Source organism: Lotus japonicus, chromosome 5, assembly GCF_012489685.1.
Source record: "Lotus japonicus ecotype B-129 chromosome 5, LjGifu_v1.2".
NCBI classification, from domain to species: domain Eukaryota; kingdom Viridiplantae; phylum Streptophyta; class Magnoliopsida; order Fabales; family Fabaceae; genus Lotus; species Lotus japonicus.
The window spans coordinates 50,458,540-50,530,628 of NC_080045.1; the positions used below are offsets into that span (position 1 = coordinate 50,458,540).

General features: G+C 34.8%; 4 protein-coding genes, 1 long non-coding RNA gene and 1 pseudogene across 11 annotated transcripts; 4 read left to right on the forward strand and 2 right to left on the reverse strand.

The window, feature by feature from the left end:
* Window positions 1-10,265: 10,265 nt before the first annotated feature.
* On the forward strand, window positions 10,266-13,977 carry LOC130719678 (uncharacterized). 2 transcript variants are annotated; one of them, XM_057570289.1, is made up of 6 exons: window positions 10,266-10,422; window positions 11,058-11,161; window positions 11,914-11,991; window positions 12,106-12,177; window positions 12,318-12,424; window positions 12,836-13,977. In XM_057570289.1, exons 1-6 carry the CDS (start codon window positions 10,399-10,401, stop codon window positions 13,414-13,416), a joined length of 966 nt encoding a protein of 321 aa, XP_057426272.1. In that variant the 5' UTR covers window positions 10,266-10,398; the 3' UTR covers window positions 13,417-13,977. The 2 variants fall into 2 exon arrangements, with proteins under 2 accessions (XP_057426272.1, XP_057426273.1); XM_057570290.1 differs by having other exon boundaries at window positions 11,919-11,991.
* A 1,882-nt stretch (window positions 13,978-15,859) lies between these two features.
* On the forward strand, window positions 15,860-18,679 carry LOC130719680 (F-box protein PP2-B11-like). Its single transcript, XM_057570291.1, has 5 exons — window positions 15,860-16,405; window positions 16,873-17,024; window positions 17,116-17,404; window positions 17,498-17,619; window positions 18,083-18,679. The coding sequence occupies exons 3-5, from the start codon at window positions 17,153-17,155 to the stop codon at window positions 18,507-18,509; spliced, it is 801 nt and encodes a 266-aa protein (XP_057426274.1). The 5' UTR covers window positions 15,860-16,405; window positions 16,873-17,024; window positions 17,116-17,152; the 3' UTR covers window positions 18,510-18,679.
* Window positions 18,680-19,435: 756 nt separating this feature from the next.
* Window positions 19,436-23,657, reverse strand: LOC130716768 (uncharacterized). 5 transcript variants are annotated; one of them, XR_009012149.1, is made up of 7 exons: window positions 23,158-23,657; window positions 22,843-22,952; window positions 22,531-22,752; window positions 22,255-22,454; window positions 21,596-21,794; window positions 20,198-20,343; window positions 19,436-19,938 (listed from the first exon to the last, which is right to left on the reverse strand). It is a non-coding gene; the product is annotated as an uncharacterized LOC130716768 (long non-coding RNA). The 5 variants fall into 5 exon arrangements; XR_009012152.1 differs by having other exon boundaries at window positions 19,436-20,343; window positions 23,158-23,211; window positions 23,353-23,655; XR_009012148.1 differs by having other exon boundaries at window positions 19,436-20,343; window positions 23,158-23,653.
* A 339-nt stretch (window positions 23,658-23,996) lies between these two features.
* On the reverse strand, window positions 23,997-29,766 carry LOC130720282 (protein PELOTA 1). Of its 2 annotated transcripts, XM_057570911.1 has the most exons (17): window positions 29,711-29,729; window positions 29,619-29,680; window positions 29,434-29,516; window positions 29,280-29,358; window positions 29,136-29,210; window positions 28,955-29,011; window positions 28,696-28,741; window positions 28,287-28,362; window positions 27,964-28,039; window positions 27,838-27,870; window positions 27,086-27,154; window positions 26,797-26,903; window positions 26,223-26,295; window positions 26,054-26,092; window positions 25,264-25,358; window positions 24,444-24,550; window positions 23,997-24,296 (listed from the first exon to the last, which is right to left on the reverse strand). In XM_057570911.1, the coding sequence occupies exons 2-17, from the start codon at window positions 29,667-29,669 to the stop codon at window positions 24,223-24,225; spliced, it is 1,140 nt and encodes a 379-aa protein (XP_057426894.1). In that variant the 5' UTR covers window positions 29,670-29,680; window positions 29,711-29,729; the 3' UTR covers window positions 23,997-24,222. The 2 variants fall into 2 exon arrangements, with proteins under 2 accessions (XP_057426894.1, XP_057426893.1); XM_057570910.1 differs by having other exon boundaries at window positions 29,619-29,766.
* A 1,429-nt stretch (window positions 29,767-31,195) lies between these two features.
* On the forward strand, window positions 31,196-34,404 carry LOC130718695 (uncharacterized). The gene is made up of 4 exons (XM_057569322.1): window positions 31,196-31,312; window positions 31,523-32,988; window positions 33,080-33,204; window positions 33,900-34,404. Exons 2-4 carry the CDS (start codon window positions 31,524-31,526, stop codon window positions 34,128-34,130), a joined length of 1,821 nt encoding a protein of 606 aa, XP_057425305.1. The 5' UTR covers window positions 31,196-31,312; window position 31,523; the 3' UTR covers window positions 34,131-34,404.
* A 14,417-nt stretch (window positions 34,405-48,821) lies between these two features.
* Window positions 48,822-48,977, forward strand: LOC130721438 (60S ribosomal protein L39-like; annotated as a pseudogene).
* The last annotated feature ends 23,112 nt before the right edge of the window (window positions 48,978-72,089 follow it).

A 72,089-nucleotide genomic window follows, 5' to 3' on the forward strand; every position in this document is an offset into this window, starting at 1 on the left:
CGGCCACCAAGTTGGCAAATGCACCGGGAGTTTGATGCTTGGGCGGGGGAAGGTTGCTGTGGGACTTCTTCTCTTTGTGAACCTTAGTCAAAGATTCATTCAAAGTCGTTTGCTTAGGGTCACTTTTAGAGGAACCAGATTTTTGGCGTTTGGGGTCTCGGTCATCAACCAACAGCGATTTCTTTCTATCGCCCTTGGTTTCCTTCTTCTAATTTTTCCTCTGTCCCTTAGCAGTCTCGACCTGGCTGGAGATGAAGGCTGACATGCTATCAGGATTGACGCCGCCCTTGTTTTTGCCCATCTCAGCTGCACAGGATGTAAAACAAATGCAAGTTAACAATGGGCAATGTGAAAGAAGAATTTTTCCTCAAGATGTTACTTGATAAATCCAAACTTACTAAAAAATTCATGAAGTTTTCCATCTTTGGCGGCCTGAAGTAGGTCACAACAGGAAATTTGAGGAAGAGTGAGGATGTATAAGGCGACCTGTTGCTCATCTTCGGTCAATGCCTCGAGTACAACAATAATGTCACGGTGAGGATTGACAGTCCAATGTAAAGGGAACAGGGGGCGATCTTTAGAGTCAAGGATAAGGTTGGGAATGTTAGGAGAATGAACGATCTTAAAAAACTTCTTTTGCCAATGTTTGAAATTGCTCTTCAAAGGCTTAAAAATGGCCATGTTGGGGCGGGCCGACAAGGGGACAAAGGATACACGGAGGGTTTGGCGATGCAAGTTTTGTAGAAAAAGAAAAATAAAGGATAAGTGGGGGTGACATTTAGTTGATCGCTCAACAACTCAAAGCATCGAATGAAGCCCCAGGTGTTTGGTAAGAGTTGGCAAGGGGCGACGTTCAAAAAAGTGAGGACGTCACAAATAAAGGGGGAAAAAGGAAGTTTCATGAAAAGCTCGGTAAAGATAAAGCTATGAAGGTAAAACCAAGCGGGCGCCCCATCGGCCCCCTGAAGGTTTCAATGTGACAACCTCGTTATCATCACATGGGGCGACATTCAAGGACAAATCCTTGTTATGGCCGGTTTCAGGGTTCACTTTGGTAAAGCCTTGGGCGGTGAGACGATTATTGTTCAATGATTGGATGCTATTCCAAATAGAGCGGAAAAGACATTTATCGTCCACACACTTTTCACTGGTACGCCAATTGGGCGAGGTAGATGGATTGTCGGACGAAAGATGGGAGGTTATAGAGCGAGTTCTTTTGTTGGCAAGGTCAGAATTGGAGGGCGAGCTAGTAGACTCGGAATCAGAATCAACCTCGATAACAACTTCTTGGCTGACGGAAGTTTTGTCATCGTCGAAAACAGTATCAAGTGAGAGGGAGGACACATATTGGCTTTGTGAAGACATTCTAGGAAGTCTCATAGGAGGAAGATGAACAGATAAAAATGAAAAACAAAAGAAGAAAATGAGACCAGGAAACTGACCGAAAGCAAGAGAGGTAACGGGAAGGCAACGAGCTATGGTGGTCGGAGCAACGAAAGATCACCGGAGCAGCAAGGGTTGCCGGGAACGGAAAGCTTCAGATATTCAGAGAAGAGTAAGAGTTTGAAGTACGTTGAAGTAAAAGGAAATAGAGTATGTGGCTTTGGGTTTTTATTGGAAAAGTAAATGAAGAAAGAGAAAGAAAGGGGAAGCGTCACGATCGATTTCGAACGTTTTCACGAAACGAGGCAATCCCTCGAATCCCACGTGAAAAGACAGTGGCAGTTGAATGCTAATGATGACAATTTCTTGGTAACAGTGCAACGTGCGTTGAGTGAAACGATGCGTAGGTTTTACAAGAAGGGCGGCCAAAGATGAAGGGCGGTGGCGTGTTGCAATTTTGAAAGACATTTCAGCTCCTAAGGAAATGAAGCTTCATGTCTTGTGGGCTAGGTTAGCCAAGGCGAGTGATTCGTATGAAGGCAGTGTAGATTCTATGTTAAAACAGAAGACATTTCAGCTCCCAAGGAAATGAAGCTTCATGTCTTGTGGGCTTGTGGACAGGGCGGGCTAGAACAAGCCCGTAGACCCGCCCAGTGAGATTGTTCTCCTCTGGATAAAGGGCTGGGCCCCAGTATGAAGACGTGGGCCTAGTTACTTTGTCTTGTTTATAATGATGATATATGTATTTGTCTTATTCTACATTGGGATTTGGGCCTTGCATGTAAGACCCAAATCCATGAATATTCTAGATAAGGACCATTCCCACTATAAAATGGGGTGTCCTCACCTTGTACTAGGTACCTTTTAATCATTAATGAGATAATTTCCTTATTCATACATCACATATATTTTTTTTAGCTCTGTAAGGGTTTATCAAGGGTACTCTATATCCATTGTTAGACATTAGACCAGAACAAGAACAAGAAGCATAATCAAACTTAAGAGCTACCTTAGAAACCTGAAACTTCTAAGTGAGAAGAGATGAGAAATGAAAAGATTATCTGAGTCTTTTCTTTGGGCATTCTTCCTATGAGTAAGGCATGAAAAGCATCTTTGGTCTTCTTTGCAGAATGGACTTGGAACGAGACATCCTTGTGCATTCTTCCTATGAGTACTCTTGAGTAAAATCATAAAGCTTTGAAAAATATAAAGTTTTCAACCTTTGAACTCTTACCATTTCCACTTCAATCCTGTCAACAAGAAAAACAAAACATCACGTGTTACAAGAATTAAATTATTGAAGCCCCAGTACCGCTATACTCCAACTATGGTTTTAAATTGTAGTCCACAATCGCAATTGCAGGTGATAACGAGTTTTGGAGTCATTGTATTTGTATGGTATCGCGATCACTCGCATCACCTTGTATTTGTCCACAATATTATGCAACACAGCAGCAATCGCAACCGCAACCACAATTTAGCTCCAACCTCCATAAACCAACTATTTTATTTGTATGAGATATAGTTCAATTCAGGAATGGAAGCCGGTTGATTGCAAAAGAATATTGTCGACCAAAAACACAAGACAGACAAAAGCTATCAAGTGATGATTGAAACATAGCAAAATTCCACTATGCAAGATTGACAAATCATTGATTTGGGAAGCATGATAATCTCATTGTTGATGCCATACACAAGCGGTATCCACAGTTCCTTGTACAGTACTAATATCGCTTTCCAACGCGGTTGGTGGAACAATAATGCAAACAATAGAACAACTTGTTTAATCTGCAGATGACATTATCAACTCCTACAGCTAAACTATTACTTGGATGAAGTTAATCTCTCCCTTGTAATTTTTTTTACTCATTTTATTTCCTTTTCTTCTTCTTGCTTATAGTAGTGAGTCTTTGAGGAACCAAAGTATCACCAAACTTGAGACAGCAACATTTCTGATTATGATACAGAATGGGGCATATTGTGTCATGTGTGGCTACCAGGGTGTGTACATGGAAAGTTATTTGCTAAAATCCTTGTGCAAAAGAAAGGCACAGGGGCTCATCATAGTGTTTATTTCTTCAATGTGGACAGGGATATGTTCACAAAGATTGGTCTATTCAAAATCTTCTTCTCCCAACATTTACTATCTTTCTCCCTCCAAGTTCTAACTCATATATTCAGCATAGAACAGGACATAGTGTAAAATAAAATTGCTAAAGTGGGAGTCAGATAGATACTTGATATTTTCAAATGCATCTTGCCACTTCATAATCTCATCAGGCCAATAAATTTGGCAGTTATGGTGGTTGAAGAAGCTTTAGCTTGAGACTCCAAGAGTAATTCCTACTCACTATTCCTAGTCATGAAATACCAGTAAGGCTGTACTTTCTACTTTCCTATTTAATAAATTTACAATATTAGAAAATTTCCAAATTTGTTGCACAAGTAATTCCTACTCACATGTTTGATTCCCCTCAAGCAATGTCTTGTGTTCGAATTTTGCTAATGAAAAAACCTCGCTGGGAAAGCTAGCCCCATCAAGATATGGATGTTCCTAACTCAAATGGGATTAGCTCAAATGAAGGATATGAGTGATGAGAAAAAAAAAACATATACCCTTAACACACGGTTGGATCCTTCAACTCAAGGCATCTTTGACCGTTAACAATTAATAAAATACAAGTCTGCTAAGAGAATTCCATATTGAATCTAATTAATTTAAGGATCAAATGTGATGAAATGATGAATCCCTTGAAAACTGGCTAATTTATTTTTTTCCTTGTCCAAATAATACATGCTGAGTATAATATAATGATAATGTTATATGTCAAGTTGTGATTCAGGTGGAATCAGGCAGCATATTTAAAGTAGATTGCCTATGCTTCCCCAGTTTTGGAGTACCTGTCAGGGTAGGGTATATCTGTAATTCATTCAATTTCTATGCTTGTGTGATATTAAGTGGTGTGGTCCTTCCTGTTAGCTGTAAGTTGTGACAAGCTGGTTGGGTTTAAAAACTCAAAGGCCCCCCACCCAACTAAGCCTTTCATTTCTTGCTCCCAAACCATGCCCACCTTTAAAAGCACACTCAATTGCTTGTTTTGTTATATATAAGTAAGCTTGCTTGAAGCACCAAAGTAGCAGATACCTGAACCTTCTTTTTCTTTTTCTTTTTTCTCTTCACTCTCTAGCTAGCTAGCTTCTTTTCTTGTAGTGAGATTCTCAAAAGAGACACTAGCTAGTGGCTTGGCTTGAGAAAGGTGCATGCTAAGCATGATGGAGAAGCAGGGCACGTGCAATGCTAACTCATCAACACACCAGAAGTGAGTTAACCTTTCATGTGCCCCTCTTCCCCATCATGACAACAACACCTTATATTTGCATTTAGAAATGTTGAAGGGTATGTGATTTTCCACATATCAGGTGAGTATATATATCATTGTCATTTTCACCCTGTTAACATTGACTAGCTATTTGATTGTGTCGTAATCAGAGATCATGGTTATGGATTACATATGCTGATCAAATTTGAGAGTGAGTCACATTCTAACTCGTAGGTTTCTTTCCCTTTTCTCTTCTTCAGTTCTTCCCAATCACTCAATCAAAGTTTGCTTTAATTAGTTGTGAAATATGTCATTCTCAAAATGAAGTACTAATTTCATATGATTTTATTATTGAAAATGACCAAAGTGATATTTGACACAGTGGCTGCTTGGTTATCCTCCTCACAAGAAATATCTCATTTGTTGGGCGCACTTGGAAGAAGTCCTGACATAGTCACATGTTGTCATATAATGGAAGTTTTTCATCAATTGAGCATTATGGAAGTTTAGATGACCCAGATCTTTATTAAGTTCAAATTTGTTGTGTTCCGGCCGGCCCAAAATGCGAATAGGCATAATAGCATCTTAGCCAGTCCAAAAGTTTCGCAATTAAATGAAAATTATAGAGGCAGACAAGATCACTTAGTTAAGAAACATCTCGTCCCAGTTAAGACCGACCTAACGCAGACTCACTTACTAATAATCACTCAAGGCTGCCTAAGGGCAACACGATCTCAGGAGACCTTCTCCAAGGTGTCCTAAAGACATGCTGAAACAAATATGATGAACCCGGAACCTATATATATATATAAAAGTGTAATCATTTACTTACGTAGACACTATATATTCATTAGGTTAAACTTAGAGTTCTTCTTAGACTCTAAGATACGTTCTTGGTCTCTCACTAACTTCAGCGTCAGAGCATCTTCTACGCGTACACCCTCCACACCTAGTCAATGTACGTAGCTTCACCGTGCAAACAAGCCAATCAAGACCGTGTAGAATCACTAGAAGCAGGGAGATTGCTACAATATAATTTCGGAAGAACACGTGTTGTTTTATGATATTTGCTTAGCATCCTATGTATTATGAATAAACTGCAGGTACAATCATGATAATCTTAATTCTTATTCACAGGAAATAAAAAACTTAACTTGAGATTGCACTCATTGTTTTGTCACTAAGAGTTGATGTTGATGTTCATAAAACAGGAAAATGATGCCAAAACAGCAGCGCTTTCAAGAGACAGCACATGAGAAGTCATACTTTGGCACTACCCTTTCCGTACACGTGCTTAAAGGATCGACCTCTCTTTAATTAACCACTCAAGAAAACTTTTGAACTAGGCTTTGGAAATATTGTATGCTGTGGTACCCTATTGTTTCAATAAGACTAGTCCATTTTGTTTGCATTTATAGCATCTGAAGAAAATGGGGTTGTGTAGACACAGCTTATTTGATAAGACTTTAATTTGAATTCACCATCTTTATTTGCTCCTCTTGATCAAGATTATACCACTCTATTATAAAGTTTAATCAACTCACTCACATTTTTGGAGCACAAATCATGACCATGTCATTTCCATTAAAACCCAGAACTTCTTTTATGAGCCTTCACTGCCATATTGATGCTTTGCTCAATTTGAGTGACTCACATGCTTATGTTTTGTGGGAAACTTTCCAATCAAAATTCTCTTTTTGGATTGTCACGTTGCAGAAGAAAATTGGATTCTTTCTACCCTTGCCTTGCCCGAAAGAGTGCTTGTTAAACTATGTAGGTCCCATAATAAAGTAGTTTATTTTAGTTTCTTTGCACCTACAAACTCTACCTTAGACATGAGATATCCAAATCGTTATTAGATTTTGTTGACATATTGGACAGTATAAAGTCTTATAGTATAAGATATTATAAAAATATTATATTATATATCCAACGTTTGTTTATAGACTGTAATACTTATCATATTATTCTACAATCAAATAATTAACTTTTATACACACTTGATAATATTATCATATAGTTAACTTTATCAAGGCAATCCCCTCAAAGTGGTTATGACTATGGAAAGCAGGGAGCCTCAAAAAGCGGATTAGAGGACGAGGTTAGGGTATCATTCATTGAACAAGTATGACGAGTTGGCGAACCGCATGGAGACCAGCAGGCACCCTTCAGTTCTAACAACGAGGATACTTGAGCGATATGCTTAGTAGGGAAGAATCAAACCTTAGGAGCGTTGTAAAAGATTTTTTGTCGAGCATTATGAGGCCCAAAAGTCCATTAGATGTTTAGATTTTGGTTTGTACCAATTCGCTATAAAAGGGGAAAAATTATTTTGTAAAAAGAGATGAATTCTCATTTAAAATTAAAAGCGGCTAAGTTATTTCGAAACTCTACCTCCAAGGGCTTTGAACCTAGATCATTCTTCTTGCTCACTAGGCGCAAACAATCTCTAAAGAAAGAAGTCACTTTCGTTAAACCAAAATTTTAATATCATGCACTAAGATTTGTATAATTCAAAATTATATTCATAGAAACATATTAAAAAACACTTATGATAACTTCTTATGGAACAAAAGTGATATATTTTTTCCATGGATGACATGCTCTTTTCATTTTTTTTTGAAATTAATGATATGCTCATTCAGTGGAAAGAATTTCAAATATTTTAGTTTATTATGCTCTTTATACTAATGTTACGATCCTTATTTATCCAAGTTCCATATTACGATGTATTCCCATGTGATACAATAACTACATTAATAAAAGTAGGAGACAAAAGTAAATACCAATTGCAACATTGTGATGGAGGGCATAAAAGATTAAAGTTGAAGTTCTTCCCATATTTCAATTAAATTATATTTTTACATCATTAACAAAAGGTATTTTTCATATAATTAATTAAATTATTTTTACAAATTTAAATAATAATTAATATTGATCCCGCGCTATGCACGAATGAAACAAGAGTATTTTATTGGCATACATCAGACCTTTTCATATTTCCTCTCTCCTTTTTCTTTTTTAAATACGCAAATCACCTATTTAAGGTTTTTTTTCCTAATCCGAGCTACATTCTAATTTTTTTTATCTATAATTTGTTATGTTTTTAATCAATATACCAAAATCATTTTAATCTTCCAGATGTATATACGAAAACATAAAATACAAATTTTTTAAGTTAATTTTCAAATCGATCATTTAAAACTATTTGATATCAATTTTTTATAGCATATTTGATATTATTTTGGACGTAAGATATTACATTCAATTTTTATTTTATTTTGTAATATAAAAAATAAACATATTCATTAAAAAAGACTTTATCAGCATATATCTTAATGGTAGAAAAGTCACAATTGACTTTTATTAATAATTCTAATATCATTTAAAACCATTAAATGTCAAATTAATACAATAATTATTTTCAAATTTTAATTAATTATTATAATTCCATTCATAATTATTAAATGAAATATTAATTAATAAATTATTTTTGAAAGTATGGAATTATTTAATATTTAAATTACTAAAAATCAGAAAATATAAATATACATGAAAAAATTATTTTGTAGTGTAAAATATCATAATCATTAAAACAAAATTAATTATTCTAATGTCATTAAATGTCAAATTAAGACAATAGTTATTTTCGTAAAAAGTCACAGTTGACTTTTGTTAACAATTCTAATGTCATCAATAACTATTAAATACAATATATTAACATTAATTATTTTCAAAAATATAGAATTATTTAATACTTCATCTGTTCCTATTTATCTGTCTAGGAAGAGAATGTTCATACAAATTAAGGAAAACAATTAATTGTGTTGATTTTCATAAAAGTATTATTTGTTTTTCTATATCACCCTTTAAAATGTATTTTATCTTTCTTCATTTATTGTTTCTGTAAGGGTATTTCTTGGAAAAACACCAATTAATACTCTTTTGAAACTCTAAGGGCTCGTTTGGTGGCCAGGATAGGATAGGATAGGACAGGATAATAATCATATCATGTTGTTATCTACTGTTTGTTGCGTCAGCAGGATAGGATAACACTATCATGTCTCCTATCCTATCCTGTCAATCATGTGTAAAAGTTATCCTGAGGGGGGAGTTAGGATATAACAGGATATGATACCAGTTATATATTTTATTTCAGTATTCTAACTCCAAATTAATTTATTTTAATATTATATAATTTATAATAATATTAATTAATAAATATAAAAATATTAATTTAACTAAATATTGATTTATTAATAATAATAGACTAATTTAATATTTTCATCTCCTATTATTTAAAAATTATTTATCTACTTATATAATAATTTAAATATAAATTATTTTTGAAATAATAATATTTTTTATTTAGTTATTTTTTATTGTTTATCATGTGTCACAACTAAGTGAAAACTATTGATTACAAATATTGATTTTTTAATAGTAATAGATTAATTTTTTATTTTCATCTCTTATTATTTAAAACTATTTATCTACTTATATAATAATTTATAATTTAAATATAAAGTACTTTTGAAATAATAATATTCTTAATTTAATTTAGTTAACTTTTATTGTTAATTATCATGTGTCACAACTAAGTGAAAACCAATTGGTTAACCGCATAATTTTATTTAAAACATAGACTATCTTCAAAACAATAAAATAAGCTAATTAATAAAATTTAAATTAATTTTATTTATTTTAAAATATAGACGCATTCATGAAAGACGCATTCATGAAAATGTAAAGAAATTAAATTTAAAAGAATGATCAATTTTAAATGTATTTTTTATTCAAATATAAATCTGATACATTTTTCCTTATCATATCTTTTCCTTATCATGTGCACCTCAAATATAGGATATGATAAGAGTCTATCCTGCTCTTATCCTATCCTGTTGTTATCCTGTTCACATATTATATCTTATCATATCTTATCCTCACCACCAATCGAAGCCTAAATGTGTGTTTGGATTTCAGTTACTTTCAACATAAAAGTGTTTTCAACTCAATGAAGGAAATTGTTACTTTTACTTTTGGTGTCTTGGAATGTGCGTAAAGTTGGTTTGATGCACTTGAAGTGAAATCTAAACATAGCCTAAATGGATAGATATATATGAACATATTTTTTTCTTTAAAGTGGACAGTTAATAAGGAACGGAAGGAGTATTTAAATTACTAAAAAATAATAAAATATAAATATGACAAAAAACTTATGAAGAAATGCATAGAATGAGAGAGTGACACTTGTCGAAGTTGTCACTTTTTAATTTCAAAAATAATATGTAGTATAAAATAAGATAAGATATGATATGATGTGAATTTTTATTAAATATGATTAGTTAATCATGTAAAAAACCATGTATATCTCTACAAACAATTATAAAAAAGAAAAAAATAATAATTATCACATTGCATAGACTTAAAATCCTTTTTTGCTACATCCGAAAATAATAGACTTAAAATCCTAAATTGAATCTTCATACAAAAAAATAAATTGTAACAAAAAAAGTGCATATTCATTAAATTCAAAAAGAATACAAAAAGATAAATTTTGTAAAAAATTACATATGAAGGAAAAAAGGGTGGGCAACACAAAGACGCAGCCATTGATTGAGAGCATCTGAAGCATTCGAATTGAGAACTTGAATTGGGAACCTGAACCCTAATTTTGCCATTGACTTTGTTCAATATGAGTATGACCCAATTCGCCATGGTACGCTTTTTCGATTCTCTTTCTTCCTCTCAATTTACATGGATTATGCTCTGCTGAATTTTAATTTTTGTGATCCTATGCCCTATTTTTTCTGGGTTTATTTTTTCCTTTTTTATTGTTCTTTTAGTGGTAGTTAAATGCTCTGTTTGATGTAAAGTTTCAATTTTTAGAACCCTAAGCTGAGTTTTAGTCCCAAGCTTGTTCCTTTTTTCATGTTAATTGAAGGATTTTTTAGAGGGTAAATGCTTGAGTGATGAAATTCAATGTTGTGTAAACTTGATATCATGTCTGATGATGATTTTGCTTTGCCTTAGGCCCCGTTTGGAAGAGCTTATCTGATAGCATAAGCGCTTATGCCCGTGTTTTGAGCTTATTTTCCTAAGCTACTCAGGATAGCTTATGAAAAAGAGCTTATGCTTATATATAGCTTATTTTCAATTTATTCCAATAGTTTTTTTAAAATAGCTTATGAATAAGCGCTTATGACCATAACCGCTTAATTAAGTTGTTTTCCCAAACGGGACCTTAGTTTATTTGAACTGGCATGACCCTAAGGAGCATATCTTTTGCCATACTATGTTTTTGTTTTTGAAGTTTCAATTGGTTTTGATACTAATAATGTTTATATATCTTAGGTTGAGGAGTTGGCTTTTCTTGTGAAGGACAATCTTCCTTGCAAGCATCTAGTTCTCACAATGGAGGAAGTCTTAGTTAACTTTCTCGAGGCTGATGACACAAGGTAACATTTATGATGGGGTTTGAATAGTGTTTAGTCCAAAAAATTGCTCTAGACCGTGGAAGTTAGTTAAGGAAACTATTAATGTTGGACTTGTCTCTACTAACATTGGCGTAGATGAAGTTGAACACTCTGTTTCTTGCTCTTTTTCCTTTCTTTCTATTTTTGTATCTTGATTACAAAGGACAATGAGGAGGGATAATTTTAAACAACGGGGTGATGTTTTTCTCCGAGTATCTCTCTTTAATAAACTGAACTTATAAATTTGTGTGTGTACTATGTGTTTACCACCCATGGCCCCTAAAAGAAACGAAAGTAGTTTAATACATTAGAAATTATAAAAATACATTGCAATGTAATATGGTTTCAAAATGAATGTAATGATTTTTTTAATTTAGTTGTGTAAGTTCTTATAAGAAAACAAAAGGGTTCATTTATTATGTGCATAAAAAATCAGCATTTTTAGCATGGCTGTTTGCTTGTTGATTTCAAAACCATATAGTACATCTCTTACCCAGTTTCTCTTGGATTGGAATAGAAATTATCTTTAGTGTAAAAGAATGGGCTTTTGGAAAGCAGCTTTACGTTTGATTGGTCATTTGTAGAATATGATTCTAGCTCGTTTTTGTGGCTGTTTAGCTTATGTATGCTGTGGCAAATAGTTGTTTCCCCCCTCTTAAGTAGAGGTTAAAAGCTTCCTTAGTAGTTGGTACCATATAATATATTTCTTAATACCTATTTCTATTGAACTATAGTTCAGATGGGATCTTGGAATTGGAGCCAATGAACTCTTACAACCGTCTTCTCTTACATCGCCTTGCTGAGATATTTGGGTATTTTTCTTATGAAGTTAATTTTTTCTAGTCAATTTCAAAGGTTCTTTCTGGTTTTCATTTTAAATCTGCATCTAGTTTTCTTTTATTTGATGATTGCATAACTGATGCCAGGTTTGCGCATGAATCTGTTGGTGAAGGAGATGATCGGCATTTGATTCTTGAGAGATGTCCAGATACATCTATGTAAATTAACTTCCCTCTATTATCCCTCCTGGTCCCTTTTATATGAATCATAATTTGGATTACTTTATTTTTTTATTATTTCAGCTATTATTTTAAATGTTTTTTTAATGAAATATCCTTTATATATGGATGGATTGCAGGCCTTCTATCCTTGTCAGTGATATTCTATGGAAATATGATGAACCTCAATCTTTGATGGAGTCACACGACTCGCATCAAATATTAAGGAGAAAAGAAGCCTCTCCAGGTAATACATGCTACTGATTCTTTTATGTCCGTTACCGCGGTACATCATTACAATATTGGGCATACAAGTATAATCCAACATTACAAGAATACATGACACATAACTCATGTGGTAAAGCTTGAATAGAAATAGAATACTGATGTAGAAGTAAATGGAAACTGATTGTTGAGAGGCATATGAGCATCCAGCAAACATAAACATATGAGAGCACTGTATTGGTGAACATTTTGAAGCTACAGCTACACAATTGGATGCCAGAAGTATCCGTTTGAGTGTTGTGTTCCTTTGAATGAGTGTTTTGTTTGCAGATCTGTTCATGGAAAGCAGTACCATTGCATAGACCTTTAGTTTTTTTAACAATGTAGATATTTGCACTGTTTTCTGTGCCTTAACTTGTGTTATATTTTTTAGTTTCACAGACAAACGCAGCATCCATTCAACAGTCGCTGGAGGAAAGAAAAGCAGCTTATTTTGCTGCTCGTGAGCGGATTTTTTCTCTGAGTTTGGAAGAGGGGAAAGAGCCTGGTGAGCAAAAGCCACGAACTGTGCCTGTGGTTGCCCGCCGTATGATTGCGCATGCATTAGGTCAAAGGATCCATACGAGGAATCAGAATGACTTGGTTAGTGATAGTATGAAGGATAAAGTGCTCACAGATGAATTAAATGGTCAAGATAAGACTAGTGAGAAGTCTAATCTCATGAAGGATTCTGAAGAGTCCTTACACCTGAGAAGAAACTCAAATAGCAAAATAAGAAACACAGGCAGTTCTAATGCTGGCTCGCACCATAAAAGGAATGATCAAACACCTGTTGAGAAACATTTGCCACAATTCTCTCCAAATAGAAAACAAGGGCAAAGTGTGAGTAAAGAGGACATGAAAAAGGAGAACTTAGGAGCTGCGAAGAGAATGTTTGCTCATGCTTTGGGAGTACACTCTGGAAAGGATGGTTCTGTTGCTAGAAATAGAAATGGAGAAATTAATAAGAATTAGAACAGAAGGTTCTTAAATCTTGAAACAAGAATCGTATTCTGTTGTTCCAAAGGGACCTTGGCAGGTGCTCCCCAGATTCCAATCACAGTATGGAGATGAGTAAGAAGCGTGTTGTACTCAAATTCTGAACAATAATCTCAGGAGGTTCATGCAAATCGCTTAGTTCTTCCTTGATTGTGCTGGAGTAACTTGAAGCAGTCTAGTGTCGAAACGCGAAAGACATCCTGAAAGAACTATCTAGGATCTTGTTTGACCTCTTTCGGCATATGGAGGAAGCTGAGTGAATAGGTAATGGTGTTATGGCCCGTTATCCATGTAAGATATGCAGTTCCAATTACTTTCTTGTCTGTTTATTTTGTTCAGTGAAAGTATACATTATGGTTGTTCCCAGGACCAGGGATACATGATTTCACTATCCTGGAAAGTGTTATGTATAATAGGGCGAGTTTGTTTGAAGTTATAGGATCATATTCCCAGGAACGATATTTATTCCAAGTAATCTCATTGCCAAGAATGTCATTCCGGGGTAAAATGAAAAATCTGTTTGGCTTTTGTTTATTATTCCTGGGAAGAGTTTATCGTGTTTTGAAATTTCCAGGTTTCTCCTTGTTTCTCTTCTGCTTCTAAGTTGGCATTTACGTTATTTGTTACAGAATTTTAGAGGTAATGAAATTATGTATTTTTGCTGTATGTAACTCGAGATGTTCATGGAACATACAATCAAATCAGCATTGACAAAAGATGTAACAAGGAATAACACGAGTATAAAAACATAAGGAAGGATATACAAGCGTGATTTTCTATTACATGAGCTGCTTATGGATTATTCTATGTTGCATTTTGAGCACATAAAAATAGTGTTTAACAACTACCATTATGGATACCATGAGATACTGTGGAAGCAAGAGTGTGCACTGTGCAGTGACAACATTGGTGATGGCAGCGGTTCTGCTACATCATTATTTAAATTTATATAAAGTCTAACATCTAAGTAAAAAACTGCTTTCCTCATGAAAAAGTCATTTACAATGTGTTAGCTCGAGTTTTCACCAAGGGCGAAAAGCCAAATGGGAGGCCAACGTCGAGAAAATGGTGACATTTATGGCCAATACCAGCTTCAGAAATAGCCAAGTGTGAAATAGTGACATTCTCGACAAGCGCATATCGATTGAAGCTAAGATTCGCCACCAACTGAGCAAACCGGATTTCAAGACAAAGCCACTTAGAAGAAGCAATTCGACTAGCGGTTACCACCACCAACCGGCTTCAGAACGTGGGCTTATCATCAGAACGTGGGTTTGTGGTGAACGTGGGAAACAACAGCGTGAGCGGGAAGCTTGGGCAGATCGTGGGTAGCTTCGACAACACCAGCAGTTGAATCAAGAAAGCCTATAAATAGGAGAATCAGACAAAGAGAAAGGCTTCGCAATTTTCACAACTCACAAACACTCAAAAAGCTCCAATGTCCGAATCAATGAGACTCCATGGGCCACAAGAGTTTGCCACTGAGTATGTAGTTGTTTGAACCAGCCTTTAAATTTCGACGCAATGTTTCATCTTGTAATCAAAGCTTTGTACCTTTTGTCTGAATCAATGAAGTTTATTTCTCAATTAATTACTTTCGTTTTCCTGCACTTTTGCTTGCAACGTTTCCTTTAAGCAATTCTGCCCCTAAATCTTGTTTTTCGTTTGTAATTTCAACTTCTTATAGCGTTTTCACTAAAAGAACTTCACAATCGCTCTTTTATTTGTTTACCAAATTCACCCGTAAACACAATGTTATTTATATAAAAACCATATTATCTTAAAGAATTTGGTTATTTAGTGTTTGATTTAGTTCTCTAGTTTTTCGCACACCCATACAAAGGAGGACAATTATTATATAATTTAGTCCTCCATCTATTTCTTTTGAATTATTAATTTTAAAAATATTCTTATTTATTTTCCATTTTAGAATAACATTACAATTACGGCAATTAGGAAGTACAAATTTCAAATCCAAATACCGTACAATAATTATGATAAGCCTGATGTTAATGTAGATGTTCAAATAAAGAGGTCAACCGTATTAAAGAGAATTAGGATTATTAAATATGATACAATGTTTAAATTAGGCTTAAATGCATTTGTTGCCCCTGATGTATCGCCAATGTGCAAAAGACAACCCGACTCTTTTTTTGTCGACGTTTGTACCCTCAATGTTTTGAGAAAGTATAGCGAATGCCCCTCCGTCAGATTGACGTTAAAAAACTAACGGAGGGGCTGACGTGAATTTTCTTTTTTTATTTTTCTTTTATTTCCTCAGATGCCACGTCATTAAATGAAAATAAAAACCTTGAAAATGTGTAGGAGAGGTTCGAACCCAGGACCTCATAGTGGCAAAACACACACATTACCAATTGAGCTACATGGACAACTAATATATTTGACAAGAGAATTTTATTTATTTCATATATCTTCTTCATCTTCTTCCTCATCATTCATCTTCTTCCCTTACCAATCCCTAACCCCAACGGCCCAACCCAGATTGAACCTCCTTCCTCCGCAGCCCCACCAGCCACCGTCGTCGCCACTATCCCGGCACGACGACACCATGGTGGCGAACACCCTTCACGCCCCAACGATTTCCCTAACACTGTTTAGTGGTGCTACAATCCATCCCGATTGGGGACTCCCTAATGGAAAAGGCACTTTCAAGCTGACCTAACAATGGCTTCTTAGCATCCAATGATGACAAAATCTGAGAACTACCCTTCTTCCAATAAACACTACCATGCTGTTGTCCACTCCCAAAAACACCTGCAACCTTGGAAAAATCGAAATTTGATTTTGAAAGCTTCTGAAAGATGAGGTCAAGAGCTTCTACCCACATCAATATGGGTGAAACGATTCTGCCATTTCCAGAAGGATCTCTGCACACCCTATCTTTGGTTTTGTAATGGGGCAAGTCAGAATCGAAGTGCACAAGCTCAGATGCAACAATGGTGAGGTTAGAGTTTGATTGGTAAGGGAAGAAGAAAGAAGATGAAGAAGATATATGAAATAAATAAAATCCGGTTGTTAAATTAAACAATTCTCCATGTAGCTCAACTGGTAATGTGTGTGTTTTGCCACTACGAGGTCCTGGGTTTGAACCTCTCCTACAAATTTTCAAGGTTTTTATTTTCATTTAATGACGTGGCATCTGAGGAAATAAAAGAAAAATAAAAAAAGAAAATCCACGTCAGCCCCTCCGTTAGTTTTTTAACATCAATCTGACGGAGGGGCATTCGCTATACTTTCTCAAAACATTGAGGGTACAAACGTCGACAAAAAAAGAGTCGGGTTGTCTTTTGCACATTAGCGATACATCAGGGGCAACAAATGCATTTAAGCCTTTAAATTATGTGATAAATCTGTTATAATTGATTATATCTCGATCACTTTAGTTTAAAGAGAATGGAATATATATTGCAGGGAGTGTCAAGACTTGATTGATTAATTAATTAATTTCAAGGAAGTGTGAACTTGAAATATATTCATACAGGCTCTACTTGTGCGTGATAATAGCATAACAAAGGTGGGAGGATCAAGTGCTGGGTTATAACGGAAGGTTTCCTTGTTACAGGGTATTAGATCAAGTTTATTTTTTTTCATTTTGTTGTGATTACGTCCTATATATTCATAATTGCGTATTTAGTTCTAGTTTTGATTGCATAGGAATAAATCCATCACTTGGGAGTGGAGAAGAAAAAGAATGGAGTTTTTGCCAGAAGAATGCATTGCTGCCATACTGTCTCGCACCACTCCGGTGGATGTCGCCAGACTCTCCGTCGTTTCAAAGACCTTCTGTTCTGCTGCTAATTCTGATGTTGTCTGGAAACATTTTCTCCCTTCCGAATTCAAATCCATCGTTTCCCAGTCTCCTTCTCTTGCCAATGCTCCTTCAAAGAAAGCTCTCTATCTAGCTCTCTCTGATCATCCTATCATTATTTACGAGGGTAAAAAGGTACATACACTCATCAGATCTTTATTTCGCATATCTTAATCTTAACATTATAGTCTTAATTCGAGCGTTTTCTGATTAAAGTATGAAGTGCAGAGCTTACAGTTGGACAAAAAGAGTGGGAAGAAGTGTTACATGCTTGGTGTCAGAGATCTTTTTATTGCTTCGGGTGACGATGAGCGTTACTGGTGCTACTGGAAAAACTTTAAAGGGTCCAGGTTAGTTAACTCTTAAGTTTTGTATATTTTTTTCTTTACTTCAGTTTGGCTTGCCATCTTTACATCTCACCTTATCCAAACCCAACCTCCTCCACCATTTCTTCTTATGCTTCCCCAACCTTAAACCCTAACACTAACTCAATCCTTAAGTTGTCACACCATCTTCTCCTTAAACCCTAACACTAACTCAATACTTAAGTTGTCACACCATCTTCTCCCCTCACATTCTCAATCGCTTTCTTCTTTCTCCTTCCCTCTGTGTAGACAAACTCTTGAACTTAGCTTTGGTTACGAAATATCTATAATCGTTTTTGAAAAATAATACTGGTGGCCACTTTAGGTACGGTCATCACAATACACTTGTACGAGTAGTCATTATAGGAAGCAATGAATCACTTCGAACATTTTGTTTTCCATGTATATATCTTATCTTTGCAACTTTTGCAAAACTTTTGATGAGCAGGTTTCCAGAAGTTGCTAAGCTTCGGTATGTGTGGTGGCTTGGAATTCGTGGGATGATAAACACCCATTTCTTGTCCCCAAATACTCAGTATGGAGCTTTTCTTGTGTTCAAGATTAAACATTATTCCTATGAATTTCGTGATTATCCGGTGGAATTATCATTAAAGAATGTATGTAGTGGCCAAAGCATGACAAAAAATGTTTGTTTATGGGATCCGTACTTGGACGGCAGGCGGCCGCACTACAGAGTAGAGGGATTGCAATGTCCGAGTGTGAGAAGCGATGGTTGGTTGGAGATTGAGATGGGGGAGTTCTTCAATTCAGGCCTAGAAGATGAAGATTTGCAGATGAGTGTTACAGAGATGCAAGATTATAAGAGCGGTCTCATTCTTGAAGGAATAGAAGTTAGACCTAAGAAACACAATTAAGCAATCAAATTTATTTATTTAATTTAATCACCCAACAAGGCTTGGATCAGATTTGATGCTAGCTTCCATGTGATGTGTTCTTATTCTTGTCCCAAACGGTAGCTCTCTTTGTAAAAGTATATGCATTCTTTTTTATAAGCAAATAGAGGAATCGAACCTAGGCACTTCAGGTAATAGAGCTATACAGAAACCACTATGCCAAGCAGCTGATTTGTAAAAGTATATGCATAAGCTATATTGCTAATCATAATGTTTACTAGGATAGTATCCCGTTTCCGTGCGATGCACGGACGAGCGATTATTAACTTTGTCAATACATAGGTGACAATACACTGATTATTAACTCACATGTCAATAATTTGTAATCTTTTCACATATATAAAATCAACAAAATTATTATTAACTTTGTCAATACATAGGTGACAATACACTGATTATTAACTTTAATATGTATAACAAAGTTGTATTTTGCTTTTTTCCAAATTTTCAATATAATAATAATACAATAATAATGTTACAGTATTTATTGGAAATGCACAAATGCTAAAATTATAAAGTCAAGACATATTTTAATGAAACACAAACATAATTAAACTATTTATAATAGTAAGATAATTAATTACCTTGATAAAAACTTTATCAATCAACTTACATATTGGCATTATGCTCCACCATATCATACTTCAATAATAACTAAGTATATAATAGAAATATCACATCCATTTATCAACGGATTACAACAATTATAGAAAAAAGTAGTCACCAAAATAACTCATTCTTCAATCCGTATCTAAAAAGAACAAATATGGAGCAATCATATAATTGCTCTCAACATTAAACAACATGCAAAGTCACAACAAATTCAAGTACCACATGCATGCATAGCAAACCTTGGATAGTATTAACAATAAATACATTCAAGCAAACATGTAAACACACAAGTGCCACAATTCAAGGAAAGGTCTAAGTGATAGACAAATATTCATCTAACATACATGCCACTAAAATTTCAGGTTGATTGATCTCTAAAACTTAGAGCACTGCAAGACTTTCCCCACAAGAGAAAAGCACAATCTTAAAGTTTAAGCTTTTAAGGATGACTAATATCTAAAACTTACAAGTTAGCAAGACAATGGGGAAAAATAAACTCTTCTATTTTCCATCAGACGAAATTGAAATTCTCCTTAAGCTATGTTTGAGACAAATTTGGCATCAATGTTGGGATGTATTTGAATTATACAAATACATTTTACAACTGTATTTTCCAGAAGCGAGTTCTCTTCCTTGGTTCTCATGTTTCTTCTTTTCACCACTTTTATTGAATCTTCGGGGCATCTCTAAAATATGTCACCTCACATCATATATAGGACAACCATATTTGAATTAAAAAATCTCAGTAAACATAACTTAAGTCTAGACCATAGCTTCTCTGCAGTCAACGACAAAGGAGAGTTAGGAAATAAATGCATATTACGTGTTAAATAAAATAAAAGCAATAATCTAGTAAGTTACGAATTACAAAACCAGTATGCCTAAGGTGTAGACAACACTCAAATAGATGCATTATGAGCCAAAAATGTACTCCATTGAAAGCTGAAATTCCAAGGGGGAAAAAAAACTATTCTTGTACTTAAATAGCCTCAATTTTTTTTTATCAAAATCAAAACATGTATGCAAAAAATTTGAACCTTTTTCGTCAACTAATGGTTTCGCTTCAAGTTGATACATTCAGGGCTACTTAAGGTTTCACTTCAAGTTGATGCTAAATGTCTTGACTCTTGACCTTGTAACATTCAGGACTACTTAATTTCTCATTGATTTTCCCTCTTCTAACCTGAATAACAATAATCAAGGATGTTAGTTACTCCACATTAATTTATCTGATCAAAGAAGCAAGAAAATTAGCTAAAGTCATTGAGTTTATTCATATTTGATGAATTTTTTTTTTTTTAAATGTTGGATATGAAAATTTTCTGTCTTGGCTTTAAGGGGATTTATGAAAGATATTATTTCTGCTAAACTGTGATTATTAGATTGACTACTTCTGGCTCTGACATGAACCACTTCCTTTACTTTCTCCACTTGCTTTAAGTTCTGAATTAAGTATATCACATTGGAAGTCAAAGGCTTATCATAGGGATTGTGTAATCAAGCATTCTTACTTTACGATACCCTTGACTTAATTCCCAGTAAAGTTTTGTCCATTCTAACAACTCAAGCCTCCTGATACATAGGATTGTAAGAATAAACTGAAAGTGAAAAAAATGGACATGGAGGGATTGAGAATTTGAGTAACTATGGTTTGACACCAAGAAGTAAACATATCAACATTAGCAATCACTGTCTTTTGTCTAGAGATTACGGATATGCTTCTTTCAATGCATGACCAGCCAAGAAGAGTGTATCAAAAGAGACCCTGTCGAGGTCTAGAGGCAACATAACGAAGTTCCAACTACTTCATAAATAGCAACCTGAGTAAATTTAAATAACACATCATCTAGCAACTAAAGAAAGAGAGGAGCATTACAGAGAGAAAAGCAAGAAAAATGGGAGAAAAAACTCAAGAACCCAATGCACACGCCCAAGTTATTAAATCTTGACAAACAAAACCAATTAAGGTTCTCCCTTACATAAAATTTTAACTCAAGTGAAAGAGGATTGCAATAATTATGTCAAAGAAAAATGAATTCTGATAACACGTAAGATATTTATAACTTTTTTTTGGAAAGCCAAGCATACTAATGGGGGACAGGGGTACCCAACCCCATCAGCCTTGAGGCACAAAAAATAGTCCCTGACAAGAAGCAAGTAGCTAGATTCCAAAATAACAAAGAGAATTATTATCTTAAATGATGTTATGAAAATCATCCAAGGAAATTAGTATTTAAAGTTAAAAAAATACACACAGAGACACAACCAACTTACATTTAACTTCTCCCCTTCAGCAATCAACTGCTGCTGCAGCATATTTATTTGCTCCATTTGAGAAGTACATGTCTCCTGTAAATAAAGGAATAAAGACACTGTCATATAAATTTAATGAACAGAGAGTGCAAATTTAATCACTAAAAGGATGCACAACATACCTCAAGAGCATTAGTTTTAGTTGTCAAGGTATCCAAGATTTCTTTGTATATTCTTTTTATTTTGCTACTTCTCCAGTTATAGAATGTACTTGGCCTGTTGATGATCACGATCATCTCTAATTTGCTTTAATTCTTCTCTGAGGCATTTGAGATCATTTGCTAAAATTTCATTTTGCTTAGTAGCCTCATCTTGTGAAGCCTGTGAAGAAAAATAGGGAGATGGAACCAAACAACACAAAAAGAAAACTGTTAAGATTCTAGAAATGATAAAATGGAAGTCACTATTAAAAATAAGCACAATGAACAAAGCTCCAAGTCCAAATTATTTGGTTTCTCTGCTCTTCACACGAAGGTTATATATGACATGTTAAAAATTGCATAAGTTAAAATTCAGGTGCTTGCATGAAGAAGGACGTTAGTGCAATCAAAAGAACTTTAAGGCAAGTACGTAATACCAAGCTCAACTAATCTATTATCACTCCATGACAAAGCCAAAACTTTCCAACTTGTTCACCGGCATTTCACTTAATTGAAATATTTCAAAATCATCAATGGGAAAAATTAAGAATTAAGAATTAAATCTCTTATGTGACATTAACAATATATCGTGAAAGAGAAAACTCAACAACATTAATCAAATATTACACTAATCAACTTACCTTAAGAGATGACAACTGCTCCTGCAATGCCTTATTGTGCCCTCTTACATTGCTAAGGTTCTCAACAATAGTTGATTTCTCTGTTTCTAGTCGTTTATGTGCCTCATTAGTTGTTTCAAGATCTGACTGAAGGCGACTATTGTACTGTTGTAGACTCATATTCTCTTGTGATCGCTTGTACAGGTCTCATTTGAAATAGCCTGCAAAAATCAACAATTTCAATAGGACAAGAGTAATTAAGTGAGGCAATAAGCAGAAATAAAACAACTGAAATACCTGAATAATAATCAGAGGGCAATAACTCTTGTCGGAATTGGGGGCTTCCATATTTTTAACTGGTAACTATAAATTTTCCTAATTAGAACATAGCGTTACCTTCTTCTCAACAGCTTATTTCTCATACCGAACTTTGTCAAGCTCAGTTGAAAGTGAAGCTTGCATCTTCTTAGCTTCACTTTGGCATCCTTTTCTTTTCTATAACAATCAATAGCTTCCTGGCTGCCAAACCACAACAAATGGATCATCAAGCAAAAGAAATGGATATCACTCAGTATGTCCAATCACAATGCTGCAACAAAAAAACCTTACCAATTTATCTCGTTCTTCCTTTGTAATTCTCTCTTCTAAAGAGGAAATCATCATCCTCAAATTTGATATAACCTCATTCAACTCTCCCATCTTCATTTTCATCTCATTTTCTGAGAAAACACAAAGGAGTGAACATTGAATAAATGTTATCATCACATGGATTTTTAAAATCACAACCAGGGACTTGACAATTAAAGCCTAAAATCAGAAGTTTAAAAACATCATAAAAAACAAACAACAAACGGACTTCATAAAACAAAAAAGCCAACGGATTTAAATAAAACAATGAAATTAGGTTGAGTGCTTGAACACTACCTCCATAGAAGAACCATCGCGTGCAGTAAGTGTAACAATGTGATACATCAGTTGCTGCATTCACGTTTCACAGCCAAGATCAATGAAGCAACCAAGAGAAGAATGAAGAGATAAACCATGAGAACACTGCATGAACACACACTCTAGAAAAGCAAAGGAGTATTTATAGGAGTAGGAATGAAAGAAAGCCATTACTCTATAACCTGTAGGACATCAATTGAATATTAGTAGGTAAACTATTTGTAGGATCAATTGAGTAGTGGGGTTTCAATGAAAGAGTGAAGAATTGGATAAACGAAACTCAGCTGTTGGTACACCATTAGAGCCACGAATCCGCAATGGATGATGAAATCGGGGAAGAGGAGCTTAAGGTACAAAAATGCCGTGTATCTTGCGTCATTGAAATAGTAACTTTGGACAAAAAAACAAAACAAGGCCCACAATGTCATGTGTCATAGGTGAGGAGTGAAAACCAACCGTTGGATTAGAAATTGAATTGAATGGCCAGGGTTTAAGGTTTTTTAGGAATAGTAACCTGAGGTTTTGCCTTAAGTAATAGTAGATGTATCCTGGATAATTTTGTGTTTTGGATATTATAAATATTTAAAATTAAATATAAATTTAGAATAAAGTAATCTTTCAATATAATTAATTTATTTTTTGAGATCAAATTTAGAAGTTGTTTGTTCATTGTGATCTCAAAAAATATAAATTTAGAATAAAGTAATCTTTCCATTTGTGATTTTTCATAGGAATCATTGTGAGAGTCACATTGAGATTTATCATAAGAGTCACGATCATGTGTCGTTTGACCATGCACTAGTCGTGGTGCACAGCGATTCACCCCAAAACATAGACACACTCGGCATTAAATAGCTTGCACTATTGATCGGCATTGCCTGGTTTATATAATACAAGTCCCTAACACCAAAAAAATATAATACAAGTCCCTGGTTCTCAGGGTCAGGGTGTGTTATAATTTAAACCCTATTTAATACAAGTATAAAATAAAAATAAAGATGAGTGGCCAACACCAACATGCTTGAGCTTGACCAACAATGTGCATCACATCTCAATGTCTTCAAGATCAGGGAGAGGAAACCGAAGAATTGCAGCAATGCCACTTATCTGTGCTAGCTCTGTCCATCAATAACAAATTGAATCAAATAAACTGAAAATTTGAACAGAAATGTTTGAACAGAAGTTTCATTTACTTCCAGAATTGCTCCCACAACAAAAAAAACTGGAGGAATAAAATAAAATGATTAGCCAATCCTAATACTTACGTTCTCCAGAGACATGCATGGATGAAAATACGTGGACGGTGCCTCCTGAATCCTTAATTGAATTGACCAAGTTAACAAACTTTTTCCTTGCTGCTATATCCGAATTCCTATAACCAAAAGTATGTAGATTGATTATTGAAGTTATAATTATCTATCATTTCAAAACATCAAAAGGGGCCCTTTCTAGATTGCATCCCAAGCAAACAACTCGGACGGTATCAGAAAGATAAAATTCAGTTAAACCAAAATATATTTCTATAAAACAAAGGAAAAACTTAGATGTGGTTCCATACATGTTGCTTTTACTGTTGTCCAATTACAGCATGACACGTGTGTTAAAAGAAAGAGAAGTTGATGGAAATTACCGCATTAATAAAATATAAAGAAAATGGGTAGCTGAACTTTTCATTGGGTAACAACATAAACAATACCTAATAGTACTTATCCAAGTTTTGTCCTAAAACAAACTGTGCAGTATCAGACAAGTTTGGTATAAACCATTTCCCAGGATGTAAAAGAGACAGATAAGTTACATGGCTGAATCAACAAAAATCCAGGATATATCATTGTCAAAGTTTACAGAAACCAAAGAGAAATGCTATCAGCATACTCTTCATTACAGGGTAAAATCCTTGTGATATCTACTAAATCATGAGGGCTCCACTCTATTTGGTAGGATCCACAAGAATTTCTCCCGAGAATAGGGTATTGAAAAAAGTGGATTAAAGAGTGTACTGTTAGTATTTCTCATGGATTGGATAGAGAAATCCAACAAACCGTCTTTGATTCAGAATATCTTAGGGTTATATGACATGCAAACCTGAAAAGTTCATCTGTAATTAGAAGAGTCTGCACAGCTAGTCGTTCATTAGCAACCTCAACATGTTTCATTCCATAACAAGCACGTGCTGAATCCTGTTTCACCCGCAAAAAGATTCAATCAGGAATTCCTAGATATATGAAAATGTGACATTTAGGTAGCCATTTTCACAATTTTCATACAACAATCAGTTAATGGGAGAAGTATGTGATACTCCTTTTATGCTAAGATGCTGCTTCCTTTGGGCTTTTGAGCACTTTTTTCTTTTGCAAAATATTACATTAAATACTTGATTATGCACGACTGCACGAGACATAAAACTTGAGAATACGATTTCTCATGGAAAATCCTGTGGATGATGACTTTTTAGCTTATCCAGTGTCTAATTAGTAACACTCAACTCTTGGTTGTACTCAACAAAGAACAATTACTATAACACTCAGGAATAATAAGGGTTTGTTCAATCAATGAAATGTGCAGTTCAAACATAGAAATTACGTAATGAAACAATTCAGGACAATGAATATAAACATCTCCATCTGATATGATATCATATTTTCATGCATACAATAAGGTAATCCTAGGATGCATGGATACTTCTGTGCTGGTTTTAAAGTTACACACAGACCCTATTTATCCACCTAAATTTATGAGTCTCTAACCCTGTCAAATCTAGAAAATGAACTAATCTTCAAATAATTGGTAACATGTATTTTTTAAAACGGAAACTGATATTTCAACCATAAACATAGGCAAGGAAAATAAAAACATCTCAATAATAGAACCTGACATTTGAAAGCATGTTGTAGAAGTCCTGCAGAACTCGAACCTGAAGAAAAAGGAAAAGAACAAAGCTTTTTTCAGGCTCAACAGAAAAATAATAAACAGGATAAGGAAACTATTCAGCAAGGCCACATGGAAAAGTTAGAAAATGTCTACTATTTTGATTTTGACGGTACCTCTTGCGCTGCCTTTGTATCTTTTATCAAATTCATGACATTTGGAGCATCCAGAACCTCTCTTAAACTATGCCTACAGAAAAGAAATGTTCATGTGAAAGATATAAGATAAATCAAATACTAAGTACCCACACGCAAAGTCCATCCTTAAAGTAAAACAACTTTTTTGTCAATCTATGTTTGTTGCCATATTCTTGCTTTTATATTTTAAATGGGAATGCATGAGATTTCCACTCACTTAACACCTTACATATGAAGCAGATACAATAAGTAAACCTATTCCAGCCACCAGCCTCAAACAATATGGGTGTATAGCTTTGTTGAATCAAGTGTTAATACAGGTAAATCATGGGTTGCAACAATAACAGGTTGCAGCCGTCTTCATCAGCCCCAAACAATAAAGTTTGGAACATACACGTATGCAACAACGTATCACATCAGAAAAATTGTGCAAGTCAAACTACATCTAATTGGCCACAATAATTTTCATTTGTGTTACTTGATGACAGTTACCTCACAAAGCTTTTGTAAAAAAAAAAGAATAAAAGAGATGTGATGAAGAAAGTAAACATACTTGTATCCTGAGGTCGTGTGCACAAGAAGGATGCGTGACTTGTTTTCAATAATAGTTCGCAGCTGTCTTCTTTCTGCCTCCAAAAATAAGTGACGATGAAACTGATCCTGAAAAAGAAATAGATACATAAAATATAAGTATAACACACTTATATTCCTGTCTGAGCTTGTGTGTGTAAAACATTAAAGATAAATATTTTTATTATTAATAACTATGTAAGTAGTATCAAAATTGTAAATGCTCGCTAAGAATGAAGAAGCAAAAATAGAAAGAACAAAGAATTACATACTTTCGTAAATCCTGGACTTGCAATTACAGCACAACGAACGACGTTGAAATCCACATGTTTCAAGAAAGCCTAAAACAGATAGGTAGAACCCATTAGACTTGTAAATGTACCTTTTACACTTTTTTTGGGTAAAAGAAGAAATATAATACTATTGAAGAGAGGAAAGAATGAACATATCAAAAGATGAGCATGAGGTATCCTCTTAAGCCACGGCAGAAGAACATTGAAAAGACAAAGCCAACAATAAAGAAATATTTGATACGAGGGCATCCTCATCCGGGTATGTAATGATACCAGATATTTAATATATTGGATTCTTGATAAATATGCCCATACTTGGTACATGGGTATTACTGTAAACATATCATTTTACCATGGATTGGAATTAACTGTAAGGTAGTGAGTAAAGAATGAACTGCTGCCTGCCAGTTCAGAGCAAGAGCCACACATAACACCCAAATCAGGTTATATAGATTTTTGGGGTACATGAATTAGCAGCATACAATTCGCATTAGGGAAACCTGGTTTTCGAAAGCTCTTGGCCTCGCTAAAGTAGGGTCCACGAAAGAGCTGTACCCATTGTAGGTCTATTTTTTTATTACTTTATTAGCATTCTATAAGTTTAATGAATCCCTTTTATTGAAAAATAAGTAATCATACTAAACCCATGTTAAATTGAATATATGGAATACATATCATTAATGAGAATAAATGCTAGACAAGAGAAATATAAGTTCTTGGGCTCAATTTACCTGCAGTACATTCTCAAAGAACTTATTCAAAGCCTACAAAAGAAAGGACGATGCTTTAGAATCATAACAGTCAAGTTATTTAATTCATTCACTGATTTATCATTGTAATAAAGAGAGCGAACACACTTTCTCATAACCAGCTATAGCAGGCCCATGCTTACGAGGAATTGAACTTTCGATCCGCGAACGAGTAATAGTCATACTGTTACATCAGTCATAATAAGATAAATCATTTCATTGCAACAACAAAATTACAAGTCAAAAGTTAACTAGAATATCAATAAGAGTGAGTATTTAAGATCCAGTGCTTATGGTTCCCCCCAGAAATCTAACACACCTGAAACCTACCATCCTACTAGAGTAGAATGATGGCCAAATAGTCTATCTTCTGTATAAAATGCTATTTTGAGTAACTAAAAGAAACATATTTAAATCAAAGTTACTTGTACCTTCTACCAACAAGGAGGATATGAGCTAATCCTTCTTGCATCAAAACAACAGCTAGATCAGCACTTGCACCAGGATCTGTGATACATACACGGAATCTTTACTCACCACTTTGATTACTGTGATTTACAACAACAATCATAATACAAGCTGACCCGACGAGTATTATGAATTTCATTTTCCTTAGTAAAATGAATGTGATTATATATACCAATTATTTCATTTTTCCACCACTTGCTTCACTTAAATGGGTGCAGGATTTAAGATATCACTTAAAGTAGAAATTCAACATTTTGATTATAGATAAACTTCTCATAGCTTCCATGCCCACATGTTATACTAACTTAATTTCCCATAAGCACAAATATCAATCATAAAATTGACAGATTCATCAGAAAAACGATAACATACCAGAAGCCTGCTTGAGTACCTCCAGAGCCAGAGAATCCCAGACATCCTACAAAAGGAAAAACTTGATCTTCAGTAGTCATGAACTCATGATTCGTCAAAAAGGACAAAAGTTCATGAATTTTTTCTTTCAACTTTTGGCATGCATAATTGCATATGTCCAAACAAAATATTTAGTTTGTATGTATGTGAAGTTGTGAACCACCCATATAACAACATGAAAGAAACAGTAACTGGAATCATAACGATTCAGAAGACACACCTTTCTGAGCACAAAAGGTCGCTGTAGCTCGAGTTCTAAAGTATGGAATGCTCCAATCTGCAGTGAGTTACAAGACATGATTAGTCAAATTCAGCACTTCCAAAATCAGGAATGACAGACAGTCGCAGTTAACCAACTAATCCAACTAAATAACTAACTAACTAACTAACAAACAAACTACCTTGACATGTTCATTCTCTAAAACATTCTTTCCGCGAACACGCAAAAGAGAACCTTCTTTATCATAATCAGCAACCTGCAAACAAAACAAGATTAAATACAAGACAAAAACAGTCAAGAAATCCTGTTCAACTAAACAAACTACCTGTTCAACTTTAACTTCCAATTTCAACTTCACTCTTTCTGCATCTCTTCCACCATTAGCAGCTTCTCTAAGAACCTTCCTATAAGATACAAAAATATGACAATGATGTTCTGGAATATATACAAAACAAGCCTTCTGTGTGTGTGAAGAGTACCTGATGGTAACAGCCATGACTGAATCTCCAGGAGCTATCAAGTTATATGCAAACCATAAATCATCTGGATCCACTGGCACCATCTGCAAACCAAAAAATCAACAAAAATTCTGCAAATCAATCAAAACTCGATGAAATTGAAATTGGAACTGGAGCTAGAATTGGAATTGGAATTGGAATTGAACCTTAACGCTTCCAGGTCCATTGGGTACAAGGTCTTTGCGAACGATTCTCATGGTTTTTGCTACTTCTTCTTCTTCTTCTTCTACCTATTTTTCTTCCTCTTATTCGAAGATGAACACGCTCAACAATGGGTATCGCCACAGGGGATATAAACCTTTGTAGGGATTATGTCATTCAAGGTCCAAAATATCTTATTTTTAAATTTTAAGTAATTTAAAATAATTTAATATCTCATTGAGATGCATATTGATTAAGATATAGTATCATTTTAAAATATATAAAAACAATAAAGATTTGATTATAAAACTCATTGTTTGAATTTTACAAGATTTGATTTCAAAAGTTTAAAAGGTGATGGATTGTTACAATTGATTCAATCATAAAAATTACAATGCATATGAGAATATTCGATTATTAGGGATGTAGAGCTCTACTTACGACCCATTTAGATTATTAGGAATCATTGTTTACGATCGTTGTTTGTAGTTAGTGTTTGCAGTCATTGTTTACGGTCGTTGTTTGCGTTGTTGTAATTATCTCATAGTCGAGAGGATCTATATCTCGACTTTTTATTCAATAAAAATTTTGTTTTACTTATTTAAAATTATTTAGTGTTTTTTAGTAGAGATAAGGTTCAATAAACTAAACTATGTAATAACCAGTATAACTAGTGTGCTAACCCTACCCACCTTACTTTTTTAATTATGGGTTGGGTTATAGTCTTATAGAAGAAAAAATATTTTTAGAAATGTCACGTTTATTCCTAGGAATGATTAACAAACACGCCCATGATTTCTCTTATTCACTTTTGAAACAGATTGTATTACTCTTACACAGAATTGGTCAGCAATTCAAATGCTATGTCTAGTTCATATCTACATAGTGTTTTGGAAGATTGCAGGTTTGTACGTGGCCTAGGTGATATTTCTCTTGTTCAAGTTAAACGAAATTGTAACAAGAGACTTCTAAGTATGCCTTAACATCTCATGATAATGTATGGTTTGATGTGGTCTTTTCAGTCTAGATCCAATCTTGTTAGATGACCGTTCGCTCCCCTTTTTTTATAATTAATGAAATTGTCCGGTTGTTCTTAAAAAAGAAGAAGAAGAAGAATCTTATATTTGTATGGGGATAGAAAATTACTTCCCACCAAGCACTAACACTTCATATATATTTTTAATTAAATAATGTTAAAAGCATTGTAAAACTTATTTACATCGTCGGTGCATAGAAATTAATCTCTTTTTATTTTACAAAATAAAATAAAAAAAAATTCCTTAGGAATATCATTCCTGAAAATGTTATTCTATAACTTTTAACACCCAAGAGTGAAACTTAAGTGCAGTCCCCACATTCTATTACAGGGATGTTGGTACAGTTTTACCCATACCCCCATATTAGACGATGAATGCTTGGATACACATCCAAATGAATGAATGCTGCATGCAAAAGAAATCGAGGTGGTACTCTCTTTCCCCTGCACCTGTCATCCTCTTGTTTCTAACACATGTCATGGTCCTCTTTCTAGCACGTGTCATGAACAACCATAAACAATGATGAATCATAAACCCTTTCCACCAAAAAACATTAGTTACTTAATTAATCAATGAGTTTTGGCTTTAGGCATGAACGGTGAAGCACATCAGCATATCACTCTCTGAAGTTTTGGAGTTTATATAACTTGCACTCAGTTCAGGTAAAATTCTGATCCTGCTTCTTGTTCCTTTTTCTTCCCTCTCTTCCTTGATTTCATTATTTTTCCCTATCAACTATACCAATTAGTTAGTGATGCTATTGCAATATAAGCTGTAACAACATATTGCATAGAGAAAGGGTTTATTAGTTTCAAGATATGCCAGGAGTTTTTGTTTCAAATTTCAATGGTTTTGGTATAAATTTTATATAGGATGGAATTAGAAGCTGAAGATGAAGAGTGGGAAACTAGACAACAGATGTCACAGCCTAATGCTAATAACAGTGGTGGCAAGGTGAATTGGGTTTTCAACAGAGGAATCAGGCTGGGAAAACAGGTCTTAATGGCTGGTCTTGTAGCATCTTCTGCCCCTTTGGTTCTTCCACCTCTTGTAGTTGCTTCTGCTATTGGCCTCACTGTTTCTGTACCTTATGCTTTCTTCTTGGCTAGCCATGCTTGCACTCAGAATTTGATGAGCAAGTTGCTTCCTAGGCCAGACATTGAAATTTTAGACATAAACAAAGAAACACCCCTCAAGGGTAGTGAAGAAAATAGAGATACTGAAATGGTTGATGCACAATATATGAAGAATGGGGAAAATATTACATCAGGGAATGACTATGGACAAGGGGTTGTTGAGGTTGCTCCAGAACTGTCACATTCACAAGATGTCAATGATGTCTTTCAGCAGAATGGCTGTTGCTGTGACAACAATGACAATTTTTGTGAGGGGGAGGAGGAGAAAGTGCGGTTGCGAGAGCATGATAATGTGAAACTTGGAGCTGCAATAGATGGTGGAATGGAAGGACACCTAGGAGGGGAAATTAATGAGGAGCAACCAATGAATGAGGGTAATGGAGTGGTAACAACAATTGAGGGCCTTGATGAGATTGGCAGTGAAATTGAAAATTTTGAGACACCCTTCCAGGTATCAATTGTTTTAGAGGAATGTGAGGATCAAGTGAAAGAGGGTGACATAGAGGAAGAAGAGTTGCAAAGAGAAACAAAGGGGCTGCTAGAAAAAATTAGAGATGAGGGTAGAATTGATAGAGAAGGAGATGAAAGTGATCAAGAAATTGGACTAGTTATAGACAATATGGAGGTAGCACAGGAAGAGAAACATGGTTGGGAAACTGAAGGAAGAGTGAGAAATGAAGAAGATCCAAAAGTGTGTGAGGAGATGGTTCAGTCAAGAAATGATGGTGATTATGTGGATTCTATATGCATTGAGGTGGAAATAGAATCAAGTGAACCTGTAAGCAGTTTCTTAGAAGGAGAAGAGTTTAACAATACAAATGGCTCCCAGAAGCCAATGGCTGAACAGTATGAGAAAATTCAAGTTGAATCAATTGGAGGTTTGGTGATGGAAATGAAGGTTCATGATACTTCAGTAACTGAGGTTTCATCTGAGGTTACCGGCGGAAAAGCTGATGCGCACACAATTTTTGAAGAGGAACTGAAGCCTCTATTGGGTGGTCCTACTGCAATGCAAAAAGGGGAGTTGTACAGTAACATTTCTGATTTTGTAAGTCAAGAATCTCAGTTGCATGAATATATTGAAGGTATGGACTCATCAGATGCAGATGCTAGAGAAATTGCAGATGAAAGTGGGCTTCACTTGTATGATGAAAAAATATTAGACTCTGATGTGCACACTTGTACAATCGATTTGCAAGAAGGTTAGGCCATAGAATATAAATGTTATTTTCATCTAGGACTGATATTTATTTTGAGCCCTTATATCTGATGAATTGATAAATTTGCTTGCAGAACCTTCAAATGTTAGGGTTGATGGGGATACAGATTCGATGGAGGTTCTTGTTTTGTCTGCAGAACCAGAGTCTAGGCCATCTGAATGTTCCTCTGAAGAAAACATCATCTGCCCTTCTCAAGAGGTAAAGACCTAGTTGTGTACTTTTTTTCAGAATTCTTCTTGTTACTAGATGATGAAGTGAAAGTTTATCTTAATGGTAATTATTTTTATATTGTTAAGCACTAGTTCAATAGGACTTGTATTATTATTCTTCCAATTTTCTAAATAATTTTCTTATGGACTTCAACTATGCATTTGATGTTTGTTGTATATATTCCATGTGGAAATAGCTACACGTAGTGCATGGTTAAAGTTGGTAAGTCTAGATAGCCCATCTTCAGAAATTGTAAACTAAAGCTAGATTACAGTAGAGACTGAAGCACATAACAAATAAAAATATAGGTCATGTTCTTGGTGTTAGGGGAAGTGCTCATACTGCCTATCATGACTTTGTCCCTGGAATTTGTTGTCTGCGTTTTGCAGATTACAACCATGTTTAGGTCAACTTATCATTCCCTAGAATCAATTATGGAGTCCAAAAGCTACTGAGTGCATGTTTGAAAATCATTCTACAATTGACTCTAAAGCTAGATAGCTTCTAAGTTTCTGGATTGATTTTGAGAGATAAGTAGCTGATCCATACATGCCGCCACAGAAGCTTCTCCTCAGAATTGATTCTAATTGTAGAATGATTTCTATGCGCTACCATGTTACGTTAATGAGAATATTTAGATAAGCTTCAAGCTTCACTCCCATATATTTTGTCATTGTTTGCAGCTTGTATTCGATGAGGGAAACGTTTGGAAACAAATTAATGCTATCCGGAAGATAATAGGATATGAAGGTACAGCCCAAGCATCATGTGCAGATGAGTTGAAGGCTCTCTACATTTTCACTGGAGTAGAGCCCCCAACTTTTCTCAAGCAGAACTTGTGCGACCCTGCTGAAATCAATGAAAAGCTCCACTTCCTCATGTCCATAGTTGGAATCAAGTCAAATATGGCTTAAAGGGTGACACATTCGCATGTTATTTTCTACATTAGTCAGTGTGTTTTTTCCTCTCTAGATTTCCTTATGTTCAGAAATTAATGCAAGCTGAATTGCAGATTATAATGATGTATTATTATCCTTTTGATTTCGTTCGTGTATGTATTACAAAAACGGAGCAATTTAGAACATCAAATAGTATTACAAAAACTGTACAAAAACTGTACATTGCTCCTCACACTAAGTAATGGAGCAATTTAGAACATCAAATAGTATTACAAAAACTGTACATTGCTCCTCACACTAAGTGAGTATAGGGGTGTTCCCCGTTCGGTTTAAACCGGTTTTAAGTGAAATCAAAACCGAATCAAACCAAACCAATGATGAACGGTTTGAATCGGTTCGTTTCATCGGTTTCACTTCTTGTATTTTTCTTTGTCAATATCAATTCCACAACTTTAAATATATGGCAATCACATATAATTCATAACTTAACAGAGCATAAAAATGACAAATCAATAATTCAATCATAATTTAATCACAAATTCATAATCATCCATAATCAACATTGAACTTTATAATCAACAACTTAATACTTAATAATGTAGAAATGTTTAAAGTAGTGTTTAATATTAGTAATATTATACAATAAAAAATAAAAATGATAAATAGTGTATGTATATTCAAAGCATTTCTTATATATATATATATATATATATATATATATATATATATATATATATATATAGTTCGATTCATCGGTTCTTTGATTTTTTTATTTTTTCAAACCGTAAACCGAATCAATCTTCATTGATTTTTATTGGTTTGGATTGATTTTGAACTGAATAATAAAACTCGATCCAATTGATTTTGTTTGGTTCGTCGGTTTTATCGGATCAATCCGATGAACTCAACTCCTTAGTGAGTATGAAATTGACACTATTTATGTGGAAAATCTTCAATAGGTAAGGGAGAATTTACGGACAATGACTGAGAAATATTTTAACTAAGTGGAAGTTATTGTTGGGAATTTTCAAGTGTGAGTAAGTCTTACATTGGAAGCTAAGATAAGTTTGAGTGGCTTATAAGTGTGAGGACTCATACACTCATTGCCTTAAGGTTTTGGGTGAAAGATGTGGTGTCTGGTCCACTTATGGTTTGCTCTTTATTGCCCAATGTGGAGTTTTATGCCCCGAGTTTTAACCATTTTCTTTGTTTGGGCCTTTTATTTGGCCCAACAGTGGTATCAGAGTCGATGGTTGTTTGACTATGGGTTTGGGCCTCTGAAACTCAGGAGCACAAGCCCAGAATGACGGCCTCTGAGGTTCTGGATGAATACAAGTCCAACTTTCGTTTGAGATGGACTCACACTTGAGGGGGAGACTGTTGGGAATTTTCAAATGTGAGTAAGTCCCACATTGAAAGCTAAGGATAAGTTTGGGTTGTTTATACGTGTGAGGACCCATACACCGATTGCATTAATATTTTGGGTGAAATATGTGGTGTCTGGTCCACTTATGGTTTGCTCTTTATCACCCAATGTGGAGTTTTATCCATCGAGTTTTAACCATCTCCTTTGTTTTGACCCTTTATTTGGCTCAATAGTTACTACAATAAGGGTCTGTTTGTTTCCTGTTTTCAAAACAGTTTCAGTTTTTAAAAAAAGAAAATTTGTTTGGTATGATCTGTTTTCAAAAAATTATCATTTTCGGTTTTAAAACTAAAAACCAAAACAGCTAAAATATGTTTTCAGTTTCTGTTTTTAGTTTTCAGATATCAGTTTTCTAAATGTTGAAAAACATGTCATTCAACCTGTTTTCTTCTTCTGAAAACTGTTTTTGAAAATTGTTTTAAAAACTGAAAACAAAATTGCAACCAAACATGCCATAACTCTCTTTAAATATAAAGAGAGAACAATTTACACTTTCATGAAATTGGAGAATATTCATTAGGAGGATCTCCCTGGAGAGACAATATTTCTCTCGAAATCTTCTCTCCAGCACCTAAATAATTTCACAACTTGTTCATTTTACTGAATCATTCATTTCTCACAATAAAAGTGAATTAAGTAATTAATGCAAGTTGTGAATAATTCTGGCCTCATATCACTACTTGTGCTAGTGGTAAACAATTATGGTGAATTTTGTGGTACCTATATTTTTTTTCAATATAATACTCACATTAAGTGGTCTAGTAAATTATGACATGTGATAATTGAAATTATAATTTTCAAAGCTATAATTTTGGTCAAATGGGACTCTCGTTCACTTGGCAACTCAACTTTCGGCGACATTTGTTGGCATCCACCGCGACCTTGAAGCGGTTGCCGTGAACCTTAAACCTGGTATTGGGCTTGAGCAACATAGTTTTAAAAAAGGAAGATGCCTAATATTGATCGAATCAACGCAATTAAACTTAAGGTACATTATTGGGAAAATATAATTACTGACTCATGTGGTATGTGAGTCTTTATTACTATGTCAATTCATTTTGGGTACCATACATTAAACTAATATAAGGTACCACAGTAAACACTAACAACAATTCACCTACGGTGCTGACAATTTTTCACTTAGTTATTTTTGCAGAATGTTCTCTACATTGTTTGTCAATTTTATAGTTTCATGTTGCTTACGTTTCTAAAAGGTAATAGAATGACCTACACCATACAACTTTATCAGAGTTGATTGACTTATCATTACATTACATCTCCTAGGTTGTTTTTAGTGTAAATTTTTTGGATGTCCACACTTCTTCTTCTCCTGCTTCTCTAATAAAGTGATACTGAACTCCTATGTGCTTTGTCATTGCATGAAAGGTTAAATTTCTTGCAATGTGTAAGACACTATGACGGTCACAATACATAGTAACTAGATATAATACCCGTGCGTTGCACGAGTTTATTTACAATATTTTTTCAATATTATATGAAAATTACCATAGTGTAATTATATTTTTCAATACTTTACTATCGTTTATTTACAATATTTTTTAATATTCTATTTAAAATATTTTTTCATTATAAATATAAACGAAAAATAATTGTGTTGAGATATCTGAATAAATAGTATTAGCGTTTTTTGATGCATTAAGTTGCTTGTATTAGAGTTCTCTTTATGAAAATAAAAGATATTAATGAAATTTAATAATTAACGATTAATAGATAGCGTTGTAATTTTAACAACTTGGCCGGGTTGTAACCTGTTCAATAGATTTAGGTTCTGGTTTGAGGTTTATTGTTATGGTTTCGGTTATGGACGGGTATGATGTCATATTTCTGGTTGAAAACATAGATGCTCACTTGGGAAAGTATTAGTCCCCGAGTGTTATTCTATTATTTAATTATATCTTATCTTATTAATTTTTTTATTGAATAATATGAAAAAACATTAAGTGAACTTGAAATATTTTAACTGGAATAATAAGTTTTAGTATAATAAGTTATAATTTTAATATAGTAAAAATTTATTTAGTAAATTTAAATTTATTTACCTTTGGTTAAAGTTCTTTTCCTCTATTGTGCTTTCCCCACTTATTCTTTTTTTTTAGAGCAAAGAGATTTATTCAATGATAAAAAGAAGGATACAACCCAACGAGGTGGGGAAACCCAAAAAAAAAAACCAAACCACCCAAGAAAAACCCGAACAACCACCCAAAAGAGAAAAAATCCACTACCCTAGCACCTGGGAGGAAAATTTTCTTTAATAACTTCAGCCAATCCTCGAACGACATCTTCATCACTACCAGGAAAAGACATGCCTACGGACTTAGCAAGAAACCAAGTCTTCCTTGCTCGGGTGAAATAAGGCCCCGAAGGAGACGGAGGGCTAGGCGGCGCGGTGTCAATGGCGAGAACCACACTCTCGGATTTACAGGGACGACCCCTAGGCCGCCGAGAGCCCTCACACCTCGTCCCCGAATTTTTCCTCGGCCTACCACGAGGATGGGGCCTCGGAGGGGAAAAAACGAGAATGGGATCATCAGCATAAGCATCGGCCTCCACCTCAAGAGCATCCTCCCCCGCACCTACTGAGAAAGCTTCCGAACACCCTTGAAGGCCCCTGGCAAGAGCGGAGCCAGAACAAGCACCAACCTCAAAGCAGGAGAACGATGGACGAGAATCGACAAGCCCATCAAAACTCAAAGTGCCAACATCATACGTCGTGGGAATCCGATCATCAACAACCTCCCTAGCTACCATAGAGCTTCCCGCCGTCAAACCAGCGGTAGTGTAATCCTTAAAAGTCGTTGGAAAACAACCAAAAAGGTGCAATATATGATCATTAATCGACCAAAAATTCCTCCTAATTCCAAGGGGAGCTGATAATGAGAGTTTCAAATTCAAATTCATACTACTATCAAAATAGATCAAAAAACATATTTAAAAAATATTTTTCAAATAATACATGCATATGATATAGTTATTAGTATATATACTTTATAGAGACATTTTTTTATTTTCAACTAATTTTTTCTTAATTATTTTTTTAAAATAATATTATTTTTACTTAATTAATCTAATTTTTTAATACAGTTTACATATAAATATATTTCTTTGTTTTGTTTAAAAAAGGTATAAATTTTTCTCAGTTTATTATTAATAATTAAAATTCTAAATATTTTTATTTAATACTTAACAAATGATTTTTTTATAAGAAATTCAAAAGTTGATAACAAATTATTTTTAATTTATGACTTTGTAGTCTTTCTTAATGTGTTTAATGCGCTTATTTCTAATGTGATTAATTCTATTTTTTTCAAGTCTCCTTTACATATGTATATAGATTTCGTGTTGCTTGTGCCCAAGTTCTTCTAATAACCTTGAATTTGAATTGCTTTCTTGCATGCTTGCATAGCTGCCATGTATTCAACTTTTTGTAGTAGACAAAGCTAAAAAATATGCAATAATTTGGATAACCAGCTTACCGCTCCTTAGGGATGACAATGGGTAGGATCGGGCACGGGTTTTTGATGACCCGGGATTTAAGGCTATTTTCCTAGTTTATTTGCATGCATTTTAATATATTATTTAATATGTTTTAGTCATTTAAGGACACTTTAGGCTTATTTCATGCATTTTGATGTTTTTATTTGGTTTTAGTATTTTTCTACATTTTATATTATTTTTCTAGATTTTATTAGGATTTGAATTAGTTTTATCTTCTATTTAATTATTATTAGGATTTTACTTTAATTTAGGATTAGATAAGTTTATTTTAAGTTACTATCTTATTTTTATCTTCTATTTATTTTATTTTATTGTTATTTTAGGAGAAGATTTGAGAAGAGAGAGAAAATCAGGAAAAAAATGAAAAAGAAAAAGAAATTCACAGCTTTTAATGGGCTCTGTTCCAGTGTGCCGCGCGTCCAGGATCTTACCGTGTACCAGCGCATCAGATCGCGCCACGTAGCAGACCCTGTTATCCAACGTCCATGCTCCTGAGGTTGCACCGTGTTATGGTGCACCTGAACGCACAGGAACATCTGCTGCATCATAAAAAGACAAAAATGCACCGGCTACGAAAAGTCATTATGGTAGCGTTTGGCAGACAGGTGGGAAGGGAACGGAACATGACATTTGGGCTTCGTTCTGTGTCTGTTGTGTTTTTATGATGGAACGGAACATGACAAAGGCTCCAGGAACGGGACATTTTGGTTCCCTGGAAAAGGGCGGAACAGAAGGGAACGGAACATAACACTTTTTAAAATATTTTATATTGGCAAAATTACCCTTAGGTTAATTCTATTATTTTCCCCAACACATACGCTTTTGCTTCTCTTCATCATCAAACCCTCATTCCCATCTGCAACTGCCCACCATTTTCATTGTATCAGAACTCCATTTTTTCCCTGCGAACATATTTATCATCATCAATTCCAGTTTTGATGACTGAAAGAAGCCTTTCCTCTGTTTTATTTCAATTGCAGATTTGATTTGTGATTTCACTTGTAATATTTATCATCATCATTCATCACTTCCAATCTCGATGAATGAATGAGGCATTTCCTTCCACGATCGCAATACGTACCAAACCACTGAACAATTCATGCTTAAAATTGTCTGTGTATCAGTTGTTATGAATAAAGAGTACACAAGTATGTAAAGAGAGGAAGAGATATGTATGAGATATAGAGAAATAGTCTGATGGGGATGCTCTGCTAGGTGCAGACTCCCTTGTATTTATATTATTAAGTTTGGAGTGTTGAACAAGTATACATATGGGTCTGTCCCATGGACTCCTAACTCTGATGGGCATCCAAATATTCATAACACTCCCCCTTGGATGACCATCCCTTAAGAATGTGTCTCATTAAAATCTTACTAAGAAAAACCCAGTGTGGGATAAAAACCTAGTGAAGGAAAAAGAGTACATCATTCTATAGTTCGTCTTTATACATTGCCTCATTAAAAACCCTACCATGAAAAACCCAATGGGAAAAAAACATGGTTAAGGAAAAAAGAGTACAATGCATTTTAATTGAGATCTTTGAGTCGACGAACTCTCATATTCCGCACAAGCTTTTCAAATGTTGTTGTTGGAAGAGTCTTCGTAAATAAGTCTGCCGAATTATCACTTGAACGAATTTGTTGGATGTCTATGTCACAATTCTTTGGTAGATCATGAGTGAAGAAGAGCTTCGGTGATATGTGCATTGTCCTATCTCCCTTGATGTATCCTTCTTTTGATTGAGCAGTGCATGTAGTATTATCTTCATATATAGTTGTTAGCGGCATCTTTTCAGAGGACAGACCACAAACATCAAGTACGCATTTAATCACGGATCTCAGCCAAATGTATTCTTGTCTTGCCTCATGTAATGCTAATATTCCTGCATGGTTAGCTAAGGTGGCTATCACAGTTTGTTTCACATATCTCCATGAAATGGTTGTTCCTCCACATGTAAACAAGTAACCTGTTTGAGATATTTACACAAATATACAGCATCTGCATAACCAATTAGATCAATCTTGGACATATAGGGGAAAAATAAACTCATATTCATTGTGTCTTTAAGAAAGACTATTTTATGTATGACTAGAAATATACATTAATGCTCTTATTGATAATTCATGACCAAGTAAAAATTCATCCTTTTCTCAAGGTCTAAAAGGATCTTTATTTACATATAATGACCTTATAATCAATAGAGCACACAATGGACATGATTTGTCCATATAAAATCATTTTAGTATCTTTGCAATATAAGTCCCATGGTACATAAATACCTCAGCCTTTAGATACTCAATTGATAAGGCTAGACAAAATTTTCATTCTCAACCATTTTATCTCAGATTCTTTCTTTAGCAAATCTACAACTTTGGTAGCTCTTCTAGAGTCCCAATTAATCATTATCATTAACATTAATTATGACATAAGCAATCTCACATCTCATCATAAATATGCATGAGTTAGTTGGGTCATTTTGTGACCGTCCTTAAGCAAATAATCATCTAGATTGCTTCAATCTAGTAATTTGTTCATGGTTGAGAACATGTATTGTGTGTTTTAGGCATCTTACAATCTTCAAGGAGTTTTATATAGATATCAATCTCAAGTGAGCCATACAAATAAGTTGTAACTCCAAGTATCCACCACGATTGTCACGTGTGTCTTAAATATGACAAAATTATTTCATTTTACTACAAAGACTCTTTAAGCCTTATCGTCTTTATACCTTTAGGGTATAGACATGAGGTCCAAAAACCCTTAAATTCAGCAAATGAATTGCTTCTTTCTATTTATGGACAATCATACCCATTCATTCTTTTTGGGGCTCAAGATTCTCGCACATATTTCTAATATTGAGCGCTACTGCATCATGTCGACAATTCTTCATATTCTTGGTTCCTTGTTTCAACTTGTAGAGACATAATCATATGAGATCTCTTCAATAAATAATTACAGGTACCTGGACCTCTTCAGGAGGAATAAACATTTTTGTAGTCTCTACACTTTTCAAGATAGTTTGCCTCCTCAACAAGACCATCTTCCTTCTCAAGGATATATCTTTTTGAACCAAGTTTTAGGCATGCCTTAGTCTAATAATAATGACATATTTTCCACCTGGGATAGTAAGTTAGAGAAGGGCATTGGCAGCATATAAGGAATTTAATAATTCATTTTAGGTCAGAGAATGCATATTTTGAACTTCAGGTTCATAGTGCGAGTATACATATGCATTCTTTACAAATTTTCAGAGCTCCTTAATTATTTCTCCCCTAATGCTGAGAAACAACAAGTAAGATATGAAGTATATATCGGTAATGGCTCAAATTGATTACATAATCTCAGCTTTCCTTGTGGTCCCACCTTAGTGCGTTGTGGTGGAGCAATTGAAAATATATAACGCACATTAAAAATTCTTAGATGGGAGATATTAGGTTCCTGACCATGAACCAATTGCAATGGAGAGAATTCTAATGAATTGTTGGCTTGATGCGTGTCAATGATTCTAATTGAAAAATCACATGTCCATAAATAAGGATATTTCTTCTCATATGTAATTGTCTAGCTATAAATATGAGGCATTTAACTAAACAACTTAGCTAGATAATTTTAATACGAACATGTGCAACTAGATATTCAAAATCATGTCATTTACCAACTTGATCAAAGTTGGAATTTTCACTCTATCAATATTGAGAGTTGATGACATATATTTGATCATTTAGTCGATGCATCGATAAATTTATGAAATACTTAAATGACCTATAAAAGGAGTGAATACGTGCACATGCATCAAATATACTCAAGAGTATGCAGGATTCAAACCCATATATTTTACCAATTATTAATTGGTCATGAGAACAATATATAAGAATTCCTCATATTGAAGAATCTTCAGGTTATTCGATGAGTGCTCATATGAATTCATATGCTTTCGCATCATAAGACTCGGGATGGTCTAACCGGTCCTGCCAATCACATTCAATTTGTTCCATATATAAAACTTTCTCATTCAAAATAGTACTTCAATGTTTGAAGTAAAATTTTCTGGCATTTTAAATCCTTCAAGGATTTTGATATTTTCAACCCATAGTTTATCGTTACATCAATTAGATGTAAATAAAGTCCTTCAAGACTTTCAAATTAATAAGGAATATGTGTACATAACAGTTGTGTCACAAGATGAGTATTACATCTCATAATTTCCTTTAACTCATATCCATCGCATGGGAAAACGCAATAGGTTTGACACCTTTACATGTCTGGATTACTACTGATCCGAGCAATATCTAGCAACAATGTTTATATATACTCTTTATATTTGTATACTTTGATATCAATTTAGGGGGTGATAAGGGGGGCAGAAAGCATGAGATCATGCGCCAATGTGAGACTCTAACTCACACTTCAATTGTCAACATTCTCCCCCTAAGTGTGAGTCACAACCATATTATTATGCTCCCCCTCAACAAGCTATTAGCAATTGCCCTGCAATTCGCTTCATCATTGTGTCAATAGGACACGTCGTTTGACCACTACATTGTGTCAAGAAGACTTTCGATATGAGGAGTCATTATCATGGTCACATCAACCATTGATTCAAATACCATTTTTAGGATTGAAACCGCGTCTGGGGTTGTTTCTTCAAAAAATATAAGATTATTGATCAATGGATCTTTTCAAGAGTGTCAATGATCCCTTTTAAGATATTGCTTTGAAATTTCATAGGCTTCTTCTAGAGAGCCACCACAAAGTTTCATTTCATGAAACAATATCAAATATATCATTTGATGTCCTTCAGGGACAATTACTCATTCCTTAAAAGGATCACAACTTTTGTCATGTTTGTTGAAATATTCACTTCAGGGAATATCTCAATCATTCCTTAATAAAGCTACTTCAGTAGCTTACATGATAGACACACATCTTTTTCAATCAACTTGATCATTTATAATGGGAATGATATAGTTCTTCAGGAACTATAATGTAGATATTGACAAAAGACTATAGGGTCATCTTCTTTTGTTTATTTCAAATAGCTAAGTTTGTTTAAATATTCCTTTATGATACAAGAAGGAAGTCCAAATATATGTAAACAAATTTGTTTATCATAAATAAAATATTTTTATAATAAACCCATAGAATTATTCCTAAATATACTCTCTTCATAATCTCATAAATATTTACACATATTAGAAAAAAATTCCTTTAAGATTTAATAGAGATTTAGATACTAATTTAAAAAAAAAATCATAACCAAATAATCATTCATGTATTGAGAAACAATAATTATATAAGTACATCTTGGAAAAAAAGAAACGATAAGAATGTTTTTTTTCCTTTAGTTAAAAAAAATTCTCAACTAATATAAATACACGGTCAATTTTTTTTTTTCATTTTGTTATTTCAAAAGATATAAACGACTTTAAAAAAATTATATATATATATATATATATTTTGATCAAAAGGTTTTAGATTTGTTACAAACTTTACATATATTGGTCATTCAATTTAAAAGATAAGATATCACAATTTAACTTAATCAATTATCAGAAAATGATTTATGTAACAAATCATATAAAAAGTAGTAAATTCAATATAGAGATCAATTTAATAATATAGTATATTTTATGAATCTTTTCTTGATCTCTCCCCATTATGATATATCTCATGACCTTTCTTTATCTCTTCCACTTCTAGTGGCAAGATTCAATAATATTTCATTCACATCAAGGAAGGAATGAAGAATGATCAAGTCAACTAAATCATAGAGTAATTTATCTCAAACGTATCCAGTAAATCGATTGAATCTTTTTGAGATTTAATATTCATATAAATTTCTAGTTCTCCAAGAACTGTTCTTTGTGTATTCATGCTATGGTACTTATGGACTCATAGCTCAAAGAGAATATATCTCAATACAATTAGGATATGATCTTCAGGAATCATATTTAAAAAATTCTACTACGGTACTTCCAGACTCGTAGGTTATGAATATTCAGGAAACATATATTTTTCCAATGAATCTTCAGGATTCATCATAGGTTATGAATCTTTAGGATTCATATATTTTTTCCAATGAATCTTCAGGATTCATATTTTAGATAATCAACTACGGTACTTCCAGAGTCGTAGGTTATGAATCTTCATGAAACATATATTAGGATTCATATATTTTTTCCAATGAATCTTCAGGATTCATATTTTAGATAATCAACTACGGTACTTCCAGACTCGTAGGTTATGAATCTTCAGGAAACATATATTAGGATTCATATATTTTTTTCCAATGAATCTTCAGGATTCATATTTTAGATAATCAACTACGGTACTTCCAGACTCGTAGGTTATGAATTTTCATGATTCATTAAAATAATTCAACTACAATGCTTCTGGATTGCAGGCTATGAATCTTCATGATTCTTTCAGAATAATTCAATTCCAGTGCTTCTGGATTGTAAGGCTATGAATCTTCTTGATTCATGCAAAATAATTCAATTACAGTGCTTTTGGACTGTAAGGCTATGAATCTTCCTGATTCATGCAAAATAATTCAATTACAGTGCTTCTGGACGGTAAGGCTATGAATCTTCAGAATTCATGCTTATTACTATGGTACTTCCGGACTCATAGATAAATGATTCGAAGGAGAAGGAGAAGGAGAAGGAGGAAGAAGAAAAAAAAAGAAAAATTAAAATCATAACCTTCCACATGGATGTGGTACTTACTCTAGAAGTGGTACTTACTCTTTCACTTCTTCACTTAGGAATTATTTGCGATTTGCTTAACCAATAATACCATGTTTCTTTGCAAATCCCGTATGCGAATTGCTTCAGGCACACAGGTTCTTTTGCCTTTTAATTATCAATGCTTGTTATGTTTAAAAAAAAATTACAATCAAAGTTTGTTATGCTTTTCTTTACGATTTCTAATTATTCTTCTACAGTATTACATTTTTACTATTTCTTTTTATAATTTTATATTGGCCAATTTGAGTTGTCAGATAGAATTTTGTCTCGGAAATTCAATTAAAATAGTTAAAGACTTAATAGTCAAATTTTGATATAGGGTATATATGTAATTAAACTGATAGTTTTGTTCTGTTTAACATGTACCAAACACGAAACATGATCTAATCGTCTCGTTCTGTGCTATGTTCACCAAACACAGTATACATAGAATTAATGTCTTGTTCTGGTCCATCCTGTTCTGTCCTGTTCTGTTCCGTTACCAAACGCTACCTATAAAATCAGTTTTTAACCTAGTTTTTGACAATCTTTTTCATCTTTCTTTTCTCCAAAACCTAATAAATAATTTTGGGAGACTTGGAGGAAATTTCTTGGTGGAGAGGAAGGCTAGGCCCTTGAGGGCCGGTGTCAGGGCCATAGAGGAGGTGACAACTTCTCCGGATGTCCATGGCTCCGTTCTATTTTGGGTTTTGCTTTTCTCTTTTCCTATTTTTGTGTTGACTGTCTTTTAGTATTTGAGATGATATAACTTGATTTGTCTCTTATTCAATATACTATTATGCAATTATAAGTATGAGTTTTCATTATTTGGTGTTTCTCTCTATGTTTAATGCTTCTATTGGTCGATTGATAATTTTAAGGGTCTATATTAATTCGTAAATAGATTAGGAAATTGATATGATTTAATATAGACTTAGTTCATATAAAGGGGAAAAATTCCTATGTCTTTGGTTATTAATTCTCTTTGCGCGTTCATGTATCTTTTGCCAATATGATGTTGTTTAGGATTTGCATGACAATTGAGAAGTTGGTGTGAATTTAGTTAATGAGAGAAACCACCCTTGCATCGGTCATCTTAAGAAAGGCATGTCTTAGGTAGGGTTTAGGTTTTCTAGGTGACAATAGGAGACATAAACTCTTAGGTATGAATATCATGAGTTGGGAAAGAGATCTATACTGAGTGACAAGTCGGGATACTCACCTCTCTAGGATAGGATTATCTAGTAGGAACTATTAGGATTTCTTGAGTGACAGTCAGAGATTCTATCCACTAGGACATGAACTTCTTGGGTTAGGAACAGAACTTGAGAATGTCTTATCGAGTAGGTATATGCTATAATGCTCCTTTTATGATCACTAGGGCTTAAGGAATTAAGGTTATGTTCTTAATTGGTAGATTCACTTAGCTAAGGCATTAATAGGTGAATAACTCTTATCGGCATCTTAAATGTTAGCTTCATCTTATAAAAGTATATTGGTTGAGAATAAGTTGTAAATCGAGTGAATCATTTTCCAAATACACTTTCATCTTTGTTTGTCTCCGTGAACTTCTTTTATCGCTTTAATTATAGTTTTTCCTTTATTTAAATAAACCCACATTTTACTTTTTAAACCATTCATCCAGCATCTAGTTAGTGAGATTTATACGTAGCAACACAATCGCTGTGGAGACGACAAAACCAGATATTATACTACGATTGAGTCTTGAAAGGGATTTGATAGTAGTTAGTGGAGGAAAACCTCTTCATTAAATATCCTTTCATCAGTTTTACAATTACCAAACCCAAACCTAAATCCCAGAATCCAAACCCAAACCCAAACTCAAACACTTATGGGTGGTAAAATGAAATCCATGCACAAACCCATTGGGTTTCGGGTAAAATCCGAAACCCAAATCCAAACCCATTACTTACGTAAAATAGCAACTCGTCCCAGAATCTGATCCTACTTTCATAAAGAAAAAGGTGAAATTCATAGAAAGGAAGAAAAAAAAAATACAATTCATCATCCTCATCCATCACCAAAGTGAGAGAACAATAGTTTAGAGTTTACTTTTTCAAACATACAAAAGTATCATTAATCGTCAAATACTAAGAACAAAGTTTATAAATATATATATCAGGGTTTTTTTTGTAATTTTATGTTTCGGGTATCTTTGAGTTCGGGTTCGGGCGGGTTGGGCACATGTTTAACTAATACCAAATCCAAACCCATAAACTACTACAGTAACGGGCAAAATCCAAACCCAAACCCAAATCCAGTCAACTCGGGTTTTGTCTGACAAATTGGATCGGGTTCGGGCGGGTACCCATGGGTTTGGGCAAAATTGTCATCCCCACTGCTCCTCCTATAAGTGTAAACACATAGCCAGTAGTAGATTCCCTTTTATTAAGATCATTTACAATGCAATGTTTGAGTCCTTTGATAGTGAATTCTAATCCCCAAAACATAATACAACACTTCGGGTTCCTTTAATGTAATCAAAGGATCTGTCTTAACAACATTCAAATGCTCTTTACTCAGATCTGTGATAAGTTGTCTGACCTCCTAATTTCTTGAGTAATATTTGGTCTAGTACACATCATAGCATACATAAGACTTCCTATCCCTGATCCATATGGTACTCGAGACATTTTCATCCTTTCTTCTTCATTGATAGGACACATGCTCAAGGGTAATTTAAATTTATAGGAAGCGACCAATTGGGCGATTGTTCAGGCGTCTGAGCTTGGGTTTCGATCTTTTTATTTCAAGACGGATTGTCTTTAGCTGTACCAAGGGTGGAAGCGACATGTTGTTGGTGGCTCTTATTTAACTGACTTTATTCGTGATTGTCACTCTTTTATTTCTGTTTTTGATTATGTTAGCTTGTCTTTTGTTCGTCATACTAGAAAATTAGTTGCTGATTTTATGGCTAGGAGTACTTCCACCTATGCTAATTTAGTTTGGGTGAAAGGTGCGAGGACTCGAATTAGGGTTTCAGAGTGAAGGAGGTGTTGCGGCTCACAATGAAAATGCCATCCTACAAGACGTTCAGGATCAAGAAGAAGCTGGCCAAGAAGATGAGGTAGAATAGGCCCATCCCTTACTGGATCCACATGAGGACCGAAAAAACCATCAAGTATAATGCGAAGCGTAGGTACTGGCGTTGCACCAAACTCTACTTTTGAGGTCGATAACCATTGAACAATCTCTACCATTCTAGGTTTAGTAGCAAGTTTGTAACTTTTATCATTTTTCTGGTGCCAAATGAATACTTGTCAGCTTCAATGTTTTCCTATGCTTGCCATTTTACCGTTCATTTTGAGCTTTTGATGTGAAACTATGATGGATGCTTTATTAGTTTTCTCGTTGGTTTTCCCCTTCCATAAAAAAATTTAATTTGGGTTGAGGAGGTTCCTTTGGAGGTTTTTCTGTTTTTAGCGGTAATGTAATGACTTTCATGCTTTTCTTCTTTGAATAGAAGTTTGTTTAAAAAAAAAATTAGCAAAATATTATTATTTAATTTTGTAGTTAGTTAGTCTTTGTTTTTTTGGTTCTTTTGGTTTTCTCTTTAGCTTTGTTTTAACTCTTTTTCCTTATTTGGTAGAGGTTTGTTCCCAATGATTTATTCTTTTTCAATATATTCTTCTCTTTTCTTAAAAAAAGTAAGTCCAACTTTCAAATTTTGACCTTTGACTATACTAGTACTTTTTCTTTTCTATTTTTTTTTCAAAAGTAAAAGGTGTCACAGTTTTGAGAACAAAGCTAAAAAGAGACAACGAAGACAAGGGTGATCAGTAACAACAAAAAGCTAATCACCCCTCGACAAAGGACGGTCCCCAAAAGACAACAAGCTATAAAGCTATACAACACCCAAGAACCCCAAAACCAACCAAAAACAAAGAAAACCTGATACAACAAAAACCAACCTAAAAGCTAAAAGACCAAAGGTAAGGACCAGAAGAAATCAAAGGCCAAAAGACAACCCACCACATCAGGACCAACGGATAAATCACCCAAACTCCGAATAGAAACACCAAGCCACTTACAACCTCCCTAATTAAGGAGGCCTTCAAGCATCAATCTGAGCCGTAATTTGGTCCAAAGCAACCTCATCCGTAGAATCATACTTCATGCCCAAGTATTTCCCCATCAATAGAGCATTCCTTGCCCTAGGCATAACACCAAGTGGTTACGAAAACTCCGCTAGCAAGAAGCATCAGTTGATTCCCTTCATGAGCCTCTAGAGAGGTTGTGGCTTCTACTACATCTAAGTCACTAGAAATCTCATCTTGAACCTTCTTCCTTTCACTCTTCTCAACATTTATGGGTTTCCCCCTAGGCCTATGGGATTTATCCTTAGCCGTAGAGGACAGCAAAGCCAGCTTCTGGGGTCGTCCACGACACCTAGGGGTAATTAAACTCAAGCCCTCCTCCCCAATCACTTCTTAAAACCTGCCCAACAACCAATGATCGATCACCATCCATCTTCTTCTCTTCTTCATATACATGACCTTGCAACTGAGCCACCTCATCAAAAAGCTGCGACAGGATCGCTGTAAGACCCAGGATTTTAGAATTAAATAAATAAATAATTTCCAACTCACGCATAGGATTTTGTGTAAGCGTGAGAGGAACTTGACTTTCGTTTAATGTTTGGATTAGCGTTATGAAGAAGAAGGTTCAGGAAATGGTTAAGAATAGTTATATAGTCGCTATAGGCTATAGCACGAGTTTCATTCACTTCCGCCTTAGGGCGAAAACGTTAGTAAATGACTAATTTGCACTTAAAGACACGATGGAAACTAATTCCAAAAATCTTCAGAGAAATGTTAGAACTTCTCTTAATTCTCCCATGACAAGCATTTCGATGCGAAACCCTGGAATGCACGAACGTCCGATTCTAATTCTCGGAGGTTTGCCGAAACTAAAACCCTGATAGCTCAAGAAACCTAGAATAAGCGGTTGATGAAGTCTTTTTCTATTCGGAGCTTCAAACAAAGATTCCACACGCGTACACTCATTTCTTTTGATGCTTCCAATCTTTCTTCATAAAGAAGTTTTCCCATCCGACATTCACTGCAAAAAGTAGTTTTTCGGGTAAAATAGATTTACACCGACTTTGGATTGTCTACCTTAATTCCAAGAAACCTCTTTTGAGTTTTGGAATTCTGTCGCCAGAACCTATCTTAGGATTCACGGAGGAAGGTGCAGGAAAAAAATCGGAATCGCAAAATTTTCATTTTTCCGCGTGTTCCATTTCCTATAAATTGTACTTAGCTCAGACGCATAATATGACGACGTCATATTTGCTCTAATTGTCTCACAATTATTCTCTAGCTCAGTTTCTACTCATTTCTTGGTTCATAGATCATTTTATTTTGCTCAAAGTGATTCAAATTTATATTTTATCATTTCATAGAGTTCCCCATAATTTTTGATATAATAATATATCACTCTTATATTTTTATCTTAACTCTATGAGTTAAATCCTCAGATATCTAAACAAATCTGTACCGGTTTACAAAATATCTTCTCAAAATATCTTTACAAAATATCTTCTCAAAATATCTTTACAAAATATCTATCCATCCTTATCCCTCCACCAATCCGTCCTTATCTGATCCTTGGTACATATCTTTCCATTTCATTCACTTATATATATGTTGTAACTTGACAACACAAGACATAAATATACTAATCACCACCATTTCTCCTTCAAAATCATCATCAGTCCACAATTCCTCACTTTTTCCCCAAGTTGGCCGAGAGCAAGGAGGAGCAAGAGGATTCCGAGCCGATTTCTCGTTTCTTGTTCAATCGTCCTGATTCTAGTTGCGTGGGATCGACATCGAGGTATAGATGCTATTCCTTACTTCTGATCGTCAATTCTGTCGTTTTTCTCTATGTCTTTCTATGCTCAAAGTTTTGAGCTTTTTGTAAAATTGTCCAAATAACTCGATCTCTCTATCTAAACTTATTCCCTGCATGCCCAAGAGCATGTTTAGCGATTACATTTCGCCGAATCTCGCCGAATTGCCGTCGAGTTTCAATTCTGCTTGAAAACCCCATTTTTGGCTAAAGTTTCATCCTTTAGGCTTAAAACTCTCGACTGAGCTTAGCGTCAATAGGATTAGTAGTCATAATCGTCGTTGGTATCGACCCCATCTAATTTGTTTTTCGAAATTCTGATTTTGAGTTTCCGAGCTAAAAATCTTGACCAAAATACCCCTGTTCTAGTTTTCGATCCGATAATTTTTCTGAGAGTTTCCCTGGCCTAGATATTGCCTAAGAATACCTAGGAATTGATTTAGATCGAAGAAAAAGTTCAGAAACACTATTTTTGAGAGTGGCCGAAACCTATTTGTTAGGGTACCGTGTCCAAAAATAATTTTTGGGTCTCTATGACTTGAGCCATTACGTAGCTCTTTCAATTGTCGAAATTTTGGCTCCGGTTTCGTGTCATTCCGAGTTCTGTAGCTCGAGTTATGCTCGTTTTAGCGAACGAAGTCTCTGTTGTCAATTCGTGCCTATATAGGAACTCCGAAGCTTTAAAAACTTTCTTTACGATTTCGATTAGTGTTATTAGATAGTGTTGTTTCTAGTGAGGCTTGTGTTGATGATTGTGTTTCCTTGTTCTAGGTTCACAACTTCCATGCCCAACTTCTACTCACGGAGGTAAGGGTAACTCGATTTTAGAGTGTCTTTGAGTCTTGCATGCTTTTATCGCACTGCATGCGTTTGAGATGAAGATGTTTATATTGATTGGCAGATGATTATGAATATTATGTTGAACTGGGAAAATGTTTTCTGGAGGCTTCGGCCGAGTGAACTTATTGAGACGTGTGTCTCCGTTTTCTGAGAGGCTTCGGCCGTTTACTGGTTTCCGTCATTACTGCTTTCAAGTGGATAAGACGTGATTATTGTTGATTGATTTTGGCATATAGGGCTGAACTTAATGGCATTCAGTGGTTGTCGTTCCACATGATTGTCCCGCCCTGTGTGGTGATATAAGAGGCGATGAGGAGGTGTGGTCCTATCATTGTCCCGTCCATTGTGACGCTAAGTGGCGATCAGGAGGTGTGGTCCTATGATTGTCCCGTCTTGTGAGACGCTATAAGTGGCGATCAGGAGGTGTGGTCCTATGATTGTCCCGTCTTGTGAGACGTTATAAGAGACAATGAGGAGGTGTGGTCCTATCATTGTCCCGTCTTGAGAGACGTTATTGATCGATCCATTTTGGTAGCAGCATATAGTTGCATTATAGGGAATTAACACCTGACCCTATGTTGTTGGATTTTAGTTATTGGTTTATTGATATCTGATTTGATGTTACATTGTTGAGGTTATTACTATCTGAGTTAATCTATGTTAAGTTGTTGATATATGAGTTGAGTTATGTTGCTAGTTTATCTACTATGCTAGGTAATTAAATTTGAATAGCATGATTTTCTCTTTTATACATGGTAATTGCATGGAGTTAACCCTTTCTATTTGCTACTTGTTGTTTGGGCGCTTAACGCTATTAGGTGATGGAGATCCTTCCGCCGAAGCTTAGCTGCTCGAGTTGGAGATCGGGTCGTGGGCGGTGGAGTAGAGGTGTGAGAAGCAACTTTGCTTCTCCTTTATGGATTATGTTTGAGTCTCCCTTACTATTTGAGAACTCTGTTATTAAAGCCCGAACCTTACTTATGGTGTTGTAAACTATTACGAGAGTATATCGGGAAACAGGTTATTTAAATAAAGTTATGATATGTTTCCAACCTTTTAGCCGAAGTGTTTAGTTGTTTTTCAGAAAAAAAAATCCCTTGGTTTTTAGGGATTGCAGAATAGTCCTTAGACTTTGTTAGGTTATTAATGTGATTCCTCAGTTGAGAAATTGGAGCGTTACAATCGCTACTTCACAAACCTACATCTCCAAACTCTCTAATCGAAAGCAGTATGGGAAAAGATCCTCAACCAAAAAAGACCTCTCATCATGGCTAGAAAAAGAGGGAGTCCTTGAAAACTCGTCCAAAGGGTGCCCCTAAAAACTCGTCCAAGTAGGGTGATTCCTCACCCACCTGATAGGAGCTCGACACCAAAAGTTCAGGAAAAAGCACATCGACTGGAATCCTAGCACCATGAACAGTTTCCCTAGCAGAATCGGAGTCCCAGAGCATATCAACTTCCTCATCAACAGCCGAACATGCATTCTTCCTCTCCCCACTAACACATCTCGCCAAGTTCGAGCTTAAACGTTTACAACCTTTTGAGAAGCCAAACAACTCAGAAAGACACCTCCCATCGTTGCCTTCCGAGGGGTGTTTGCCAGAGTCACAGATAACGATGCCCCACCCACTCTAAAACCATCCAAACATTTGATTGCATCGGCAACAACTTTCAGAGAAGAATAACATACAAACCCAAAACAGAATCGTCGACCCAAATTAGCTCGTTTTCATTATAAAATTATACACTAAAATGAAAATAAATAACGATAAAATAAAAAAATAAATAATAAATATATATATATATATATATATATATATATATATATATATATAACCTAGTGGGTTGGTGTAGTGGTTCAGCACTTCATCCTTTAAGCAAGTGGTTGGGGGTTCGAATCCTAACTCTTGCGAATAGAAAAAACTCCTTGGCCAGCCCCCTACCGCTTAGTGCGCTGACCGTGGGGCGAGGGATTAGTCTCACGGATGTCGGCTCTGGGAATCCCTTGGTCAAGACCAAAATATATATATATATATATATATATATATGTTTAAAGTCAAAGTTCCATAAAGATAAGAGTACGAGTTCAAATTCCAAAAAAGACATTTGTTGAGTCTACAACCGTTTTTCGAACAATTAGCAACATCCACCAAAGAAAAAAAAACATAATCAACCATACACCAATCGCACAAATTAATTATTATCAGAAAGATTAATAATTGAGAAAAAGGATGATGCACCGACGGTGCAAAATTTTTTTACACCGTCAACCAATCATATTTCAAAGACCGTCGGTGCATAGAAATTAAACTCTTAATAATTTTAATCATAATGCAGAATTTAACATCGATGCACATAAAAGAAGGCTGGTTTTATCTTATTTTACATTTTATATAACATTTTTATTTTATTAGATTGAGAGAGGGGGTTGTTGGAAATATAATAAGGCATAGCTTTTCGAGAAATAGTAAATTTTTTTATTTTGTGTATAATTGAAATGAATAAAATTAGAATTAAAGCAATGCGTACTATTTGTGCAAAGTTTATTTACACAAATTGAGGGAAGGATAGTTCACTTGGTGAGTTAAGGAAAATAAAAAGATTTGCAGGGTGAAGGATTAGGGTTCAAATCATGGCGAATGAACTAATTTATTAACAATTAACAACTAACATTTACCTATAAAAAATATTCAATTAATTTCAGTCAAATCACAATTTTTTTTAATTAAAATAAAAACGAATGCAAGTGTTTATCTTATGTGCCATAATATGATTGAATGTCAGTGTAAAACTCTTTTACCCATATAGCACAAATCTATTAAACTGATAGCATTAAGTGGTGCTGAATAATTTTATGAATACAAATATCTATTAAAACTCCAGATGTTCTCAGAATTTTAGATTAAATTAAATTTGTTAGTTTATATATTAGATGGATTATGCCAAGAGTTTTTGGAGTCCATTTATTTTTTACCGCAATTAAAAAAATATATGAGAGAATGGGGTTTTATAACTAAAGCATATGGTTGTTCTTCTATTTTTAGTTAATGATCAAATTAGTCTCTGAGTTTGTAAGTGAGTTTGATTTTAGTCCTCATGAGGAAAAATGACATTTAGTGGCGGTCATTTTTACAATTACATACTTGCGGTTTTTGACCGCTACAAAACGTCATTTTTCCTTAGAGAAAATAAAATCAAACTCGCTTACAAGCTCAGGACTAATTTGACTATTTTTTTTTTGTTTTTGGATAAATGGTTGTTCTTGAACTAGTTGCACTCAATCAAATTCATCCTAATTGGTACAAGAAGGTAGAAAATTGGTAAAGGATAATTGTTGTATATTAGTAATTAATTATACTATAAGTATTTTAACACGTTCATTGTACGGAAGTTTTTCTGAAATATGTAAATTTTAAATAAAAATTTATAGTAAAATAATATTTTTAAATTGTAACAAAAAAATAGTAAAATATTATTTTTAAATATAATTATAATTATAGATTTAATTTTTTTAGTGACCAAATTATAGATTTAAATTAAATGATTAAAGAAATTAACATAAATATATTAAATAAAAAATATAAAATAGGAATTTTATAAAGGCCTTAATTTTTTACTATTTAATTTTCTTTGAAAAAATATAATAAATAAATATAAAAGATGAAATAAGTAATATTAACAATATTTATATGAAAATAATATACACATATATATATTGAATAAAATTACTTATGAAATAATAATTTCAACGAAAAAAGTCATAATGATATTCTTATTCAAGTAATGAATTATGCAAAACAATAATTGCATGCATTAATTAGTTTTACAAAAATAATTAATTAGAGTTAGTATGCTTATTAAAGACAGTCTGATCTGGCTTAGAGAAGTCCACTATGATGATATTGATTAATGAGTAAGCATGTATCCAACAAGTAACGTATATAGTTGTTACAGTGGTATACCGATAATACCCCTAGCAGTTACATGAAATATATATGTAAATTTAACAAATAACAACTTACCAAAGTCAGATTAAAAAATTATTATTATTTCCTTTATATATAATGACTTATTATTTTTAATTTTTATTTACTAATAAATTTTTTCCATAATTCATAGTTTAATATACTTTTATTCTTTTTATTTCGATCATATATGTAACTTTTATCAAAGAGGCTTTTTCACAAAAAAAAAAGGAAATCCGCTACACCAAAGCCAAAGCCAAAGCCGCCCCCATAGCCTTTTTTCTAGTAGTGGAGGACTGCGTAAGAGCACGGTCATTTTCTGCGCACAAGGTTTGTACCCCATCTTTTTTGCCCTAGCTTCTGAATTCTGATTGTCAAGTAATGGAGATAGTGACTTAAACCTATGTCGCATGTTTAGATCGACTTATATAATTTTCTCAGAATCAATTGTATATGATACTCAAAAACTACTCATAAATTTTTTCTTCTTCAGGATTGATTCAGATCTTTAATCAAATGTAATAAGATCTATAAACATGTCATAAATCTTCTCTTAATTTCTCCAATCTTAATTTCTCCATGAAGATATTGATTAACTCATCTGAAATGAATTTCATTACATCATGCTTCAATGTCCATCCATATGTTTAAGTTGTAGCTAGTATTCTTTTTGAACCTTTTTTTCTCTCAATTGGTTATGTGCAGCAGGTGGATCAAGATGTCTGCACTCAATTAGAAGATTTCTGCAAAGGTATATATACACTTTTTTTTTTGATTCAGTTTATTCTATATATTTTATGATTGACTAGTGTAGATCTGATCTCTCTCCGTTAGATAAAAGGTTAGTTCACTTGATCCATGTTTTTGCTTATGACCATGACATTACTGAGGCTCGAGAATTTGAAATCTGCCTTTGATAGACAATCTGTAATTTCATTGTTATTTTTTTTTTCTGAAGTTGGTGGGTTTACTTGATTTTGAAATGGAGAGAATTCTTTCTACCATTTAGAACGGTGGAAGTGACACAAAAGATTAGTCTTATGATTACTGATTGTATAATATCGTAGTTAATACAAAAAACAGAGAGAATATTGTCAAATCCTCTTAAACTTTTATGAAATCCCATTAGTAAGTCTACTATTATCAAATGAGTTCCAAAAGGCTTTTAGTTAAGCCTAATGGAGAGAATATGGGTTCTTGCTCGTGAGCTAACCAGGTTCAACCATGTAAAATCTGACTTTTCTGGAGTTGAAACCCCTTTCAACCTTTACATATTTTAAAAACTTTTTTATTATGTTTATTTCACTTGGATGAGTTAACCCATTTATTTAGATGATTTTTTAAAATAAATATTTTAACTTAGCCCATAAATCCAAGGTGGGGTGAGTTGAACCAATTCAATTTTTTATTTTTACTTATTAATAGCTATATTTGTTTTATACTTTTGACCTTTTTCCAATTTTAATACTATTCTTAATTTTTTATATTTAGTATGACTTTTTTTTTTAAATTTAATTGAGTCAATTGGTTTAAAAAAAAACTAGCAAATTCAAGGTGAGTTGACTCACCTTTTGGCCATCCCATAATGGGTCAATCCGAGTGAGTCAGAGCCACTTTAAAATCTCTAGGCGAGAGCAACACCCTGCTTATGTACACATTTAAATATTTAAGATTGAAGATATAGTACTATCTATGGAATAGATTCAAAATATTTATCTCAATCTTTGAAAACATTTTTATCCTTATATAGAACGTAATTATTGTCTAAGAATCTATAAATTTTCATTTAAGAAATTTACAGATTAACTTTAAAAAAAAAAAAGAAACTTACAAATTAAGATGTGGAATACACATGCACTGAATCCCACTATTGTTTTTTATAGGCAAATGTTAGTTGTTAGTAATAAGGTTCGAACCCTGAACACTTCACTCTTCATCTCACTCAATATTTATGTTCCTAACTCTTACCACTTGGGCTAACCCCCGGGTACAATTCCTGACCATTGTATTCAGAATATTATAGCTCCTATTGTATAAATTTTTATTGCTACTAAATTCTTACACTAATAAGCGAAATTTTCTCATAAAGAACAAAATTCATATATTTTCTTTAAATTCATAAACATATTTTATTTATATTAGGATATCTGCTTGAAATTGTGAAGTTGACTTAAATATTTTATTTATAATTTTCTTTGTAGGAATTTTCTGCCGCTTTCCATAGTTCACTATGTCAGGAGAAGGAGCTAATGCTCCTGAGGTATGTCATGTTTTAGTATATGTTCAATAAGAAGTTAAAAACAAAAACAAAAAAAATCTTTGATGCCTTGATGGAATCATTTGGACTTTTGAGTATATGATTTCAAGTAATATTGATTTCAATGCTAGCTAACACAAACACATTTTGTCTCTCCAGGTCCAGGATCAACTTTATGGAACAAATCCCAATTCGATACAACAGGTGAGATGAAAATTAAATGTTTCATATAGTATATGATATGATTTGGTTCATTCACATATAAAGTATGCAGGCATGTGAAATTAAACTGTAAAAAATTGTAATTATTAGGAACTGCGAATGAATGAAGGATCATCTAGTGGAATACCAACTTCCGCAGTTGAAATGGCTGATTTTGGGGAACTGGACAATGTACTATCCAACTTTCTAAATTCTGATGATTACTTGGCCAACAGGTATCGATATATCTCACATGACATGCATGTGTATGATTGTTTTTTTTAGTCAAAAGAATATATTAAAAATTAGGAAGCACAAGGAGTGCTTCTACCCCATTACACAACATCTAAGTACATTTTGAATTTAAATACCAGGCCTCCTATCCCATAATTCATAGAAACAACAAGTGATAGAGGGAGTTAAACTAAACTACATCCATCAATCAGTAACTATATTCTACGAGTTAAGCATACATCCTACTCTTGAAATGTGTACCTGATTCATTTGTTAATGATCTAAGCCAAACCCAAGACCACAGCTTTATCATTTCCACTACAGTCTTAGCATTTGCCTCCCCTCCTTTGAATATCAAGGAATTTCTATGTAGCTAAATACTCCATACACAAGCAACCCAGATAGATCTTCACTTCAGATTTTGTTTTCGCCCCTTCTCCCCATGCTCCATGGTGAAGAAAATGGGTGACTCCATTTGCGGGAAAAGCAATTTGAATTCGCAGCCAATGGTAACAAGACATCCAAACATCATAAGATAATTTACACACAAACAACACATGGTATGTGTCTTCCACATGTTCCTGGCAGAAATCACAATTCCCATTCCTGTTGTTCTCAAACTTGATTGCTCTTTTCATCAAGTTCTTCATTGTTGGTATTCCTTGATGTGCCACCCTCCAAGCAAAAGCCACCACTTTTGAGGGCACTGGAACCCCCAAATAACCTTGAAGAATCTGTTTTCAGCACCTTCGTTGCTTTGAATAAGCTGATTAGACAGTGTATTCATCTTGAGCTTTGCAACCAGATCCGGCCATCATTCGTCCCCGACCTTATTTTAATTGGTAGAATTTCACGCAAGAATTCATTTTGTACACTCTTTTCCCATTCAAAAAAAAATTCCTCCTTCACCTAAATTCCCAAACCCACCCATCTACACTCCTGCTCCCCATATCTGCTATACAATACTCATTTTGCTTCGAAATGTCATGCAACTTTTAAAATTTTTGAATCAAGCATGAGTCCCCCACCCACTTATCCAACTAGAACCTCACTTCTTTCCCATCCCTCACCACTCTCTTAATGTTCTTCTCAAACCACTCTCCCTCCAATCTGCTCGTACACATGCACCTTCCCAATGTCCCTCCACCACGTTCACCCTCTCTTAAAGCAATCCATCTCACCACCCTCCCCCACATGCTACCCCCTTATTCATGATCCTCCACCTCCACTTTTCTAAAAGTGCTCTATGGAACTTTATAATGTCCTTCACCCCAAGTCCCCCTTGCTCTTTAAGTTTACACACAGTTTTTCATTTTACCCAAGCTATTTTTCTCTCATCCTCACTCCCCCCCCCCCTAAGAAACTTCTTTGCAAGCAATTGATTTGATCAGCCACATAAACAGGAATTTAAAAAAAAGAGAGATAGAGGTTTATACCAAGTTTAAAGGCACAGACGACCGCCAAAGATAAGTGCTTCATCTTCCAAGGGGTCAACCTCCTTTTAAGTTTGCTGATTACCGGCTCCCATGTACATATTCTCCTTGGATTTGCACACACCTCGATGCCTAAATACACAAATGGTATCCTCATTAGTCTTACAGTTGAGCAAATCAGCAAAGCTTCTAACCTGATCTTTATCCATAGCAATGCCAACCAAGTTACTTTTATGAAAATTAACCTTCAAGCCCGAAGCTAACTCAAACCACCTCAAAATACTCTTTATTATGAATGTTTTCAATTGACATATCACAAATGAGTAACGTGTCATCAGCGAATTAAATATGAAATACAACAGTATCTTAATCATGCAATCTTAATTTGACGACTATCCAGTAGGAAATTTTGGCCACAAGGAATCCATATCTTAGGCCTTCTGCTAATTTTTAGGCTAGCTCTAGCTCATTTATAAATATATTTTGATACATTTACCTTTTTTCACACATTTTTATATATATATATATATTTTTAATTTTTTTATCACATCATCTATTATATTTCTTTTTTTCTTTCTACTCTATCTGAGTCCAGCTAAAATTGATGTTCTTTTATAAAAATTGGCAGGTTGCCGTCTTTCACTGAAATCGATTATGAGGAGACGTTGGATGATGATAACATCCAGCACGACCAACAAGAAACTCCTTCAGCAACATCAGAGTTGACCCTCCCACCATTTCCTGTATGTTACTCCCTGACATTATATATAAATAAATAATCACACACACACACATATATATTATATATATATATATATATATATATATATATATATATATATATCGTTCGAATTATACATTTACATGTTATTTAGCAGTTTATTTCAATAATTCATGATGACATATATAGATGCACAACTTTCAATTGAAACATGCAGGGAGAGTTAGAGAAAAGTGTTCAAGCTTCCAATCCTGGGTTCCATAATTTCTCTCAAAACAATACTGAGGTGTTCTCTCAAAATGTTGAGGTGTTACATAATGTCTCTCAAAATGTTGAGGTGATCCATGATGCCGGTCAAAATGCTGAGTTGTTCCAAAATATTGTCTCTCAAAATAATGCTCTTCCTATGCAACAACAATTTGATCAGTAAGTTCTAGCAAGTTTAGAATTTATACAAGTTTATGGAAGTTATGCGTTAAATCTATAGCAGACAATGTTTAAATTTGGTTCATCTTTTGAACCATATTTTTACTATTAATATTTAGTAAAGAATAAGAGCATGTTTAATTGCAGTTTTTGAAAACTGTATTTAAAAAATGTTTTTGAAAATTTTTTGTCAAGAGAGAAAACTATTCGAATTAGATGTTTTCCAACATTAAAAAAATTGAAATTTAAAAACTAAAAAGTGAAACAGTGAACATCTTTTACTTGTTTTGGTATTATAGTTTAAAAAACTTAAATTGAAAACTGTTTTTGGAAAAACAATTTTTGAAAACAAACAAGTTTTTTAATTTTGCAGTTTTTTAAAATAGAAAACAATTTTCAAAAGCTGTAATCAAACATACCCTAATTCTTAAGCATAGGACGGGTATCACGGCACGACACGCACGACAATTGATATGATTGAATTATATTTAAAATCCGTTTTATTATATTTTAAGAAAATTGTGAATTGTTAGCAAATAAATACAAGTTTATAGAGTTGTGCATCATTGAGGTCATGTTAAATAGCAATTTACAGTAGCTTCTTATCTGCTCAAATAAAACAAACTCTTTTAATTTTTGAACCATATTTTTCTTAGTCACAATACACCTATTATATGTATATATGACTTGTAAAATTAAATTCAGGTTCGGGTATTCAAATATTGGACAAAACTATGAAGGTTCATCTTCTGCTGCTCCAATAGCTACGCGAGGCACTGATGTGACTGGTTTTAACGGTGGCAATTTCCAAATGCCAACATCAAATTTGACTTCACAGAACAGAGAGTCTTCTTCAAGTGTTCAGCAAGAACGTATTCAACAACCATATCCACAAGTACGTAACAAATAATCATATCGTAACATGCATAAACTATTAGCAGAAACTACTCTGATTAATTTTAACTTTAGAATCAATTGTGGCCAAATTTAATTGAGTGAATGTCAGCTCAACTAATTACCTATTTGCTCAGTTTGTAAATACAGTTTTCAAAAACTACAATTGAAACATGCAGGGAGAATTAGAGAAAAGTGCTCAAGCTTCCAATCATGGGTTCCATAATTTCTCTCAAAACAATACTGAGGTGTTCTCTCAAAATGTTGAGGTGTTACATAATGTCTCTCAAAATGTTGAGGTGATCTATGATGCCGGTCAAAATGCTGAGTTGTTCCAAAATATTGTCTCTCAAAATAATGCTCTTCCTATGCAACAACAATTTGATCAGTAAGTTCTAGCAAGTTTAGAATTTATACAAGTTTATGGAAGTTATGCGTTAAATCTATAGCGGACAATGTTTAAATTTAGCTCATCTTTTGAATCATATTTTTACTATTAATATTTAGTAAAGAATAAGAGCATGTTTAATTGCAGTTTTTGAAAACTGTATTTAGAAAACTATTCGAATTAGATGTTTTACAACATTAAAAAAATTGAAATTTAAAAACTAAAAAGTGAAACAGTGAACATCTTTTACTTGTTTGGGTATTATAGTTTAAAAAACTTAAATTGAAAACTGTTTTTGGAAAAACAATTTTTGAAAACAAACAAGTTTTTTAATTTTGCAGTTTTTTAAAATAGAAAACAATTTTCAAAAGCTGTAATCAAACATACCCTAATTCTTAAGCATAGGACGGGTATCACGGCACGACACGCACGACAATTGATATGATTGAATTATATTTAAAATCCGTTTTATTATATTTTAAGAAAATTGTGAATTGTTAGCAAATAAATACAAGTTTATAGAGTTGTGCATCATTGAGGTCATGTTAAATAGCAATTTACAGTAGCTTCTTATCTGCTCAAATAAAACAAACTCTTTTAATTTTTGAACCATATTTTTCTTAGTCACAATACACCTATTATATGTATATATGACTTGTAAAATTAAATTCAGGTTCGGGTATTCAAATATTGGACAAAACTATGAAGGTTCATCTTCTGCTGCTCCATTAGCTACGCGAGGCACTGATGTGACTGGTTTTAACGGTGGCAATTTCCAAATGCCAACATCAAATTTGACTTCACAGAACAGAGAGTCTTCTTCAAGTGTTCAGCAAGAACGTATTCAACAACCATATCCACAAGTACGTAACAAATAATCATATCGTAACATGCATAAACTATTAGCAGAAACTACTCTAATTAATTTTAATTTTAGAATCAATTGTGGCCAAATTTAGTTGAGTGAATGTCAGCTTAACTAATTACCTATTCGTTCAGTTTTTAAATACAGTTTTCAAAAACTACAATTGAAACATGCAGGGAGAGTTAGAGAAAAGTGCTCAAGCTTCAAATCCTAGGTTCCATAATTTCTCTCAAAACAATACTGAGGGGTTCTCTCAAAATGTTGAGGTGTTCCATGATGCTTGTCAAAATGCTGAGTTGTTCCAAAATATCGTCTCTCCGAATAATGCTCTTCCTATGCCACAACAATTTGATCAGTAAGTTCTAGCAAGTTTAGAATTTATACAAGTTTGTGGAAATTATACGTTAATTCTATAGCGGACAATGTTTAAATTTGGTTCATCTTTTGAACCATATTTTTACTATTAATATTTAGTAAAGAATAAGAGCATGTTTAATGGCAGTTTTTGAAAACACTATTTAAAAGCTATTTTAAGAAATTGTTTTCAAAAACTTTTTTGTCAAGAGAAAAAACTAATTAGTAAAGAATTAGAACTTTTAGCTGTTTTGGTATTATAGTTTGAAAAGTTTAAATTGAAAACTGTTTTTGAAAATAATTTTTGAAAACAAACATGTTTTTTAATTTTGCAGTTTTTAAAAATAGAAAACAGTTTTAAAAGCTATAATCAAATAGACCCTAATTCTTAAGCATAGGACTGGTATCACGGCACAACAATTGATTTGATTGCATTATATTTAAATTCCATTTTATTATATTTTAACAAAATTGTGAATTGTTAGCAAATAAGCACAAGTGTACAGAGTTGTGCATCATTTAAGTCATGTTAAATACTACCAATGCTCTTCAGTATATATTATTTAGGGTAGTTTCTTATTTGTAAAAATTAATTTGCAAAGAAATTCTTTTAATTTTTGAACCATATTTTTCTTAGTCACCATATACCTATTAATTATTATATGTATATATGACTTAGAAAATTAAATTCAGGTCCGGGTATTTAAATATTGGACAAAACTATGGAGGTCCATCTTCTTCTGCTCCAGTAACTACACAGGGCACTGCTGTGACTGGTTTTAACCGTGACAATTTCCAAATGTCAACATCAAATTTGACTTCACAGAACAGAGAATCTTCTTCAAGTGTTCAGCCAGCACCTATTCAACAATCATATCCACAAGTACGTAACAAATAATCATATCATAACATGCATAATTAGCAGAAACTACTTTAATTAATTTTAATTTTAGAATCAACTGTGACCAAATTTAGAAACACGCACTTTGTTGCTTAATTAGTTGAGTAAATGTTAGCTTAACTAATCACCTATTTGTTCATTTAGTTAGCCTAATTGGTAGTTTCACCACTTGTGTATAAGGAAAGTCATCACTTTCAATGAGTTACATTTAATACTAATCAAATTTGATATAGAGAGTATTTTTTTTATGTGAATTCTCTCTTCATTCTTCAACCTTTAGATTCAACATGCAATCAAAATGTACATATCTCAGTTCTCAAGATCTTAGCAACACATTCAAATTTAATTCTTTATTTGAGCTTACTCTTAACTTATTTGTTTCTCTTCTACTATCGGTGATCTTTCAAGTCCATTCTATCTTAGGATAGCTTGTTTGGATCAACTTCATTTTCAAGTCCACTCTTAACTCATTTTATGAGGATAAATTGTGAAACTCTAGAAGCTGCTCACACAAATTTCTCCTCACAATTTATTATGACTTTAGAATCAATTGTAAAAAGAGTTTTTGAACATACAATTAAACAACCTAGGTCTTGTGACTTGTATTCTAGCACTCTAATGTGACAACTTCAATTCTTAGTATGGAGTCATGTGATTGGAAATTGTTAAACAAAATTGTTTGGTTTTTGTTGATGGTTTTGTCCTAGATATTGATAATCAATTGCATCATCTTGGAAAAGAGGAATAAAATAAAATCCTGAAACAATATAGCAACCTCATTTTATTTGGATTTTTCGGTTTGATAGAAAGACTAGCACATGGATATTTAAAGATGCACAAGACGTACACTTCTTGTTACAGTAAACATGCTTTGAAATAATAAAACTCTTGAAAAATATAAGGTGAAAAATGTAAGATACATGCGTAGGAAAAGTACTATAAATCTCAAAATTACACTAGCCAAATTGATTTGAGTTAAGCCAAAACAGATATATGAAATGAAGTAATTTAACCCGATACAAAGTAAATGCAATTGTGTTAGAGGGAGCTGGAACACTCCATAGAGACTTGAACACCTCATCATCATGGGGGATTAAAGAACTAGGGAGAAGAGAGAAAACTGCCATTCAAGGTAAGTTCAGGATCCCTCAGACTTCTCCATTATATTTGAAATATCCCATCTCCAAGCTCCTCTGTTTGACCAAAAACCATATCCTTTAAGCAACAGTTTTTCTGAACAGATAAGTTGAACAACCTTGGGTATTTGACGCACAGTTTTTCCTGCTTAAGCCAAGTATTGTTCTGGGAATGAACATTGAGGAAAGGTATAGTACCTAAGGGTAGAGAGATTGTGCTAGAGAGAGAGAGAGTAAGAGAGAGAATGCTGAATTTCATGTGTTATTTTATCAAATGAGCCAAAAGTCCCTTACAATTGGTATCTGCTACCTATTTATAGAGGTAGTGTTGGGCCCCCATATGCTAGTGTCCTTAATGGGCCGTGTGGGCCTGGCTGAACGAGGCCCAACCCTACTGGCTTGGGGACCCGCCACGGGCGGTGTGAACCCTGGGCGTTGCCCCTCTAGGGGCTCGCCCAGTCCACAAGTCCACAAGACACCGAGCTCGAAGCATGAGAGCTAAGTGTGTCTTTAAGAAAACTATAGCTGCCTAATGCTTATCCATCGTGTATGCAAAAAATCCAAGTCGCCAACATGGCGTGAAAAGATGAAAGGCGAGCGCCCTTGGTCCGCAAGTCCACAAGCTCGAAGCAGGAGAGCGAAGTGTGTCTTCAAAATGTGACCGCCAATCTCTGTCCCCCTGTGATTCCCCTAGCAGGTCGCCCGTTGCCACTTTCCACTTGGTACGGCGTTCCTCGGCTGGCGGTTTCGACCAACGCGCAGGAACTATTCCCAAGCTTCTAGTTGCAATAGCTTCCCTGCCTAGAAGATCACCTAACCACGCTACTTGGCGGGATCAACAAAGAATATATAAAGCGTGTAGGTCGCCGACATGGCGCAAATGAAACACAAACCGCTAATAGGCGCAAGGAAATACACAAATACATGAATCTCCGATTGACGCGGGACCTAGAAAGATGGTGTACAAACGCCTACAAGATTAAGGAGTCGTGGTGGCCCGCCACATATGACGTGACTCGCTGAATAGAAGCTGGCTCGCCTGGTGACGTGGTCTCCCGCCAATCTCTCCCGCATCCGCCCCTCGTAGCATCTTCACGGATCAAGTTGCTTCCGGGGGCGAGTCCCTTAATATGGTGAAAGGACTCAACCAGTCCACAAGACACCGAGCTTGAAGTATGAGAGCATAATGTGTCTTCAAGCCGAAGTCGCCGCCACATCGTCCTTAGGAGAAGATCCGCCCAACACGCATGCTCCTTCTCTCGCCAGAGTCCACAAGTCCACCAGACTCCGTCCAAGTCATGAGGAGTAGGAGTGTCCTCACTCGCCGCATCGCCATCTCCATCTTGCTTTAGCCTGTTTCCTAATCACCAAAGAAAAATCAACCACCAAAGATGTGCTCTTATAAATCTAAGTTAAAACCAATTTTGTCAAAGAATTTTGTGCCTTATAAGAAATTAGTTTGACTTGCTCGCCACTCTCAGCGTAAGGCCGCCACCATTTTGCGGTAGGTCGCTACCCTCATTTTTGGCGGTAGGTCGCGACCCTCTTGCGGTAGGTCGCGACCCTCTTGCGGTAGGACGCCACCATTTTGCGGTAGGTCGCTACCCTCATTTTTGGCGGTAGGTCGCGACCCTTTAGCGGTAGGTCGCCATCCTCTTGCGGTAGGTCGCGACCCTCTTGCGGTAGGTCGCCACCCTTAGCGTGAGGTCGCCACCCTTTTGGCGACTTTTGTGTGTCTAAAAACTGAGTCTTACAGGTCGCCACCCATAGCGTTTGGTCGCCACCCTTTGGCATGAGGTCACCACCCTAGCGGTAGGTCGCCACCCTTGGTGTGATCGTCCCATTTCGGGACTCAAAGTGCTTTGGGTTCCAATGGCCAGTTGGATTACCAAAGCGGTGCTCAGTAGAATGGGCAATTTGTACCCCACACATCGCCAATGAATCCGGTTGTTACGTGGGCTTTTCCGGGGCTAATTTAGTTCATCGTGAAACTTGTTTCACTTTGTAACTAAATCGCGCCATCAGGAGCTTGTCCCACCCAATAACAAACCGCTTATGGAAGAGTCTTCCAAGTTTCACAAAACTTTAATGGTGTGCCTCAATTCCCCACTCCTTCTCTTTGATCCGATTTGCTCCTCTCTGTCTGAATCAAAACCAGTGAAGACAATATAACTTCTAATATCAACTTCAAAATAAGAAAATTAGGAAATACAACAACTGAGAAGGGAATCAAATGAAAGATGGAGGAAAAGTTTGAAGGAATTGGAAAATTTGTTGGCCAGCGATCTTAACCATAGCAACGCTTTACTCGCCAAACTTCCATGGCCAAAACAAAACGTGCCCACCAGAATTCCGCCGCCGGAGTAAAACGTGCTTGCTAGATTCCAACGCCAACGACATTCCCTCGCCGCCGAACTCCATCGCCAACAACACTAGCCATCCGCCTACCTTCAAAACGTGCTCGCCAAAGCCAACACGTGCTCGCCAAAGCAAACGTGCTCGCCAGAATTTGCTCACCGCCTAACTTCAACGCCGCCGACACTTGCTCGCCGAACTCCAACCGCCAAAGCAAAAGCGTGCCCGCCAGAATTCCAACGTCTCGGGATTGGCTCTGCTCCTCATGTATTGTGCTCTGGACAGATTCCTCGCCTTTGTTCTTTTCTTCGTCATTACCGATCTGCTCTCCCTTGCCTACATGCTTCCTCGATCTGAAGCTTCACCTCTGTTGACGTTCTTCATTGTCGGTCTGAACCGTGTTGCTCCGATCCGCCATCGCTGGATGCGCCTTGAAGAACTAACACACTTCTACACGCTGAATCTCGATCTGTCATTCTCTCGTGAACGCACCTTGTTCTTTCCCATCCGCATTGCCACCGATCTACTCCTCATCAGTCTCTTTGTTGTTCTCGATCTGAAACCTCTCCTTTTATCGCTGTTTTTTTTTTCTCCCTTTTCGAAACCTGATCAGCTTTCTTGATCCGTCATTCTCCCGTCCACTATAGCCACTGAGTTTCATCGATTCCCTTCTTAGTCTCGAATTCGCTCCCACTCCGTCGATTGACAACAGCGATCAAGCTTCCACCACGCTCCGCCTGTGATGCCACAATAATCAACAGATCCGTCCACTCTAAATCGCGAATCCCCTCCTCCCAGTAGCACAGGCGGTTCCGCCTCAGAATGAGTGGCTTGTCTTCGATGCTTCTATTTCCGAACTTCCGCCGCCATTGTTGGCGAACCTTGTGGAAGAAGATGCTGCCGAGAGAACTGTAGTGACATGGATTCTTGAAGGTCAAGGTGCATTGTATTCCTTTTCCAATCCAGAGCCCAAAAAGATCATCCAAGATCCATTTCCGTAATCAAAATCCGTCCCGCGAAATCCACGAAAATCAACGAAAATCTCAAGCAAAATCAGTTGTGCAATCAATCCACGTGATCCGGGAATCAAAAGTTTATCGGTCCCCACAGACGGCGCCAAATGTTCTGGGAATGAACATTGAGGAAAGGTATAGTACCTAAGGGTAGAGAGATTGTGCTAGAGAGAGAGAGTAAGAGAGAGAATGCTGAATTTCATGTGTTATTTTATCAAATGAGCCAAAAGTCCCTTACAATTGGTATCTGCTACCTATTTATAGAGGTAGTGTTGGGCCCCCATATGCTAGTGTCCTTAATGGGTCGTGTGGGCCTGGCTGAACGAGGCCCAACCCTACTGGCTTGGGGACCCGCCACGGGCGGTGTGAACCCTGGGCGTTGCCCCTCTAGGGGCTCGCCCAGTCCAAGTATCATTCCAAAACTTTACCTCATTCCCTTCCCCAATTTCCTACAAATGTTCTTATCAAACCAATCACCGTTACCTTCTGGGAAGCAAGTCTTCTTGAGGTCGTGCCACCAAAAGGAGTTTGGTGGCTATATTTTGCTGATAGAACTATGTACCACAAATTGTCCCTCTCTTTTAGCATCCTCCACCTCCACTTTCCCAACAATGCCAAGTTGAACAAACCCCAATCTTTAATCCCCAAACCACATTCATGCTTTGGTTTGCATATCCTCTCCTAGCTCAACCCGGAGCTTTGAAGAAAGAGAGAAAGTGGAGAGGGATAGAGAATAAGGCACTCTTTAAATGGAAAATCCTTCCTCCAAATGAAAGAGTTTTGTTTTTCCAGGCTGGAAGTCTTCTCTTCACCCTACTCAAGACTGGTTCCCAAAAAGAAGCCCTCCGAGGATTTGCTCCCACCGGAACCCCAAGATAATTGAATGGAACAGAATTGATTCTGCAGTGAAGAATGGAAGCAAAGCTTCTGAGCTTGTTCTCCTCCACAACAACACAAATTATTTTTCTCTTAAAGAAGTTCACTTTCAAGCCCGACACCAGATCGAAGCATCGAAGAATACATTTGAGAGTCACAACATTTTGGATTGTTGCTTCCCCTATAAAGAGATTATCATCCGTGAATTGAACCATCGAGATCCCACTTCCTCTTCCCTTCCTAGTTAAAGCCTATGAATTTATTGAGCCCCACCTCCTTCTTAAGAATGCCATTGAGGCCCTCGGCCACAATAAGGAAGAGATAAAGCGCCATTGGATCGCCCTGTTTAAGGCCTTTCCACATCTGGAATTATGAAGTCAGACAACCATTGACTAGGACAGACACAAAGTTAGAGTCTCACCCATTTATTGCAATAATTCATCCTTTGAAGCATGTAAATTAGGAAGTCCCACCTAATAGAATTATAGGTCTCCTCATAATCCACCTTGAAGACTAAGGTTGGCTTCTTCTTGTACTTTGCTTCAGAGATGACTTCATTGACAATAAGCACACTATCCAGTATATTCCTCTCCCCTAGGAAGGCAAATTCATTGGTGTCACTAAGCTTGAGAGCACTAGCTTCAGCCTCTTTGCAAGATTTTTTATACTATTTGTAAATACACCCCACGAGAGAAATGGGTCTGAAGTCATTATGGCTCAGGGGTGTCTCCGTCTTAGGTACCAAGGCTATGAATGAAGCATTGCTCCCTCTTGGACAAAACACTGTTATGGGAGACATCATCCTTGATCCACCTTGACGATAAATAAAGTTTATTGAATGCTTCACTAATCAGTAATATAACTGCTCCACAAAATATCCTATTTATTATCATCCAATATCAACAACCAGCCAACCAAATGCTTCAAGTCTCATTTCTATGAGCCTTAATTTTATCTTGAAGCAGTTTAGTTTTCCTAGTAGAGATATGCCACCAGAGATGTATTGCTCCAAAGATATGCAATACTTCTCTACTATTTTCTCCTAGCCTTTTTTCAAATTTTTTTCTTATTGAACGAGGTCCTTTTTAAAGTAGTATGCTTGCAACTTCTTCTCAATTATGATATCGAATATAAATGTATGGTCTAAAAAGTACACAAATCTTTTATGTCATGAAAGAAGCCTTTGGACAATGGGTTCATAAAGTTGCAACCACATATAATCCCAAAGCATGGTCTCTTATAATCATTATAGGTTCTGGCTCTTCTCTAATTTAATTTGCATGTATAGTTGTTTAATGTTTCTAATGGTAGACATTTTTCTATTGATTGATCTCATATGCTTCAAAGTATGTGATGTCTTATCTAATTAATTTTTCTGTATATAGATGGAAATGCCTCAACCAGCCCACACCCAACAGTCAACAGAGCTTCAAGTGGGTAACTTCAAAACAATTTATTTCTCTATATATATAATGTGATGTGATTTGAAGAGAAGATATATAGAAAAATAAAGTGTATCTAGAGTGTTTGTACTGTTTCTGTGTGTCTGAGAGTTTTTTTTTATCTCCAC

Excerpts from the sequence above, each read along its gene's own strand:
- LOC130719678 (XM_057570289.1), top strand. The coding sequence starts at position 10,399 with ATGAGTATGACCCAATTCGCCATG. Across the intron at positions 10,423-11,057 it reads GTATGACCCAATTCGCCATG|GTTGAGGAGTTGGCTTTTCT; the intron begins GTACGCTTTTTC and ends TATATATCTTAG. Across the intron at positions 11,992-12,105 it reads CGCCTTGCTGAGATATTTGG|GTTTGCGCATGAATCTGTTG; the intron begins GTATTTTTCTTA and ends AACTGATGCCAG.
- LOC130719680 (XM_057570291.1), top strand. The coding sequence starts at position 17,153 with ATGGAGTTTTTGCCAGAAGAATGCATTGCTGCCATACTGTCTCGCACC. Across the intron at positions 17,405-17,497 it reads TTATTTACGAGGGTAAAAAG|AGCTTACAGTTGGACAAAAA; the intron begins GTACATACACTC and ends TATGAAGTGCAG. Across the intron at positions 17,620-18,082 it reads AAAAACTTTAAAGGGTCCAG|GTTTCCAGAAGTTGCTAAGC; the intron begins GTTAGTTAACTC and ends TTTGATGAGCAG.
- LOC130720282 (XM_057570910.1), bottom strand. The coding sequence starts at position 29,669 with ATGAGAATCGTTCGCAAAGACCTTGTACCCAATGGACCTGGAAGCGTT. Across the intron at positions 29,517-29,618 it reads ATGGACCTGGAAGCGTTAAG|ATGGTGCCAGTGGATCCAGA; the intron begins GTTCAATTCCAA and ends TTTGGTTTGCAG. Across the intron at positions 28,040-28,286 it reads ATCCTCCTTGTTGGTAGAAG|TATGACTATTACTCGTTCGC; the intron begins GTACAAGTAACT and ends CTGATGTAACAG.
- LOC130718695 (XM_057569322.1), top strand. The coding sequence starts at position 31,524 with ATGGAATTAGAAGCTGAAGATGAAGAGTGGGAAACTAGACAACAGATG. Across the intron at positions 32,989-33,079 it reads TACAATCGATTTGCAAGAAG|AACCTTCAAATGTTAGGGTT; the intron begins GTTAGGCCATAG and ends ATTTGCTTGCAG. Across the intron at positions 33,205-33,899 it reads TCATCTGCCCTTCTCAAGAG|CTTGTATTCGATGAGGGAAA; the intron begins GTAAAGACCTAG and ends CATTGTTTGCAG.